Consider the following 72,089-nt stretch of genomic DNA (forward strand, 5'->3'; position numbering starts at 1 on the left):
ATGTGTTTAGCGCCCCATGAAGGCAACCACAGACATTGCAGGTGGACAAATAGTCAGACAGACAGAAAGACAGACAGACAGACAGACAGACAGGGTCATTGCAATACCTGGCCCAGGCATGCAAAATAGATCAGTCAGATGTCTGGAGGTCAGTTTGGACTGTTAATCCCATATTTCCCAAGACAAAAGAGCACTCGTAAGAAAATCTTCTGAAGTAGACATGATCTCTTTCCAAAAGTGTCATTATTGATATATAAAGTAGGCTATAATAAAATTAATTAATTCACTTAATAACAGTAACAGACATCCTTTTTTAGCTCCTTTACAGTATCACGTGGAAAGGCAGCACTGGTTGTGTGGGTGGTGTCCATTATTATTATACGGTGCTTATTTCATTGTCGCTCAGCGGACAGGCCTCGTCAGTTGGCACAGCGGCAAAGTAAATGAAACTGCACAAGAGCAGTCGGGACGCAACAAGGCCTCATTCCACAGACGCTCGCAAACACAGACACCCAGATAGAAACAACCACAGCATTCAGGATCCGCACAAAGAGGTATTCATCAGGAGACATAAAAAAACAAGCCTCCCCTGGTGTGTGTGTGTGTGTGTGTGCGTGTGTGTGTGCGTGCGTGTGTGCGTGCGTGCGTGCGTGAGTGAGTGAATGAGAGAGAGAGAGAGAGAGAGAGAGAGAGAGAGAGAGAGAGAGAGAGAGAGAGAGAGAGAGAGAGAGAGAGAGAGAGAGAGAAAGAAAGAAGTGAGGTAAGAATGACAGTTTGTTTGCGTATCTGTGCGTGTGTGCATATCCACATGTGTTTGTGTGTGTATGCGTGTACAGGTGTGTGTGTGTGTGTGTGTGATGCAGTGTGTACGTGTGCATGCCTGTGTGTGTGTGCGTACGTGCATGTGTGTGCGTGTGTGTGTGCAGGCATGTTGGTTGCTGCCACAGGTGAGTCCTCCTGAGCTTCAGGCCACTTGCTTGGCTACGCACCAACACTTGTTCTCCTGCCCTCTCAGCTTTCAGCCTGCTGTTGCAACATCGATTCACAATAAAAGAAAGGCTGAATGTGGAAGCCTGTTGCCGCTTGACGTGTACACTAGTGACAGTGAGAGCCAGTGGCGGAAAAATTACATACAGGGCCCCAGGGCAAGACACTGATAGGGCCCCCCATACGGCCTGCCAAGGTCACAATAGGGCCCCCACATCCAATACAGGAGGGCCCTGGGCCCAGGGGCAAATGCCCTGCTCGCCACCTGCTCGGTGAGAGCTCCAGAGACAGACGTGAGGGGGATTTTTCACTTCATACGCCAGCCTGAAGACATGCCTCGAGGGTAGATAGGGCTAGATAGTAGGCCTATTGCTCTGAAATGTGGTGTGCAAGCATTCTTCAGTGTCATATCTACAGTAGTTAATTATATGTTTCTCCATATGGTATTATTCACATGTTGTTGTCTATTAATATGCTAATAATGTGCTGCTGCCTTGGCCCGGGACTCACTTGTAAGAGATACTGTATCTATCTCAATGTTATTTTCTTCCCTGGTTAAATGAAGGCAAAAAAAAACAACAACAAATAAATTCATACATTATGACAGCTACTTCTCGGAATCATTCTGAAGGGCACTGTTTATCAATATCCAAATCAAATTTTTAGCAGTTTTCATCAACTCCAAATCAAAAACACAATGTTCTCCTCATTTAGCTGCTTCAACAATATATCTCTTTGGGTGTGTTTGCCTCCTTGTAATGAATCATAATGGAACGGAATATTAAGTACGTGTCTAGACCCAAGAACATTTGTAGGGGAGCCAAAGTACATGCAGACACAAAAAAGAAAATTTGTTTTGCAATATCATACGCATAAACTTGTCATCAGCGTGCCGGAGGCAATGAAGTGTGTGTGTGTGTGTGTGTGTGTGTGTGTGTGTGTGTGTGTGTGTGTGTGTGTGTGTGTGTGTGTGTGTGTGTGTGTGTGTGTGTGTGTGTGTGTGTGTGTGAGAGAGAGTTGCCTTAATGACGTGTGTGGTCCTTCTGCCAAAGCCGTGTTGTTCTCCAACCCACAAGCTTCTTCATCCTGAAACCAGAAATAGACAAACTTCAAATTGAACCTGACAGCCATCCTTTGTTCGCAGCACATGTGTGTATTTTCCCATGCTAACAAAGACAAACAAAAAAGTGAAATATGCAAACGAATGCATATAAAACCTGTCTTTGTGCAGCTTTGCTTTCATTAACTTACTTCCATCAGATTGATCATGACAGGTGAGCGTGTTTCTGCATGTTCGTTAACACAAAGAGACAGATGCGTGCATGCACGTGTGTGAACACACACACACGTACACACACACACATAGGGCTGCACAATTAATCGAAAAATAATCAAAATCGTGATAAAATAGTGAAATCGAACTCATGATTTGAATCGTGATTTAATCGTGGCAATAGTGACCTACTTTTGAGAGCATCCTTGAAGCCAGAACATACTGACAGGTTGGTGTTTCTGGCCAGAAATCTGTCCACTTAAGATTCATGCTATTGCCTTTACATAATTATAACAATTCATTTTATTTTGCTCATCTGTATGTAATTCATTCTTCTTTATATTTCATCTTGTTATAATTTTCAAAAAAATCTGCAAAAATCAATAATCGTGATTAATAATCGTGATTATGATTTTGACCAAAATAATCGTGATTATGATTTTGACCAAAATAATCGTGATTATGATTTTTTCCATAATCGTGCAGCCCTACACACACACATACACACACACGTACACACACACACACGTACACACACACACACGTACACACACACACACACACACACACACACACACACACACACACACACACACACACACACACACACACACAGTCTGAAACACTGACACACTACACACACGCACGTATGCACGATCACTCTCAAACTCACAGTCAGTCACATAAACATACACACACACACACACAACACACACACACACACCACGCGCACGCACACATGCACGATCATTCTCAAACTCACAGTCAGTCATATACACACACGCACACACGCACACACACACACAATCATGCGATGGCAGACAAATAACAGTGAACCAGAGGCTATATGGCTTGACCCTTTAGTGTCAACAAGAGAGTGTTGAAACAGGCTGGACGGCAGTGGGAACCCCTCTTGAGCCGCGGCGGCTGGTCGTTAACAGAGGGATGTTGCACAAGCTACTACGCTACTCATAATCCAAGACATTCCCTCTCGGAGGTGATTGCAATCGGACCCCCATTAACTCCAAAATAGACACTACTGAACAGTGACGCAATTGCACACAGGGCCCCAGGGTAAAACACTGATAGGGCCCCCATACCAGAGATATTCTATAGAGATATGCCAACATAATAGGTTTCTATAGGCACCTAACATGACCAGGTTCCGGTCTGCCTAAAGGGGCGTGTCATAATGCTCCTACAATGAATAGAACAGTCCTTAGGTCTGCCTAGGTCTGCCTAAGGGGGGGCATAATAGAACCAGGAAACAATGGGCCAATGGAACCTCTCTCTCTACTCTCTCTGCCCATACGGCCTGCCATGGTCACAATAGGGCCCCAACACCCATACAGGATATACAAACAGGTGAAAGAGGTGAATGTATTATATGGTACATTTGTTCAAAACAGACAGACAGGCAGGTGTGTGTGTGTGTGTGTGTGTGTGTGTGTGTGTGTGTGTGTGTGTGTGTGTGTGTGTGTGTGTGTGTGTGTGTGTGTGTGTGTGTGTGTGTGTGTGTGTGTGTGTGTGTGTGTGTGTGTGTCTTTCTACCTGCATGTGTGTGTGCCAGTGTCTGTGAGTGTGTCCGTGTCTGCTGTATGTGTGTGCTACTTGTATCTGCTTCATATCTGCTGTGTGCAATGACATATGTTTGTGTAATCTGTGGAAGCAAAACCACATTCATCTATGTCTGTGCACATACAGAATGTCTGAGATTGGATAAATATTATGACACAACATTTGAATATGCATAAACTCTTGATCTAGTATGCGTCTAAACGTTTCGGCATCTGTGCTCAGTACAAGCACACGCACGCACGCCCGCAGAAACACAAACACACACATACACACACACACACACACACACACACACACACACACACAGAAAGATCATCCCCCTTCACAAACATCTGCCATTGGGCAAAAGACTTGATTTCTCAAAGGACCAGCCAGACTGCAACAGCGTACACCGCTCCCAATTAAAATTTATGGCTACTTTGATTCTGATGTGGGCAATTTAACAAGTACCCTGTAAACATGTTCTGTTTCACAAACTGGGGGTTTGCTTCGTCCTCAGTATTTTTTAATAAGTTGGACGGCACTTCAAGTAAATCTCTTTCCACCACCCCCTCTATAACACATGCATCCCAGCTGTCCGGGGTCACTATAAATGATCGTTCTTCTCCGAGTGATGAAATGACAGATTATGCAGAGGGAAAAAATATTTGCATGCAAGAAAGCAAGCAAAAAGGCGAGCGACCTAGCCTAATGTACTGAGATTCCTTTCGCAGTCCCGGACGGACTGCCAAAAAACATGTGCAAATTGTGGAGGAATGCTTCCCAAGTACATAGCGCCTGTTTTTCACAAGCGTTTTAGAGCCTCCATACCATGTGCCGGGGCAGTCTACAACAGTACGACCCGGGGGCAGCTTAGTCTGGCCTGGCCAAGCCCTGTCTGTCGTGTTCAATTCACCAGGGTCTAATATCACCAAGGCTGCTGTCAGGGACCTCCGCATTTCAGTGGAATCCAGTGGGCCGGTAAAAAAAGTGTGTGTGTGTGTGTGTGTGTGTGTGTGTGTGTGTGTGTGTGTGTGTGTGTGTGTGTGTGTGTGTGTGTGTGTGTGTGTGTGTGTGTGTGTGTGTGTGTGTGTGTGTGTGTGTGTGTGTGGAGGGTGTGTGTGTGTGTGTGTGTGTGTGTGTGTGTGTGTGTGTGTGTGGAGGGGGGGGGGTGTGTTGGGGCATCACCAGTCTCCAATCTGCAGGCCCCAGAGTGACCTTCATCTTTGTGGCCACTGCTGTAGAGTATGCTGCTCGGGGTTGAGTTGGGGTGGGGGTACAAAGGAGTCAGCTAGGCCCAGGGAATTGGGTCCCCAATACATTGCCCAGAGTGGTAGGGCCTTTCAGATGACTTTGAACTGGGCCCAGGCAAAGCTGTCAGCGCAGCGGCCCTGCTACCGTTATTTGGAATAGGCTGTACATCTCCCATGGCTGGAGGTTCAATAATTCTATCAGCACTTCCTCCCTCCCATACACTAGCACAGCTTCCCAGCCCCACCCTCACCTCACCCCACCCCACCTCACCTCACCCCACCCCACCAGTGACAGACTGAGAGGGGAGGAGAGGGAGGTTGGGGATGATGAGAGGAGACGAAAGGAGAGGTGGGGTGGGGTGGGGCAAGGAGTGGAGAGGAGAGGAGAGGGGAGGAGAGGTGGGGTGATGAGAGGAGAGGAGAGTATAGTAGAAGGGAGGAGAGGAGAGGAGAGGAGAGGAGAGGAGAGGACAGGACAGGAGAGGAGAGAAGAGGAGTGGAGAGGGAGAGAGTAGGGGAGAGGAGAGGAGAGGGGTGAGGAGAGGAGAGGAGAGGAGAGGGGAGGAGAGGGGAGGGGAGGTGGGGTGATGAGAGGAGAGGAGTGGAGAGTATAGTAGAAGGGAGGAGAGCGGAGGAGAGGAGAGGAGAGGAGAGGAGAGGAGAGGAGAGGAGAGGAGAGGAGAGGGGAGGGGACGTGGGATGGGGCGAGGAGAGGGGAGGGGAGGTGGGGTGATGAGAGGAGAGGAGAGTATAGTAGAAGGGAGGAGAGGGGAGGAGAGGGGACGTGGGATGGGGCGAGGAGAGGAGAGGAGAGGAGAGGAGAGGAGAGGAGAGGAGAGGGGAGGTGGGGTGATGAGAGGAGAGTATAGTAGAAGGGAGGAGAGGGGACGTGGGATGGGGCGAGGAGAGGAGAGGAGAGGAGAGGAGAGGAGAGGAGAGGAGAGGAGAGGAGGGGAGAGCAGAGGAGAGGAGAGGAGAGGAGAGGAGAGGAGAACATGGAGGTTTGTTTCCTCCTTCATCGGCCTGGCACCTAACCATGTTTTGCTAACCTTTTGAGTGTTTATGAATCACCTTTAGGCAGTTAAGTGTGTGGTTCATTTATTTCAGCTTTTACTTGTTTTCCCTGGATGGCTGCCCCCCCCACCAAAGATATTAATAGCCATTTTAATCACAAACAGGGCATGCATACTGTACGTTTTTTGGAAATCTCAGGCATTTGTATGGTATCGGGTGGGAGCGAAGCGGGGAATGAAAATCAGTTTGCACCAAAAAAAAAGAAGAAATTATTAACGTCAGGCTGTACTATATAGTTTTTTTCCCTCCCCTGCAGATGTTCTCAGTTACTGTAATGGAACCGTTTTCAGTGATCATACCAACTGCATATGGCCTGATCCAGATTGTCGATGAATAGGGTAGTGGGTAGTGGGTAGTGTAGCGGGTGAACCAAACCCCACCCCACCCCACACCCTTTTTTTTCGTCTTTGTCATGACATATTCAATTTTACATGCAAAACTTGGTCACACACTCATCCATATCAAAACAATAAAACAACGATAGCAAGACGTTCTGACTTTAGGCTATGTCAAGCCATGTTTACTGTATGTCTGGAATTTGATTTATACATTGTTTCATGTTACTGTTTTCTGTTTGTTTTCTGTTTTGAGATGGAATGCTGATTGGTCATGGGAAATGTCATTGGGCCAAATGTACCTTTTATGTACTATGTGTCTTCTCTCTATTCTGTGCTGTGCCATGGCAAATTCCCAAGTTTTGATTGTTGTGTCTACTCCAATCCAGAAGGTGGCAGTACGTGCCAGAATCTCACAGCGCACAAAACACGTCTGACTGACACACGTGGGTTTCCTGGCAAGCGTGTCAACATCGTTCAACATGGGGAAGAGACAGAGAAAACAAAACGAGGCTATTAACAAACTGACTAAGAAACAGAAAAAGCACTTGAAGGAGTTTGGCGAAGAACATCCCTTCCATGACAGGTACATTCAATTAAAGCAAGGGCTACTGTAAAATGGAACATTCTTCCAAAGCTGCTGCCAGAAAGCTAGCCTAGTCGTGCAGCTAAGGCAAGCAAGCTAAATGTGGTAACAACATTGGCAACATTCAGAGTTTAGACATGCAAGCATTTTGTTTTCAGACTTTAACATTTCTCCGATTTCATTTTCCTAGTGTTGGAGACAGGCAAGAAAGGACGCAGATCGTACACCTGGTGAGCAGTACATTTCACTGTTTTGTCGCAAAACTGTACACTACCAGCAGTATTTGCAGTCATTTCTGTTCTATTGTATGATACAATTTGTATCGCCTTGTCAACAACTAATATGTTATTTCACTAACCTTGCAGCGCGACAGTCCAGAGCGAAGGAAAGTTGAGCGCGATAATGATGATGATGAGGATGCTGAGCTGGAGGAACAACCCTCTGCTTATCAGAAGCTGCTGGGCACACTGGACCAGTCGGAGTCTGATGGCGAGGAAGATGAAAGCGACGAGGAGGAGGATGAAGAAGAATTGTTAGAAGGAGGTAAGCTGATCTTGTGATATAGCCTCCTCCATATATCCAATATTGCCTCCCTTCAGATATGAAAATTACAGGCACTATATGATGTGTAGTTGTCGGCCTATATGTTCCTCTGTAGCCTGTTTTATGTGCTCTCTATGTGACTTTTTATTATATAAATGTTTATGTAATGTCATGTAACGTGTTCACTTGCAGAAGGAGAAGAGGAAGAGGAGGATGAAGAAGTAGATGAAGATGGCGAAGGAGATGAGGAGGAGGAATCTGAGGCAGCAGAGGCGAAGCCCAGCCTTAAAGAGGATGACACTGAGGCAGATGAGGAGGTGCTGGATGAGGCCGGTGACAAGAAGGCTGACCAGGGTGGAGAGGAGTTCACAGACAAGAAGCACGAGTCCCAGTTCTGCCTGGAGACGAACATCCCTACAGAGGGAGATCCTGACACGGCTGAGGAGGATGGTGCCACTGATGGGAAAGAAGGCAAGTGATTAATGCCGTGTTTGTCCTCCATCATGTTCTATATACTGGGTATGTGTATTCTGTTTTTAGATATAGGTACAGTTGTGTATGCATTCTGCATTAAACAACACTAGCTTGTTGTAGAGTTGCTGTGGTTGTTTTCTTGTGAGAAGTGACAACCACAATTGATATGTAGGGTAGGGCATCAGGCTTTCAATGGCTTTCAACATTCCAATATCACTTTCGACATTGGACATTAGTTTATACATGTCCATACTGTCTTAAGTCCATGTATAAGTACTGTCTATGTCTATACTGTCTATGTCCTTACCTAGATTAGTCTATGTCTGTATGGGAAAGCAAGAAATGTAATTTCAAATTCTTTGTATGACCAGTGCATGTAAAGAAATTGACAATAAAACCTACTTGACTTGATGTTGTGTTACTTTTGTAATATTTTATGTGGCACTTTCGGTTCTTTAAAATGAATGGTCCTTTCCTTCCAGACATGTTCACAAAACACACAGAAACAGAACTTACAGAAGAGGAGATCAAGCAGCTAGCAGAAGGGAAAAGAACAAAGACCCAAATAAAGGTAATTTAACATTATGCATATAGGGCACAATAATATATTATTTATGATATTCAGCACTAAATCTAACTTTCTTAATGGGAGATCAATAAAGTTACTCTACTCTAAATGATTTTCTCCTGTGTTTGCACACAGTGGCCCAAACTGGGTAACCTTCTTTGCAGCACTTCCATGGAGAAGTTCCCAGCCCCAGGCCAAGCATCTAGCCTCCCTCTCCCACCTCTCCACAAGGCCCTGCAGGCTAACTGGACCACGCTGAACCAGGCCCTCCAGCCCCAAGGAGCTCCCAAGAAGGAGCTGAGCGACCTTCAGAAGGAGCTTCTGGGTCTGATGGGTACTTATAGAGATGTCTACATGCCAGAGTGCTCTCCCTTGGCAGAGGGGAAGGAGGTGAGGGGAGCCTACTGTCTGCACGTGTTGAACCATGTTCTGAAGGCCAACTCCAACGTCCTCACCCACAACGCCCAGCTCAAGGAGGGCAAGATCACGGACGATGAGACCAGGGACCAGGGCCTTACCAGGCCAAAGGTAACGTTGCCCTTTTTTGTTATTTGTAGCATCCTGTATTTTGTGTGTCCAGTTAGGAAGTATGGAATTTGCTTGATAAAATTGCACATTTTGAAAAGTACATGGAAGAAGTATACAAAGAAGATCAACAGATCTATGTTGTGAACTCTCCAAAAAGCAAACTGACGGAGGGAACATCAATCGGATGTAATTGCACATACTGACCGTTCAGACTGAAGTCACATGTGAAAATATCAAATGTATCAGAATTAGTATCCAAATGTCCTCTGTTACATTTGAAAAAATCTGATCTGTGTCGCTCAGAATGTCAAGAAAAGATCCGACACGGGTTGCATTTGGGCAGCAGCAACAAAAAAAAGATTTGAGTGACTTCAGGTTGCAGTGTGAGTCTCAGACACTGCATGTGTCTAAAACTTGTCTTTGTTCTGTGAATGTTCTCTAATCAACACACTCAATGCTTTTTTGGCCTTTATGTCTGTAATGAAGATAGGCTAGTGAAGAGATGACAGGAAGTGAGTGGGAGAGAGAGACGTGGTAGGGTCCTGCCCTGATTCAAACCTGGGTCGGTATGTTGTCTTGGCCCACTGCGCCACAGTGCCCCCAAGTCACTCAATGCTGTTTCATTTTCCTCCTTGTGTGGCAGGCGCTGATCGTAGTGCCCTTTAGAGACGGAGCTCTGCAGGTGGTGCAGACCTTCATCCACCTCCTGGAGCCCAAAGACAAGAAGAAGATGGACGTTAGCAACAAGAAGCGGTTCAAGGATGAGTTTGGAGACGATCCAGAGGACCGGCCGCCCAAAGTCGCCAGACCTGACGACTACGATGCCATTTTCTCGGGAAATGTAGATGACCACTTCAGAATTGGCAAGTTAGCATTTCTACTTTGTAGTTGTTAAAGGGACACAATAGGCCAGTCAATCTAGCTCTAAAAAGGCCCAAACCCGGGACGAATTGCAATAGTAATGATTCCTACTTTTAAGTGATCCTTAAACCCCCTTGTATCACATATTCACTCATAACAAAAAGTGACATATTCACACCGACTGTTGGTCCTCTGGGATGAAACACTGCAAGGGGACTTAAATTGTATTTTGTTAAGATTTGTATGGATTTTGAGACGGGCATGCCGGGGGCGCCCCACAAACTGCAGAGGGCGACTTAAAACAAATGATACGCTTATAGTATTGGTTTTGGCAAACTTTTGGTTAGACCAGATGTAGCAGGGTTGAATTTTCCTTGCCAGATATTTACTGTCTGAGACTTCTCAGGCCATGGGTGCCGACCTGGCACCAACCAGACCACTGGGGTGTGTGGAACTCTTTATCTAAGGGCCAAAACATACCAAGGCGGAACGGAACGGTCGCAGGACGGCCGCGGTCTTTCTGCTTAGTTTTGGCCGGCGTGCTTTTCTCTGCCTTGCACACTGACAGCGTCGGCGTGCGCGGCCAGTCCTATTCAAAACCCTAGCCACAGCCAAAGCTAGCATGCTACTTTGCCATTCATTTGAATGAGACACCGCCGGTCGCCGGCGTGAAAAATACGCTCGAGTTCTATTTTCCAAATGACGCCCGACTACCGCCGGTTGGTGTGTAAGGACAGATATGTTTCAATGTATTTTCACCGACGCCGGTAAAAAACGTGGCCGTTCCGCGACGCTTTACCGCCTTGGTGTGTAAGACCCCTAACCATCTACTGAGTATTTGTTTAAGCTCAGAAATGTTGCAAAGTGTTGCTACAGTAGTACATGTTTTCAGTGTCACGACAGCAGTTCATAATGAAGAAGTCAGCAATGTATTTTCAATCATCACCTTTTATAACTTCTTCCTTCCTTTGCTGCTGTGTTTTTGATTTTGTTTGCAGGCATCTCTATCTTGAAGCGCAGCATCCGTCTCTTCGCTCCCTTCTACTCGGCGGACATCATCGTGGCCTCTCCGCTGGGCCTGCGTACGCTGCTGGGCGTGGAGGGGGAGAAGAAGAGAGACTTTGACTTCCTGTCCTCCATAGAGGTGCTGGTGCTGGACCAAGCTGACGTGCTGCTCATGCAGAACTGGGAGCATGTACTGGTAAGTGGTTGCCTGGTTAACACCAGACCTAATCACAAGTGAGATTAGGTCTGGGGAGTTGCCTATTGTAAATTCCGTAGGGGAGAGAATACTTGGCTATTATGACACACTGCCCTGATCTCTGATTGGGCAGAGAAACTGTTAAGGTCGGAATGCTTGGCCATTATGACACAGTGCCCATGATCTTGGACGTTATGAGTCATCCTCGCCAGACTGTCTTTCAGATCGAAACAATTGTGTAGAACTAAAGGCAGTATGGGAGTTCCCAGGCTAGGTAAGTGGCTGGTGGTGTAGACAAAGCAGGGGTGCATTTCTCAAAAGAGAAATTGTTAGCCTGTTAGCCAGTTACTGTGATGAAGGCCTAAGTTGCCGAAACGTTCCTTGTGTGAACTGAAGACTGAAGTACCTTGAAAAGCTGCACCTGCTGAAAAAGAAACCTTCAAGGTGTGCAGGCTCTCACAAAAAACTTTTGAAAAAAACTTTTGAAAAAAAAGTTAGCCTGTTACCAACTTCGGTAGTTGCCAATGGGAAAATGCCTTGACAACAACCAAGTAGCTAATGTAGAAAGCAACTTTGGTTTCGAGAAATGCACCCCAGAGGTGGCAACCACAGAGGGTTGTACTAAGAAGCTGGTTCAGGAGTAAACCAGGTTAAGTCAAGAGGTAAATCATCTAATAGAAGAGCCTGGAGCCCTCATCTATTAGATGATTTACCTCTTAACTTAACCTAGTTTACTCCTGAACCCCCACCCCCCCCGGTTCAGAAATTATGTCACAAGTTTTGATCCAACCGGTTGGTATGTTAGACTTTTTATTTCTGAACCTGGGGTTGACACCAGAGACGGCTCGTACAAGCAGCTTGGTAAATATAAGCTATGGTTGCCAGACCCCTTGTACTTGGTACTATTTTGTCATTTTAGTAGGCAGCATTTGTGTTGAAGATGATTGAGGTTTTCTTTGGCTGTGTGCATGGCAATGTAAAATACTACTTTTTTCTAGAACCATTTGTGAACCATGACATGAAATCTATGTCTGTTAAGGGAAGACTTAAAGTTAGCGATTCGTTTAAAGCAACAGACTCTGGGTTCTCTGTGCCCTCTACCCTTTTACATTTTGAAATGGTTTGTGATGCAACTCCTTTCTTTATTTTCATTTTCAGCACATGATGAAGCACATGAACTTACAGCCACTGGACTCCCACGGCGTAGACTTCTCCCGCGTGCGCATGTGGAACCTGAACAGCTGGGCCAAGTTCTACCGCCAGACCCTGGTCTTCAGCTCCATCCAGGAGCCCCAGATCAACAACATCCTCACCAAGCACAGCTTCAACTACCGCGGACAGGTGAGCCAGCCCGGCGGATGGCTTACAGTCAATCCGGAAAGTATTCACAGCGCTTAAGGCTGTGAATACTTTTGTAAATATGATTTCTTTGTTTTTTATATTTATAAATTTTCAAAACTGTCAAGACAACTTGTTTTTCACATGGTCATAATGGAATAATTTGTGTAGAATTTTGACAACAGAGATTCATTTTTAGCATTTGGAATAAGGCTGTAAGATAATAAAATGTGAAAAAAGTGAAGCGCTATGAATACTTTCCGGATTGACTGTATACAAGCTCATTTAGCTGCTACAGAAGGGCTGTCCCACAGTTATTTACAGTTAAGGCAGCCACCTTAATTTTATACCTCTCACAGTCACATCTTCACTAGGTACACTGAAAAAAAATTAAAAAGGAAAATATATTGTGTTTGTGCGATTTGCAAATATAATTTCTGAAGTCGTTTTACTAACAATTTTATGAACTATTTGATTAGAGGTTTCACATAATGTGTCTGTGGGATATATATTTTCTTTTTAATATCATCACTTCTCTTGCAGTGGCTAACTCCCATCCACCTTGAATGTTCTGTGTGAAACACTGTACAAACATGCTCTTGTTGTTCCCTGTCAAGTGTTGGTACAATTTTAGTAATTTGTTTGTATTATGTGCTGTTTCCAAGACACTCACAGAATTCTCTGAACCATGTTATTAAAATAGGATTGAGTAGAAACCATGAGTGGATTATGTCTCTTAATCTCTGGTTTTGGATACAGCACAGTCGTTGTCAAGTAAATCAGAATTTTGCCATTTTTAGCCTTGTAGTCTATGCGGCACTGAAACGAGGAGTGCATTTTTATAGTTGTTGAGCAAATGTATATAATTTTTTCACTTTTTTTCTTAAAGCTGGATCAATGATTCGCTCCCTGTGGGTTAGCAATATGTAGCGTAATGCATTCTCATGGTTATTTTCCAGTTCTGGAGCAATTCAATTTCATTGTTTTTGAATGTTCTTAGATTGCCACCAAAAACTTGCCCAAAGTAGGTTCCATCTGCCAGGTGCTCGTGCAGCTGCCACACGTCTTCCAGCTCTTCAACTCAGACAGTTTCATGGACCAGGATGCAAGGTTTGTGTCTCATATGAAGTTGTGCAGCCTTATGTACACCAGAGGGCGCCATTGGTCATGCCATTTTTAGTGGTTTGCTACTTGTTGTTCCTGTACATGAACCACTGGAATCTTGACTAATTGGCTGCAATGTTTGTTAATATTCTCAGTCATCCAGGTCATGTTATTTAAATAATGTAGCTGTAAGCAGTTGGACTTTTTGATACTCATCCAAAGAGCTTTGTCAGCTGGAGAGTAGTCTCATAACTGGTTCCTGGGATGAAGCTTCTTCAAGCTCAAAGATGTCCTTTTTCTACAGCTAAGCAAAGTCTCTGCATAAATTGTCTCTAATCTGCCATCCACAGATATCTGTCCAATGGTTTCAACTGATTATTGTTGTTTGCTTCTCCACTTGATGTTGTTTATTCTGTCAGGTTCCAGTTTTTCGTGGACAAGGTGTTGCCCCAGTACCGAGACTCGGTCATGTCTCACACCTTCATCTACGTGCCCTCCTACTTTGACTTTGTGCGCATCCGCAACTACCTGAAGAAGGAGGAGGTGAACTTCACGGCCCTCTCGGAGTACTCTCAGCGCTCGGAGGTGTCCAGGGCACGGCACTACTTCCAGAAGGGCAACATCCAGTTCCTGCTCTTCAGTGAGAGGTTCCACTTCTACAAAAGGTGAGAAGAGACACAGACCAGACACAACAAACTAGACAGTTACACTTTTTTAAGGGGGGGTGGTGGTGGTTTGGTTTAGGAAAAAAAAGAATAGGCAGTTACACTTTCAAATAATAAAGCAACAGTTTTCTTATAGTTGGGGATAAGGAGGGAGAGACGAACAAAAAAATCAGATGCTACAGTGTTCACAAAATGTATATTTATTTGGATGCTTAGCTTTCAGGTGAACTGTCAGAAGGAACCTTAAAAAAAAGCCTTGCCCAGATCTTCATCCTCAACCTCATCTTCAAACACAGAGCTGTTACTTTACATTAACTCACTTTCACCTAATTCACCTTTTCTTAGCCCAGTACTTGACCACATAAATACACAAAATCCATTATAGTCTATTTTCATTCATTTTCACTAACAAATAACCATATAGTAAAAGATAACGGTCAACATTTTAGTTTAATGACTCATAGTGAAAACTGTATTCTGAGCTTGTGATTGGGCGGGCCCAACAGCCAATCTGGGTGGGCCTATCCCACCCAGGCCCCCCCATAGATCCGCCCCTGATAAGCAGTGAACCTGACATGGCGAAATAAGTGAAAGTTGTTGTTCCCCTTAAAATTATAGCAATTTTTAAAGGGACACTGTGCAGGGAAATGGTCAAAAAAGGTACTGCAACTATGCCTCTTATTGAAATTGAGCTGTCTATTGCCAAATTTGATCTTTATATAAAAGTGTATGAAGTATTAAACAATTATTTTCTAGTTTTTGCAGCTAAAAATGGCTAATTTTGGAAATTCAAAATGGCGGACCATGGAGAAGATCCCCCTTTTCATGTATGAAAAGTGCAATTTTTCCAGTCATAATGAATACTTAGAATTTGATGCTGGTGGTAAGTATTCATGTAAAAGGTAACATTAGTGAATGGGCAACATGAATTCTGGAAATAAAAAATAAAAAATCTCACACAGTGTCCCTTTAAAAACAACACTTCAGGGGGCACGGTTGGCTCAATGAGCTAAGACGGCGTACCAGTATACCGGCGACCTGGGTTCAGTGCCGACAAGAAGTCGTTTGCCGAGCCTTCCCCTCTCTCTTGTCCACTCATTTCCTGTCACACTTTCTCACTGACCTGTCCTAAGTAATAAATAAAAGCACAAAAGCCCAAAAGCATAACGTATAGACCTATTCAGAGTCGACGTGCTCATGAATGCGTGCACATCGTCGACTCAAACACACCAGAGATATTGGAAGGATATTACGAGAGACTCCACTTTTCTGGGTGGTACTGCACTCTAGGGGGAGTGCAGACTCCATTCAGAAAGAACGGGCTGCTGCGCTCAGAGCCGTATCGAAGACAGCGGCCACTAGGAGAACTGCAGGCATGGGTAAAATCGGGAGTGGTGATTCTGTATTTAATACTGGGTGACAGTGCAGACACTAAAGAGAGAAAAACTGCCGTTCTGCCGTGTGTACCTTGATAAAAAAAATAGAGATTCCGAAAAGTACACTTGTTATGTTATTTTGAGAGGGAAGAGGCTGTTCCAGAAGCATAGGAGATGTTTGTTGTTACAAGACATTAAGCTACTGACTGGACTGATGACATCGCCAGGAATACCCGTGTCCGTGGTGCCCACTGCATATCTGAGGTTAGCGCGAGCATCCGTTACCTTATTTCAGAAAAAACACCTGTCGAGTCTCTGTACAGTGAACAGAGCATGGATGATTTTGAGGCAGCGGTGCGCACGCAGCCAAATTACGTCATACCTGTTTACAAACTCTAAAGGGGTCTATAAGCGAAACGGTTCAGAGTGAAAGTTGTATGGTCCTTTCATTTCTCCGTCTTGAACACCAGCCATTGGGCTTTCCCGTAATATCTATTCACAGCAGAAGGTGCCATCATCATCATGTGCTGCCTGTTGGGAACAGTGTTGTGTTCCTCTGCTTGGTTTTGCTGAACACTGTGTGATGATGAGCTCAGGCTGTGCTGATTTCTGACAGATCACACACACTCTGACAGGATTTAAGGATTTTCTCTGATGAGATTACAGGAGAGGAGAAGCATGAATGACTAGTCCATGTGCTGTTGGACTGCGACAGCTGAGTAGGCTGCTACTTTGTGCTGCCAGGAGATTGACAGCTCTAACACTTTAAATGGGTAGATAGACGCTATGTAGGGGATCTTGCATTACCGTAACCAACATACATTACACATACAGCATTATAAATTTTAACACTGGGAAGTAATGTAGGGTTCTTGTATACTTCCCCATTGAAAATCAGTCAAAGTGCCACGTTATTATCACATAATCTCGATCGTGATTCAGTCAAAAATTGATATTGATCACAAGCAGGGCAAGGTATTGTTCCAGTTTTAGAGTCAGGGGAAGACTTGGAATCAGAATGTTTCAGACATAAAGAAAAGGACTTTCAAAATGATAATACTCTGACGACTGTATTATTGGTGCAAATGTCTCCACTTTGGTGATGCATATCTGCAGCATTTTGTTTACTAATAACTTCCCATATATTTCTTATACATGCCATCTCTCTCTCTCTCTCTCTCTCTCTCTCTCTCTCTCTCTCTCTCTCTCTCTCTCTCTCTCTCTCTCTCTCTCTCTCTCTCTCTCTCTCTCTCTCTCTGTATCTTTCTCTCTCTCTCTCTCTCTCTCCACCTCCCTCTTTCCTCCCCCACATCTCAGGTACACCATCAAAGGCATGCGGCACCTCATCTTCTACGGTCTGCCCACCTACCCTCACTTCTACAGCGAGGTGTGCAACATGCTGCAGGCGGGCTCGGCGGGTGCGGACGGCTCGGAGGCGGCCAGCTGGACCTGCACTGCCCTCTACTCCCGCTACGACGCCCACAAGTTGGCAGCCATCGCCGGGGCCGAGCGCGCCGCACAGATGCTGCAGTCCAAGAAGCCCGTGCATCTGTTTATTACCGGCGAAGATAAGACGTCATGAGAGTAAGATGGCCCAAAACTGGGACATTGTGAGAAGAGGGAAGCGGACTGGAATGGAGGAATGCGGAGGGCCTGGGGTTGACTGTAGCAGTATGGAGAGTAATAACAGAGAGAGAGAGAGGTTCCATTGGCCCATTGTTTCCGGGTTCTATTATTGCGGGGGGGAATCCCCCTTTAGGCAGACCTAAGGACTGTTCTATTCAATGCTAGGAGCATTATGACACGCCCCTTTAGGTAGACCGGAACCTGGTCATGTTAGGTACCCATAGCAACCTATTACATTGGCATATCTCTATATACTTAAAGAATCTCTGGTAATAACATGGAAAGATGAAGGATCCAGACTGAGATGGATGATTTGAAAGGGGCTGGGCCTCCTGGGATCGGGAATAGCAAACGTGTAGAAACCTCTAAAAAAAAGTGCTTGCACACTGCCACCGGCAACAAATTCAAACCTCAACAGTTGCGTTGGTACGGGCTGTCAGTCTGCTCTTGTTCCTTTGCCATGCTTCAGCAAGTATCTTGTCAGTGTGGAACTGGCAGTTGTTCAAATGAACATTCCAAAGACTGACACTTGCTCAATGCCTGCTGTACACCCACACACATATCTATCTCTGCAGCACTACTGTCGAGACCTCTATCACAGTGTTTCTCAACAGGGGTGCCTGGGCACCCTGGGGTGCCGCGGGCCACCCTCAGGGGTGCCGTGGAAACATGGCTGATAAATAAATTATGTAGGCCTAATATAATACATATTTGTCTAAATTGATAAGTTAATGCTAGTCAGTGGAATCTTTCATCTGCCATTTATGCACAATAAAGTAAATATAGGTCGCCCCAGTCAGCTGCAACTACATAGGTCGTGGGACGTCTCCAAATGTGTTACTTTTGTAAGCTTGTGTGGTATTGGATGCGATACCATGTTACGGCTTGTTGGTTTGGGGTGCCTTGAAATTTATCATGAACTGAAAGGGTGCATTGCCTAAAAAAGGTTGAGAAACACTGCTCTATTCCAACAACATCCTCACCAAGTGCCAACTTGATTCTTGCCAGAGCTGTGTACCTTTTGAGTGTGACCAAAGATAGTACTTAGACTCAGGTTGAATACCATGTTGTCCTTCAAGAAGGAAGATGTCTTTTTGCATTTTCTCTCCCCCCTCCATTGGCCTACATGGAACCGCAATGGGAGCGTTAATTACCAGTCTGACTGTCTCTCTCGAAGTGTCAGTGAAATTGAAAAGCCTGCTGAGAACGTCGGCCTGCTAGGGGTCATACACACACTCGTACACACGCACGTAGCCTCCGGAAGGCGATGGCATCGCCTCTTGTGAATTATGTGGCAGAGAAGGAAGCAGATGGCACTTGGCACAGCTGAATGAAAGGCCCCGATGTTGCTTGAGTTTGCTTGCGTCGATTGTTGCCGATCCGGGAAAGTGCATCTGCTGAAGGTTTTGAGAGAGATTTCACCGACCTTCTGGTCCGATATGATTGAGTACGGAAATAGGACCTAGTGACGTAACTCTTCTCAAGATGCTGTCTTTCGTTTTGTTTTCTTCCGGTTTTCCTTTGTGAAAGTCACATATGACCCAATTTCCAAGCTGTAAAGATTTGTACGTTTTTTTACGTCTTGTATTTAATAAATACTTTTCATCATAAGGATCACATTTTTTTCTGCTTTGTTATTTATAGGGTATAGGTGGGTATTATATTGCGGTAGTAATTCATGTTTTGCATGTTAGCAACTTTAAACTATAATATGCTGTCACTAAGGTCAGGGACGTGCTTGCTGTGTGCCTTAAATTGTGCATGCAAGCGAGTGCACAGACCTGCTGCAGGGCAACCAGAGCACTTTGCATGATACTGGAGGCATCAGCTAGGGCAGATGGCCAACGGGGCCGACATTAAAGTTTTCTCACCATTGTTGGACTCTACCGGCAACCTCAACATCAAAATTTGGAAGATTGTCTCTGACGGTTTTGTCAATATTGCACCGTACACACGTCAGCGTACCTGTCAGGCAGTGGTGTAGTCTACTTTTTTATGGTGGGTATACTGTATATTTGAGCATTTTTTGAAGTGGGTATACTGTATATATTTGTGCTATTCAAAACAAACAATGTATCAACCAATTTTAAGTGGGTATACTGAAATCCCTGAAATTTAGAAGTGGGTATACTCCGTATACCCGCGTTCTAGGTAGACTACACCACTGCTGTCAGGTGTGTCAGCAGTATGTTGAAAAACCTGTTAAGCTTACATTGTTCAGAGTACACCAAGCCTGTTAAGCTTATATTGTTCAGAGTACACCAAGCCTGTTAAGCTTACATTGTTCAGAGTACACCAAGCCTGTTAAGCTTATATTGTTCAGAGTACACCAAGCCTGTTAAGCTTACATTGTTCAGAGTACACCAAGCCTGTTAAGCTTATATTGTTCAGAGTACACCAAGCCTGTTAAGCTTATATTGTTCAGAGTACACCAAGCCTGTTAAGCTTACATTGTTCAGAGTACACCAAGCCTGTTAAGCTTATATTGTTCAGAGTACACCAAGCCTGTTAAGCTTATATTGTTCAGAGTACACCAAGCCTGTTAAGCTTATATTGTTCAGAGTACACCAAGCCTGTTAAGCTTATATTGTTCAGAGTACACCAAGCCTGTTAAGCTTATATTGTTCAGAGTACACCAAGCCTGTTAAGCTTATATTGTTCAGAGTACACCAAGCCTGCTTTAAAGTCTTGTATTGTTCATACTACACCCAGTCTGCTTTAGAGTCTTATATTGTTCAGTGTACACCAAGCCTGCTTTAGAGTCTTATATTGTTCAGTGTACAAGTCTGGTTTAAAGTCAAATACTTTTCAGTGTACACCAACAATATGCAGTCTGTCAGGTCACAGCCATCATGTGATCGGTCCATTTTGAGAAGCTGTGTGTTCAAAGTGTGAAAAATCACACCGTCCATCACACACACACACTCGCAGACAATATTCCCACCCCTTCCTCTCCTCTCCACTTAACGCTGATGGAAACCAAGTAACATATTGACATGGATGACCTTTCTTAAACTGCCCCAGTGCAGTCTCCAGAGCAGTCTTATGGAAGCTGAAATCTCTGCCCTCCCATCAAGGTGTCGCCTCAGAAACATCCATCCTTATGGGGGGGTGTCATGGCAAGATGTGTTGGGGTTTGAACTAGGTGTGTCTTCAGCCAGATATTGATAGAACAATCCGTTTCTATTCATCCTGAGTCGCTTGAGGTTGAAGAGAGTGCCCATAGGCTACAGGGAATCCCTGGCGGGAAAAAAAAATGGTGTTGATAAATTTAGAAATGTGCTGCTGTGGTCTAGTGGCTAGACGGGTCCTAACCAGGACCGTATTAAGTCAATGTGGTGCATCCCAATATGTGTCCTTGCCTCCTCCACTTGTGCTTGTCTCCTCGTCCCGCCTCTTGGCCCCTCCTCCGTGGAGAAAACGATTAAGTTTCCCAGCTGTCAGCCTCGCCACAACAACTTTTGAGGGACTGTTTTTCATTCACCATCCCAATTGCAAATGAGAAAAAGACTTTACAATTGAGCTTTTGCAAGATATTGAAATATAATGCTGTTGTCAGTGATGTCATCATGACGAGAAGCAAGTGGAGGAGGCAAGGTCACATATTGGGATGCACCCAATGTGGTGTGGTGCCCCCGGGCACTATACCTCACCCCCTTTATAAACAATATTCGTGTCTTGTGGTGCCCCCTCACTGGTGAAAAATAGTTGGTGCCCCTAGGCACTGTGCCGCTGGTCCCTATAATGCGGCCCTAGTCGTAGCGATGGGTAGCCTGGTTCACACCAGACGGTGTATGTGTAGCTTCGGCGCCCCCTGGCGGAGCAGAGCTACACACACTACCGTCTGGTACACAGCCATAGAGCACACTCCGTCTCCAACCAGAAAATAGGCTGAGAATTTATTGCTTCGGCACGGCCTCCTCACTAACAAATTCCTTCAAAAACCTTCCTGTTAATTTTTAAAGAGTCAATATAGTCTCTAATCTGCCTTGTGACTCCTCAATGTGAGTTACCGTTGATTTTGAAGCAATAAATTCGCAGCCCATTTTCTGGTTGGAGACGGTCCAACCAGAAAATAGGCTGAGAATTTATTGCTTCGGCACGGCCTCCTCACCAACAAATTCCTTCAAAAACCTTCCTGTTAATCTTTAAAGAGTCGATATAGTCTCTAATCTGCCTTGTGACTCCTCAATGTGAGTTACCGTTGATTTTGAAGCAATAAATTCTCAGCCCATTTTCTGGTTGGAGACGGAGCGTGCTCTATGGCTGTGTACCAGACGGTAGTGTGTGTAGCTCTGCGCCGCCAGGGGGCGCCGAAGCTACACACACAACGTCTGGTGTGAACCAGACTAAGCGATGGGGGGGTTGCAGGTTAAATTGCCCTTGAGTCAAGGGACTTATCCTATATACCTCCTCACTAACGGCTTAAAACAAAGATGATACTAAGATCACTGTTTAGGGAATGTTGTGAAATGTCTGTTGGACCATGCTAAACCCTTTGCTCATCTGCGCTTCAATTATGTTAAATACTCATCCACCCACAGCATCAACCCTTTTTATATCTTTGACGCTACTTAACTCAAGACTGTTCCACTGACATCTTAAAAGCATCTCCAGCTTGCCCTATGGCCACTGCCTCGCCGCCGTGCATGTACCTGCTGTGTGTCAGGGATCCTAGCTGTGCCCCCAGCTCACCAGCTACTAAGAGCCCCCGGTGCTGTCACTCTGCAACAGTGACCTGTGATGTCTTCATCTCGTGTGCGCCCTGATGAAATGGGAGAGGTCAATGTCACTCATGATGGCGTGTCGTGACAAATCAAAGGACTTGTTTAAAATCATCCGATTGGCTATTGTCTGGCTTGAAGCAATCAATGCAAAGTCCAGAAACAGGGTGGCCGCGGGTCCTTAAAAAGTCTTAAATTTAATTTTTGCCAAATAAGGCCTTGAAAAGTCTTATTTTGTCTTAAATTTTCAACCCAAATGTCTTAAATTTGTGGAGCTTAATTTAGGGAGGAATAATTATGTCAGCCATGTGATGAACTTTGCGACGGAAATCGGGAGTTGTAGCCATGTAGTGTAATTTAGAACGCATTATTGAATTTTATTTAGTGTAAAGTTTCATTGTGTATAGTTTTGTGTTTTCAAACGGCTACATTAATGTAAATAACCAATTGGTTTTTGTGCTTCATTTGAACCTGTGTATGATCTTGCGAGTTGGTCTTAATTTTATTTGAAAAATGGTATTGAAAAGTCTTAAAATGTCTTAATTTTGACTTGGTGAAACCCGTAAAACGCCGCGAGGTGGTCTTAATTTTATTTGAAAAATGGTATTGAAAAGTCTTAAAATGTCTTAATTTTGACTTGGTCAAACCTGTAGACACCCTGTTTAGTTCATAATTGCTTTCTTTGGGGTCTTTTATGACTTACTACACTAGTGGCACTGTTATATTTGACAGCAGGACAGTGAAGGAATGACAGGAAATGAATGGGAGAGAGATGTGGGGAAGGATCGGCATAGGACCCAGGCTGGAATTGAACCCAGGTCGCCTTCATTCATACTTGTTGATTCAAGCAGGGATTCAAACGGCCCTGAAGTCCGTAAGAGAAATGTGCATGTAAAAGGAATCAAAAGGGAGGAACAAAAATGTTCTTTCTTTTCAAATAAAAGTCACCGTCTGTAGTGTACCTATTAGTCCTGTGGTTTACAGTTTTTCAATTGTCAACCGAGCTGAACAGTGATTGCTCAGTGTGTGAGGATGCATTTTAGATCACAATCTAGCACATAAAGATGCTGTCTCTATTTAATGTTATGCAATTAGCTACCCCATTGACGCAGCAGTCACTGCACAGGCGCGTGTTGCCATCGACTGCTGGCAGGGCACACAGGGGGGGGCTGCCTCAGGTCAGCTTGCCTTTCGGCTAGATGCACAATCGCATGACGCAACAGTCAGGGCAGCTGACAGCTTTGGGTGGGCCCAGGACAAAGTAATCTTAAAGGACCCCCGCTCCTACCCAATACATGTAATGTAATGAAAACCCGCCCTAACCTCTCCATGACCCTGAAACAACTGACCTGACCCCTTTGCCAAGCCAAGGCGGGATTCTCTGACACCAGTAGCCGGAAGAACAGCATAGCACCTTCCCTCAGCCGACTGCAAAACCCTGTCTTATTTTTCCCCATAGCAGCCTCTCATAAATAAAACAGACCGATTCACTTCCATAGTCAGACTTACAATATTATATATACTGTACCTTAGTCTGTTTTTGGACTCAAGCACAGGCAAGATATATTTTGATGAGACATGAGACTGAAAATAAACATAGTATACAGTTTCATATTTTTGCTTACAGTGAACATGCATTGCAAAGTGGAAAAAACTGTTGTAGATCCTTCTCTTTAGTTTGTACTATAATACATTGTAATACACTGTACTTTATCCAAGCTGGATACATATCATGACTGAGTAAAAAAATAAAAGTGTATATTAACAAAACATGCATTGCAATGGAATAGCCAAAGAGAGTAGTATGGGGATATTGGGATTTCCTACTAGAATAACCCCTTGGCCCTTCTCCCCACTGTTGTGTCCTGGGGTGCTGTGAGGTTGTGTAATAATGTCAGCACTGCTGTCCCAATGTGGTAGCCAGCTGAGCACAGCAGGATGGCAGAGAGCCTGACATTTAACCCAGCCATGATAAGCCATGCTGGCCAAGGCACCAGTGGGTGGTTATGGGATGATTTCATGGATTTTTGTATCTATTGAGACATAGATATAGGCAGTGCTTTAGGTGGCAAAAACAAATGCCAGTACTCACTTAGAAAACTACTGTTGAAATGCTGTACTACGTACCAGTATGTCTTACTTAAAAAGTCCCGGGACTTTAGAGGCCAAAATTGAGAAGTGTCGGTACTCCATACTGGTGAGAACCCACCCACTTAAAGCGCTGGATATAGAACAAATTCTTCAAAAATGTTCTTCAAATTGAGCAAAAGTTAAAGACCTTTATTGTAGTGTCTTGGTCACATTAATCCTTTAAAAACAATTTGCCAGCCAGACCTACTTCAAACAGTCAATTAATTCTCGAGAGGTTTTCAAAAAGCCAGGCATAGAGACATTTTCAGAGCACAAGATGAATTCAGTATGTTTATTTATGGGTTGCATTGCGATAGACCCTGATGCAAGACTAAACTTCTATTGCACGAAAGGGGAATGAACATTGAGATACACATAGAAAAAATGTCAGGAATGTTCATATTTTCACAGCATTTGCTTCTTGTCAGTGCCGATGCTCTTCATCCCTCACTATGACACAAAAAGACAATTAATCCATTTGAAAGAAACTGTGTGGCTTTCACGTACACCCCTGATGCAAGCATGTAAACACCAATGTACTACAGGCTAGCACATTTACCCATCATACTTCCACAGACTTTATGGCTTTCTGTCTGCCGTGGTTATTTCACTATCTTCCTCCCGGCTATCCTACTCTACTTTCCTCTCCTTTCCTTTCCTTTCCTTTCCTTTCCTCTCCTCTCCCCCCCATCCATCACACTCTCTGTTTCTCACTTGTCAGCCGAGAGATGAAGTGGCTGTTGATTCCCAAGCACAGACACACTGTCGCGGTGAATAATGAATATGGCTGGGCATTTGTGTCGGGTGGCTTGGCCTGGTTCCAGCTCTTCTCACTGAGAGACCGGATTTCTACCCCAGTCCAAAAAACCTACCACACCCCAGTTGGAGCCACTCTTTTGTAACTCGGCTAGGAAATGGGGCATTCATTGCAGAGTAATTCTTAGTATGGTCCTTCCACACATTCACACTGAGCATTCATTGCAGAGTGATTCTTTGATTCTTCCACACATGCACAGTAAAGTTCTAAACAGAACAGTTATTGTTGTCTACTATAAAAAAAGGATTTTCTTCCGAAAAGATGCAATACGATGACAATTCTGGGAAAACTGGACTGATATAACAGGACAACAGGTTTGTGTGAGTGAGTGTGTGCATGTGTGCATGTGTGCGTCCACGTGCATGTGTGCGTCCACGTGTCTGTGTGCGCCTGTGTGTCTGTGTGCGCCTGTGTGTGTGTGTGTGTGTGTGTGTGTGTGTGTGTGTGTGTGTGTGTGTGTGTGTGTGTGTGTGTGTGTGTGTGTGTGTGTGTGTGTGTGTGTGTGTGTGTGTCTTTGTGTGTGTGTCTTTGTGTGTCTTTTTCTCCCTGCATCAAGCAGGATGCTGTAAATAGCCCCTAAAGCCCATACGTGTTCTAGTATGACAAAGCACTGCAGTGGAGCCTACTCTCCTGCCCCACTTGAATGCCTGCCGCTCATTAAACTTTAAACCCTAAACCGGGGTTGGGTTGGTGGATGGGTGGGCCACGGGCTGTTGCACTATACAGCACCGTGTGAGCACTTGAGGTGGCGCATACAGAGGCGTCAGAGGGTGCAGAGTGCATTCAATGTGAGCACTGCAGAGCACTTTGTACCGCACTGAGAATGATGGAGTGGTGATGGAGCCATGATCCATTTTGTTTGGCATGAAGAGCTCCTCTCTCTCTCTCTCTCTCTCTCTCTCTCTCTCTCTCTCTCTCTCTCTCTCTCTCTCTCTCTTACTAGATGGGCCATTTCACTGTGAGTTGTTGACCTGTGATCACACACCTTCTTCCTGAAGGCAGTTTGATTAAAGCGCTACTTTTTCACTGCTCCTTTATCCCCTGTGCGTATGCCAGTGTGTGTGTGTGTGTGTGTGTGTGTGTGTGTGTGTGTGTGTGTGTGTGTGTGTGTGTGTGTGTGTGTGCCCGCTTCCGAAGATTAAATAACCAAAAAAAACAAATCAAGACAACATGTACAATGTAGAAGTCTCGACATTTGCATAAATGATCATAACATTTTATCCACAGCTAAAGCCTTGCTGCGATGTTCATGGCGAAAACAAGACGTGTGTGTGTGTGTGTGTGTGTGTGTGTGTGTGTGTGTGTGTGTGTGTGTGTGTGTGTGTGTGTGTGTGTGTGTGTGTGTGTGTGTGTGTGCGTGCGTGCGTGCGTGCGTGCGTGCGTGCGTGCGTGCGTGTGTGCGCGCGCGTGTGCGTACCTGTGACACAATGGATAGGCAGATGCACTAATGAGGCCTGTGCATGATGGTCTATGAGCCCACTGGTCAGTGAAGGTGACCCCAAATCTCCTTCGTCCATACTGTACTAAGCCCCCCACCCCCACCACACACACCACCCCACCTTATCTTGCGCTCATCCCCAGCCACGCACCCCTTACATACCCCTTACATAATCCTCACACTCCCCTCTCCACCACCACCACCCCCCACACACACAAAAACCCACTCACCTCACCCCTCATCCTCACCCCCACACCCTACCTTACATAACCATCCCCACTCCCCAATGACCCCCCCCACTCACACAAACACACACACACACACACCACCTCCCCCCGTCCGTCCGTCCCCGGTCTGGATCCTTGTTATTCTCCACCATGTCTGCCGCTGCCGCGTTATAGTTTACACCCATGAGTGGGAAGCCTGTTACCGTGGCAACCCAGCCTCGGTCGGCGGCGGACGACGTTGCTGCAAAAAAAAAAAAAAAAAACGGCCCTGATCCGGAGTGGTGTAGAGAGTCGAGAGTCAGGCAGGCTGTTGCTATCATTGTTTTTTCCATCTTCTTCTTCTTCGTCTTTATCTCCGTTTTCGCTTGTCTGACAAAAAACAGGTTGGGAGATGAAGAGAGCAGCAACAGATTGCTCAGCCTTTAGGAGCAACAGTGGATAGAGAAGCAGCAACAGGCAGATGTACAACACAGCACTGACCCACCACAAAAGATATTCACCAAACTGGTTCTTCAATAAACACAGGGAGTGGCCTTGGCCCCGTCTTTCTCTTTCCCAAACATTTCCTGATTTTTCTCTACTGTCCTATCAAAGGCACAAAAGCCTCCCCCCAAAAAAACATATACTGTATATACATCGTCATGTTTGGTTTTTTTTTTTTTTAAATCTTCTTATTTTCACGGTGTAATTGAATCTGCAGACATTCATTTATTGGCACTGCTGATAATGTGAATCACACACACTTCTCTTGGAATTTATGTGCATTCACTTTCAATGGCTGCATGCACTTTCAGTTACATGTGTCAGGTCACATAGCACAGACTTTGGACATCAGTTTGAGAATGAGTGGTGACAAAACATTACATTGATGTCTGGAAATTGTATTACAATCAGAAAATTACCTTAAGATGATTTAAAGCGTGCATGCAAAAACGGGCGTACAGTAAACATTCGCCCCTCTGACTGCACCCTTCCTCTGCTCTGCTCCGTACCCCACCCCCATTAGTGGTATGGATGAGTGTAACCTCATCTGACTCGCAACCTTGGCAACTGTTATCCTGAGAGGATCTAGCCCTACCCCCGTCCCCTACCCCCTTAGGTGGGCTAAGGTTTATGGAGGGCCATTTACACACCCACGGATGGAGCGGCGATGGCGCTGTAATATGACCTTCCTCGATGGACCGTTCCCCCATCTACGGTGACGGCCTCGTAAATCACCATCCCTGACAAGATTGCTGATTCCGTGCTCGTGTGGGGAATGGGGAGAGCGGGGCGCTGTGCCGTGCCGTGATTGGTCCCCTTGTCCCTCAGAGGCACTTTTTCTTGACGTGATGATTGGACAGGCCACCGAGGACACCAGTCACTAGGCTGCTGACAGCTTTAGCCGGGCCCAGGACAAACTCGTCTGAAACGGTACCCCACCCAATACATACGATGCGATGAGGACCCGATTCTGGTCACCCTCTGTCTCTGGGTCCGGGACAGCCGACCACTTTGTCCTCTCTTGTTGGCTACCCTGACACCGTTCTCTTGGCTGCCTGGCTCCCAGAGCTGTCTCCAGCACCATAGCAGCAGTCCTGCCCTGGACTCCGTTTCTCGATTCTTGCCTTTGCTAACCGTCTTAAGTCGGTCTTGAGTTGGTCGTAAGTTGCTCTTGAGTTGGTCTTAAGTTGGTCTTGAGTTGATCTTAAGTTGGTCTTTAGACGCAAGACCAACTTAAGAACAACTTAAGAACAACTTAAGAACAACTTAAGACCAACTCAAGACCTTGGTTACAACGTTGGTCTTAAGAACGAACAAAATGGCTAAAGTCGTTAGCAAAGGCACTGTCGAGAAACGACCCCCTGCCTGGCCACCTGGGCTGGGTGTGGGAGTGGAGCGGCCACCCGCCTCGTCCGACTGGGTCTAGCTAGCTGGATCCATACTGCCCATATGGCATGACGGCGATGGGAGGCCATTTGCTGGGTCCTCCGTGGCACCTCCCATTTGAGGGATGGGGATGGGATGGGATGGGATGGGATGGGATGGGATGGGATGGGATGGGATGAGATGGGATGGGGATGGGGATGGGGATGGGATGGGATGGGATGGGGATGGGATGGGGATGGGATGGGATGGGATGGGATGGGATGGGGATGGGGATGGGATGGGATGGGATGGGATGGGGATGGGATGGGATGGGATGGGATGGGGTGAGGATGGGGATGGGATGGGGCTGGGATGGGGATGGGATGGGATGGGATGGGATGGGGATGGGGATGGGATGGGATGGGGATGGGATGGGGATGGGGATGGGGATGGGATGGGGATGGGATGGGATGGGATGGGATGGGATGGGATGGGATGGGATGAGGTGGGATGGGATGGGATGGGATGGGATGGGATGGGATGGGATGGGATGGGATTGGGATGAGGTGGGATGGGATGGGATGGGATGATCCATATCCCTGCTGTGCTGTGCATGAGTGCATTATATAAACTGCATCATTGACTTTGAGGAGTTTTTGTCACTGACCAATCACCATCATGTGTCAATGTGAGTATCGATGTCAGGCAGACAATCAATTGTGGATAGGAAACACTCCCAACTATAGTCAAATGCAATTCCTCACACAGTTGAAATTCGTAGGGAAAAAGTACAAGCTCTCTTGCTCTTATAAACCATTCTGTCCATTATTTAATTTAGGTAAGTATGTGGGTGTTAAATTTCAATAATTGGTGTGGCTAAAACAACAAAGGAACAGCCTTGCTAATGTGAACATGAGAGACAATGGTTTCTAATCCCTTGTGTTCACAAAGCCCACACACACAAATAAAAAAAAATCAACGCTGATGTAGCTTTGCAACCTTTTAAAGGGTTAAAAAGACATGCTGACGATTGCTATGACAACAGCAAGAAGCTTGGTGAACTGTGAGGATGGGGCGCTCAGTATGCCAGGCCAAAAATAACTCCAACGCTAAACAATGGTGAGACTGAGGAAGGGAGGAAAGAGAGGAAAGAGTGAGCTCAGGGCAGTGCAACATACAGCTCATTACAGAAAATATAAACGTGTGTATGGGCCTCCAACTTCAACTGAAGCACTTCATGTGTACGTTTTTGCAGCTACATGCCAGATTGTGTGTTCTTTCTCTTCGCAATATGTATCTGCACACCTTGAAGTGTAGTCTAAAATACATTCTAAAAAAAATGAGGACCTTGTATTGAGTGACATGGCATCTAAAGCAAACAAACATATTGAGTCTAACTCACCCATGTTCCCCCCTTGCCTCTTTCATTCACTTTTGGAATTCCTTTCATTAATGTGAAATCTTGTGGTCATATTTCAACCCTTACTTCAGAAGTCTGATTTTATACAAAGACAGATTACTCCACCTTTCTGTTCAGAAATGTCAAGAGATGCTGTGTTGCTGTATATCTGCCAGACCTAATTTGGCTGATTTATTCTGGAAAACGTAACACATCTGTTCATTAATTCATACAGTATGTCATGGCCTGCAGTCTCATCATCATGAAGCATTGGCAGTGCACCAAGCTTTGTTGTCATAATAGAAAACTGACATTTCCTTTCCTTGTAGTGAGAAGATGTATGCAGTAGGAGCCACTGATTTCTGTAGTGCGTTTTCTTGACTTGCACCATGATATCTCCTTGCAAAGCCCTGCTTAACACACCCTGGAAGTCTCATGGAAATCACACGGTACTATGTGCATGAACCAGGAAAAATAATCCTGTAAGTGACTCCTTCAACTATAGGCTACATGAAACAAATGATGTCTCCATGGTGATATCTGGAGGTCATTTTAACTCATTTGAAAGCCATAGCTCGGCCTATCTTTAAAAGTATTGTGCTGGGCCTGGGCATTAATATTTCGGCCATGCGTTTTTCTATCTTTTTTGCCTTTTTTGGCCCTATTTTAAATAAAATGGCTTATGTAACATCTGTCATGGTGATCAAGTTAGCACAGAAGAACCTTTTAGCAGATTGGTAGGTACATTCGAGGCTTACATAACCAAAAGAAATGCCAATTTTGACTGATCCATTATTTTTTGCCTTGGTTTAGTTATTGTTTACCCTGTGAAATATGGATGTTCCCTGAGAGCCTGTGCTTTTCATAATTACAGATTCTGTTAAAGCATGGTGCTGCTGTAGAGGGGATTTGGTTCTCCTTTGGTCTAATTTCCATGATGCATTTCCTGTTCTCCATTTGTCTTCATTTCCTGCGATCATTATCCATTCCCAAGATTGGAAATTAAAACAAATATGATGAATGCTGTGTAGTGTAGTGTAGCCTACCGCAGAATGCAAAATGTAATGTGTATGTAGGCCTAGTATATTTTTTATATACCATGAATCTTGTTTTCGCTGCAATAGCCTATGCTGACGTGTGCCTACAAGAAAAATCACAGGTCTGCCACATATTTTTTTCAAGTGAATTGGCATCTACAGGTGTATGACAGACTCAATGTAATAGAGGGTATGTACTTGGGGAGGTTTTACATCCACATCAGTTTCATTGAGAAAGGGAAGTGACACTTAGAATAGGATAACAAACACTCCATTCTAATCAAGGTAGCACACCATGAAGGTCACTAAAAAGGCGAAAGCGCCAGGAAAGCAGCCGAAGGCGGTTTCTTTTACATCTCAATGAAGCAAAGCGAGGTAGGTACCATTCTTATGGTGCATGAATCCAGACACACGCATGTGGTGATGTAGAATTTAGAGGTGATGAGACTGTAAATTTAGGAGCTACCACCGTTCAAATTATCCACGGGCTATGTACTGGGCGTTTCACAATAGCAGTAATACCTAGAACATACCACGTCGTAAACACTTTCTCCGCCTCTCAAGCATTCCAACATCCTGTCCCTCCCCGTTTTAACCACTTGCCTTGGTTGAGTCCAGCCAGAACATCATGGCGATTGATGGTAAGTAGGCCAATAACGGTCTCCTCCGCTCATAAATAACTTCTGTTTTGTTTACAAGCCTTTGGTTTGAGTTTATTCTTGACCATAGAGGTATACGATGATGATGTGTTGACTTTGTCAATGTTGATGTATCTCACTGACGATTTTAAAAGTTTTACGCGAGTGCAATTCGCAGAGATTGAAGACAGGACGATTCATAATAATCTATAGTCTAGAACTACTCTACACAGTTGGGAAGCGTTGAGTTGTCGTGTGTTTGGTTGTGCTTTACTCGTAGGCTAGCCTACTTGTGGTGCTGAAGGGACAGCTCCTGAAAATTCTGCTCCCGTGTTCCTATCATTGTTCGCGTGTCGAGAGCTTGACGAGTTGGAGGCTGTTTAACATGCCATCGTTTCAGACTTCGCATGTATTTGTAACTACCCTGCCCTCGTGAAAACTGACGGAATGCACTATTGCATGATGACTTTTCCTGACACGTCTCTCTAGTTTAAGTTCTGCTCATGAAGAGCTCGCGCGACACATTTTTTCAAAAATCTCTGCGCTTGCTCTCTCTCTCTCTCTCTCTCTCTCTCTCCCTCTCTCTCTCTCTCTCTCTCTCTATCGCATTACACTACATTGTGTTTACTTGCTAATAACAGACAGATAGAGACGAGTAAAACATTGGTACCAGCGCGTAGAATAGATTATCGTGCGCGTTTCACTTTGACGGCAGGATTGAGTGGAAATGCAACTGGCAACAACCAACGGTAATGAGGCAAGATTCGTTCGGTATTGGCACTTTCATTAGTCAGTTTCAGTCGCTTTTCCACTGCCATTCTAACAGGTTAGATGGGCAATGTTCTGCTTTCACGCGGCTCCTATTGATGCACGTAGGCCTAATGCAAAATAAAATGCAAAAATTGAGTAATGAAGTTTTTAGTAGGCTACATTTTCTGCTTCTCAACAATGGCTGTTCTCTGCCACCCCTGTTGCCAATGGAGAACATTGCTCCAGGTCATGATGATGAATAGCATTGGTTTTGAAATGCCAGTGTCGAACAGCTGAACCACTTACGCTCCCACACACAACCTACACACATGAGCACCAAGTTTTAATATTATATGTAAGATAGACTGTCTTGCATTTATGGTTTAGGGGCCTACAGTTATACAAAGCTACACGGCCTCTCTCTGTTCCCATTCAACATGGCATGTTCAGATTTGCTGCATTTTGCAGCTTTTACCAGGCCATTTGAAAAGCCCCTCTTTTTTATACATATAACTTAATGTAATAACTAACCCTCCTTACCACTGAGCCCAAAACCACCACCCCCGCCCCTCACCCACCCTGTACCTTCCCTGACACTATGGAGATATTCTAAAACTTAGCCATCTTGGTGCCCTGAATAAGTCATGATACTTCCAACAAGCAAACAGCAAAAGTTCCTCACTTCACCCAGGATGAAAATGGGTTCCATTCACCTCCAGTGCGTACCACACAAGGTTCACTGAAATATTAATCATACTGTGTGCTTTAAGGAAAGGCAGCAGGGATTCTCGCCCATGCATAGCAGAGAGATGTTGAAACACAAACCTTTAGACTGGAAACTGGGAACACTTTTGGTCACACACAGTATAGGTCCCCCATAAGGGGGGTTGGTTGGGTTAAAAAAAAAAAAAAAACACTTTTGGTCACACGTGGAGGAGCTATATTCTTTCTCCTGCGAAGGGTTTGGCAATAACAAAAATAAAGGCTCACAGTATGTTTTTGGATATAGTCTGTTCTTAGTTTTCATCACGGTTTTCCAGCTGATAGTGCGAGTTTGACAATATGTTGACTAAAATATGAAGTTATTGACTACCAACATATCTCACATGTCAGCTTTTTTGCTGCTATGGCACTTTAGCCATCACCTACAGCAATGCTTATTTTTGAGGGGGATTAATTGAATGACTCCACTACTTACTCTCGCAGCAAAATGAACGGACATTGTTTTGTTGCCAATGATATCACCTTCAGGAAATTACTTAACCCCTTTGTGCAGAGCCGATGTCACAGCCTTACTGTCACAAAAATTGTAACTTACTTACTGTTACTTAATTCTTTCGGTAATGTCATAGCAATGTTGTTTATGATGTAGTTGAGTGTTTTCAACAATGAGTGAATAGGCCCACAGGCGGTACCATCTGCGCAAAGAGGCTACGGTTGTTTGGTGTGTTCGGTAAAATATGACCAAATCTGATAATGAGTTACCTCACGCAGCCCCACTCTTCCAATAGGGTCTTGCTCAGTTACCCTAATGCCCTTGCCAATATATGACATGAAAAATAAGTTTCAGTGACTCATGCTTATTCATTTTCTGTCAGATCTTTTCACAATATTCACAGGTCGAGTTTTATTGACTACTTAGTCACTTACTTTAGGAAATGCTACCTTGGAAACACAATACCAATTGGACTTTCTTGGGGTGGATTTTGAAGTCAACCACTGTTGGGCTTACTATGACATTTTTTATTACAAGTAATCTCCACCAGGGATGAAACACATGCTGCTGTAGAACAACTGACATATGGATTTACTTGTCAGACTTTATTGTCAAAACCGGCTTTGTTTTTATCCCATACTTGTTCATATTAGAGATCAGAGCATCAGTCATAGTGGGTGGCTGATATTACAATCTACTTCGTACATGTACGTGTATTTTCATTTCCGTTACCAGTCCCAATATGTCAACCCGAATAGGAGAATGTTAGATATCTCTCTCTCTCTCTCTCTCTCTCTCTCTCTCTCTCTCTCTCTCTCTCTCTCTCTCTCTCTCTCTCTCTCTCTCTCTCTCTCTCTCTCTCTTCATGCTGTAGCTGAGGAGAGTTCTATATTGCTATGACAAGATTAAAAATCTTTCGATGTGTGCAGAATTGGAGAACCATGCACATCATTGGTAGATGGAGATGAGCAGCTGTTCCCTTTTGTTTTAATCCCAAAAAAATTGCACACAGTCCCTCCCTTTTATATTTCGCGGTCTTATAGTGAGTACTGCGGCCTATCAGCCTGAAGGAGCATGCCTTATTTATTGACTTTTCAGTGGCGGGGATCATCTTTCTGTGTGGAATTCTCCAAAGGGACCCTGGTGGTGCCAGCAAGCCTTTTGCCATATTTTGTTTTTCACAGTGCAGCTAGTGACGATGAAGCTGTAAGATTCAGGTTTCTGGCAGGAAACAGGCCCACAGATATTGGCCCGTGTCTGGAGGGATTAAAAAAGGGGTTTATGGTGATTAAGTGGCTATCGATGTCAGTATCCAGTGTTAATTCAACACATACACTTACAATTTGACCATTTTCTAGAGTCTATTTGGTCCCAAAGTACTCTCTAAGTGTTGAAATAAAATCTCAATTTTTACTGTGTAGTGTGTAGAGCTCAGCCTGAGCTGCTGTAGTAGGCCTGGACCAAAATGTGTCATGAATCGGTCTGATATTTTTCAGAGATGTGAAGTCTCATGTGCACTTTTATCGCCAGTGCTGTAAAAGTGATGAAATGCAAGCATCTTTGCTGGTGTTTTTCACAGATTTTAGAATTGCGGCGCACACACAGATTTTCCTGACAGGAAATGCTGGGTACTTTAACCTTCTTTGGATTGATTATTGGATGTTTGGGGAGTTTTTTCCATTTTAACTTTGCCCAGACAAATAATTAAAGTGCTCCATGTTCCGTGAAACAAGGAGATTGATTATTTTTTTCCTGTGTGTGGGCCTCTTTGCTAAAACTTTTTTTTGTGGGTTGGTGTAATTAAGAGAGGAAGTTTGAAATCTGGGTCTTCCTATAGGCTCTCGAGCTGAGCTTTAACTACTGCGGCATAGAGGAAAACTCGATGCAGTGGAGTTCATCCAGTTCACCATGAAACTAACATGACCTGGATCATATGACGCTTGATTCACTGCAAGACAATTCTCTTTGTTGTGGTTGTGCATGCCAGTAGTATCACCAGTAGCTAGTGTGATTATGTGTGTGTGATTCCTTTTTTACACTAGGTCACTAGGTGCTAGCTTGTGTGACAGGTTTTTTAATATTCGAGGACTGTTCGAAGTTGAAGTTTTTTACCATTAATGTTACTGTGTTGTGTGTAATGTTAATGTTTTTGTCCTGCGTTTAAATCAATTGCTCATAGGAAATCTAGAATAGTATTACTCGTTTGGGCTAATTCAATGTTGAGAAAGATGGAGCTGGCTGGCAGGACCGAGGCATGGTGACTAGCCTACTAGAGGTGTGAATTCTCTCCAGTGCCTGTGCTTTTATGTGTGATGACATTGAGTCACACCATCTCCCACTCTCAGCAATGGGCCATCACGCCAGCTGGAGCCTATTTGATTTACCTGTCTCTGTGTTTTCGTTTGTTGTTTGTCTGGATGGCTGGCTGGTGGCTAAACTAACTACCATGGCCTGCAGACCTTCACGATGGCACTTAGTGGACATTCATCCTCAAATGTCTGGTTAATGGCTTTCCCCTACTGCATCACAGTCTGTTATTCCTAACATTGTCACTACCGCGTTGTGCTGAACAATACGTACTGCTTAGGACCCGATGGCTGTTGCTTGAGATTTAACTAGCCATCATTCATAACTCTCTGTCTGGCAATATGTGTGGGGGGTATGAATCATGCTCATTTCAGTGGTGTGGTTGGCTAAATGATGTCATTAGGGCTGTATTCAAATGTATCTTATAGAAAGATTGACTCTAATCCCTCGCCTTGCCATTCATTCATTAATCCAACTATTGACTTGTTATGGCTGACAGCACCGTCTGACAATGGTAGTTTCAAGAAGGCCAGACGTCAGACATCCTATTTCATTAAATAAAAATGTAGCCAGTGTAGCCAGTGCCTTGAAGGCAGAAAGTTTTCTACTGTCTGCCATTTCATTTTCTACTGTCATGTTGACTCTTGGTGGCACATCTGTGGTTGTGGCTGTTAGCCATAGTTAGCCCTTTGTCCTACCGATATGGTAGGCCCCTGTTATACAATTGCTGTCACCAGAATGGCATTGATGAAGTGGTAATGTATTAGGGGTGTAAATAAAAGCGAAATGTATCGATGTATCGGAAGTATCGGCCGGCGATTTAATCGAATCGCATCGTATCGTGGGGCATTCTTGAGAATCGAAAAGAATCGAATCGCTGGCCCCTGTGCAATGCCCTAGCTCCATAACACAATAGTAGTGGAAAAGTAATTGGAAAAAATCGAATCGAAACGAATCGCATTGTATCGTGGGGAATTCTTAAGTATCGAAAAAAAATTTAATCCCTGATTTAAGAAATCGATACCGTATCGTATCGTCATGAAGGCTGTGATTTACACCCCTATAATGTATTACTAAATGCTTTGTGTAATATTGTGGTAGTATAGTACTATGGTAGCAGATTTTTTTTTCAATGAATATTACAGTATTCCACAGGCGTAGCGGTGCGCTTTATTAGGCTGGGCAGGATGGCATGGCGAGCGGTCTCAGCCGGTGTCATCAGCCGTCCCATTAGGCGAGCAGAGCGAGGTGAGACATGGAGAGCAGCTGTGTGTGGAGATACACGGCCATCGCTATCCATGGGGGTTGGGGGATGGGGGATGACATAAATCATGCAGTAACTGTGAGCAAACATCTATTCAAAACCGATGGTCCAACTGTCTAGTTGTTGATTTGGTGTGTGTGTGTGTGTGTGTGTGTGTGTGTGTGTGTGTGTGTGTGTGTGTGTGTGTGTGTGTGTGTGTGTGTGTGTGTGTGTGTGTGTGTGTGTGTGTGTGTGTGTGAGGACCAATGGTCCAACTGTCTAGTTGTTGGTTTGGTGCGTGTGTGTGTGTGTGTGTGTGTGTGTGTGTGTGTGTGTGTGTGTGTGAGAGAGAGAGAGAGAGAGAGAGAGAGAGAGAGAGAGAGAGAGAGAGAGAGAGAGAGAGAGAGAGAGAGAGAGAGAGAGAGAGAGAGAGAGAGAGAGAGAGAGAGAGAGAGAGAGATTCTGTATATTGTGAAAGACGGTTTACATGTTTGTGTGGTGTCAGCATGTGAGTGAATAGAATCATGTGTGACAGATGTGGATTCAAAGAGGATTCTGGGAACCTTATATGACTGTGCATTTGTGCTTGTGTGTGTGTGCATGCATGCATGCCTGCACACGTGTGTGTGTGTGTGTGTGTTGTGTGTGTTCGTCCAACAGAGCCCCTCCCACAGGCATCTGCTGTCAGCCCAGAAGGTGTGTGTGTGTGTGTGTGTGTGTGTGTGTGTGTGTGTGTGTGTGTGTGTGTGTGTGTGTGTGTGTGTGTGTGTGTGTGTGTGTGTGTGTGTGTGTGTGTGTGACTGTGGCTGTGGCTGTGGCTATGGCTGTGAGCATGCTGGTGGTGGTGGTGGTGGTGGTGGTGGTGGTGGGGGGGGGGGGTCTGTACTGTATTAGAGGGGATTACAGATAATAAGAGAAGCAGGGCGGAGGGTCAGTGGCACTTTTACCTCAGGGCCACTCTGAGAAGACACGAGGGATCAGCACTCTTCACCTGCTATGTCACCCAGGGACGAGTTGGAGCACACACAGTTCACTTACATCATGTACACACAGAGAGCACAGAGCAGAGAGGCCACGCAGTTCTAAGCCAAATGGGAGGCGCGAACAGCAATATCTGCTATGATCCCTCAGTCAAGTGTTTTTCTTTAGCTAACAGAAATCTCTACAACAACGACTACTTTAAGTTGCCTCAGTAAAGCAATAAACTTACACTGGTAATAAGCATAAAATTAGAGTAATGTAATATTTATTCAGTTTATTATTAATCTTTCATTCATACCAACTGAAAAGCATGGGGTGAGGGAAAGGAAAGCAAAGTAAAAGTATGAAAGAATGCTGAAGTGCTGTACATCTCAACCACAACACTCAAGGATGGATTACTGCAAGGGCCTACCGGGCCCAGGCCCAGGGGCCCAAGAGTCCAGAGGGCCCTGAAGCCCAATTCTCTAAATTTCCATTCTCATGTTGTGCAAAATCACACTTTTAACAACTCTATTTTCACATATTTTCAGGGGAAAAACACCTGAATGCCCAACAATATAGGGTCTCTAACATCTGGAGGGGGCCCTTTCTTGTTGTCTGGCCCAGGGGCCCATGAAGTCATGATCCCTCCCTGACAACACTTCACCATTCAGTACAACAACCAGTCGTAGTTAACTAACTCCCCGCAGGAAACATAGTATCCATTAGACGGCGAGTTGTAGGATTTGCTGGCTTAGTTATCTCAAGAGGATTAGGCCACGAGGTGAGAAACGGCCGGGCCAAGGGAGCGAGGGAGTGAGTGAAAGAGAAAGTAGATAATGCTGACTCTGAGCTCCAGGTCCTGTCATGCATTGCGTTTTGTCCTCTCTTCTTTGAAACAAACTGACCATGACTCAAACGTAACAGCTGCCATAATACGCCTTTTGTGTGTTTTACACACGCACTCATGCATAGCATAGAGTTAGCAGCACATACGTTAGCCTACATATCTGCAGGCACTTTATCTATGCCAGTGATTCTCAAAGTGTGGTCCGGGGACCACTAGTGGTCCGTGACAGAGCTCAGGTGGTCCGCAAGGGGAATTCTACTTTTCCAAGATAAGCTAGCAGTAGGCTATATTTGTAACATTTTCAACACAACAAATCAGGCTTATAATGTGAATAAAAAGTAAGTGATCTGCATAAAAAATAGCAGTGTCAAATTAGCATCCATCAACTGCCAATTCAGTTGACAGGTGGTCCCCGATAATTTTTTAGGGGGACAAAGTGGTCCTCAGTCTGAAAAAGTCTGAGAAACACTGATCTATGCGGGTCGGTCGTAACTCATGATTTGTTAATGAGGTGCTGTTACAGCTCTATACTCATGAGTTGATATGTATACCAGAGAGAGTAGAGAGAGAGAGGTTCCATTGGCCCATTGTTTCCTGGTTCTATTATGGCCCCCCTTAGGCAGACCTAGGCAGACCTAAGGACTGTTCTATTCATTGTAGGAGCATTATGACACGCCCCTTTAGGCAGACCGGAACCTGGTCATGTTAGGTGCCCATAGAAACCTATTATGTTGGCATATCTCTATACTTAAAGAATCTCTGTGTATACTATACAATATTGATGAAGTAATATGGCTGTATATCGTGTGCTGCTATTCCATGTGTAAGTAAGTTGCAATGGAACTTGTATGCCGCATCTCCAATGGGTTGGTGTGGATAGAAAAAGTGACTCACTTTTTTCTCTCGGAGAAAGACAAAAAAAAAGAAAGCATTGTTTCAATCCCTGTATGGCTGGTAACACTGTCTGCCATTGGAAGTCTGACGAAGGCCAGGCGTCCAAAACGTTATGTCACACAAATTAAAGCTACCATGGAGTGTGGAGTACTCGTTTGTTTTTTTAATTTATAGTTTATTGCTTTTTGTGTCTGGGTTGAGATAGGATAGTGAAGACTTTGAACATTTCAGTAGTGGGAGAGAGGAAGAGGGGTTGGGAAATGACCCAGGGTGGATTCGAACCCGGGTCCTCATGGGCATGTTGCTCATTTATGGCCCTTGATCTATCATACAGGTTTGACATAACTCGTGATTTCTGTTACAGCTCTAGGCTTACCAGTTGATTTGTATACACTATTGGTGCAATAATATGGCTGTTTTATCGTGTGCTACTGTTCCATGTCTAAGTTGCCATGGACCAGCTCCGTGCACTCCCCTCACCACTGCTGTTAGCAAGTCTCCTAAGAGGACAGACTAGAAAACAGACTCCTTGACAGCCCTCTCAGGTGGGAGTAAGTAGAGAGAGAGCGAGAGAGAGAGAGAGAGAGAGAGAGAGAGAGAGAGAGAGAGAGAGAGAGAGAGAGAGAGAGAGAGAGGCGGAGGTGGCGGTAATTGGTGCGCCATGTTACATGAGGTCTGTGGGGAGTCTGAAAGTGCATGCGTTGCACTCGAAAAGCCAACTTGCTGCAGTAGCCTACACAGGGTGGTCAGCCATTTGTGGCAGGCAGCATCGCTAGGTACTTTCTACCTACTGGGAGAGGGAGGGATAGAAAGCATAAAAGCACTATACAGGATGGAAGAGTTAGAGTGCGGTTGATTAGCTTGAAATGCACCAGCGCTCTTTGCTTTGTCACGCATTAGTCCAGCGTCAGTAGAATAAAACTCCTTTTAATTCCTTGTACAAAAGTATAATCTAATACATTTGTGAATTGACTGTGTAAAGTTCAGTCCACGGAAGGTGGGACATTGACAAATGAGGGATTGACAGTATTGGGAAGGGACAGAAAGCATAAAAGCACCATGTAAGAGTTAGTCTGTGGTTGATTAGCTTGTAATGCGGGCAATGGATTAGTTCAGCTTCAGTGCATTCTAAAAGTCCTCATTTCCTGGTACATAGGTGTACTATTAATCCAATAACACTCCATCTGTGTATTGAGTCTTATGTAAAGTTCAGTGCACCGAAGGTGGGACAGTGAAGAATGGGGGAATGAGAATATAGGCCACATTTGTCTCCATGGTGTGAGTGTCTGCCAGAGTCCCTATAGATAGCTAATGGTCTATGGAGTGGGGACAAGATCATCGGGGAGAGTAGGCCTACATTTTTACTTTCGACAGCGAACAATAAAGAAGGTCCTATTTAAGCACAACTGTATCCGGCCATCTGTTTGTGAATACGACAACCTCCTTTTACTGACAGTAGTGTTAAATCTTACTAGCCAAACACACACTCACTAGTGGGTCAAAGTGGATTTCAAATTTCACCAGCATTTGGCCGGTTGGCTGGTGTTAATTCAGAGCCCTGGTTGCATGTGAAGTAATTGTGTCTGTCTGGACACATTCTGCCCAGTCATTATTAGCTTGTAATTAGCTTAGAATTTACATGTCAAAACAAAGGGCAAGAAACTACATCAAAGCTGAACAAAGGATTGACACAGCAGTTCATAGTGTAGTTCATATGCTTTTGATCCTCAGTGTAATAGCTTCCTGTGTGTGTGTGTGCGTGTGTGCGTGCGTGCGTGCTCGTGCTCGTGCTTGTGTGTGCGTGCACAAGTGTACAGTATGTGTGTCTCTGCATATGTATGTGTGTGCTTTTGCATGTGCAGTGCATGTGTGTGTGTGTGTGTGTGTGTGTGTGTGTGTGCGTGCGTGCGTGCGCGCTTGCGTGTGTGCGTGTGTACGTGCGTGCGTGCGTGTGTGCGCGCACATACCGTATGCATGGGTGTGTCTGTGTTTTTCTACTGAGACTTCTGCAGGGGGCTCCTCCCTCCCTGTGCCAGCGTGTCTGCAGCCATATCACCAAATCATCTGGCATGACTAATAAATGAGCCGGGTGCGGAGTTAGAGGGGGGGCGTAAGTGCCGACTAATCGACTCCACTCAATATTGAATTAAGAACCACAGAGAGGACTTTCTATCCTCCATCTTTTTTTTTCTTTTTTCTATCTTCTGCACCATTCTCTCCATTTTGCAGATAGATATGTTTTCAGTTTTCTAGATTTGCAGCACTTAAACCTATGTTATACTATAACCTTACTGTCACCAAAATTGTAATGGCTATGTCTTAATCTGTTACTTATGGCTCTCGGTAATGTCATAGCAATGTTGTTATGATGTACTGTAGTTGAGTATTTTCAGCAAATAGTGAATAGGCCCGTCCGCGACCCCATCTGCACGTATGTACCTAGAGGCTACTTTACAAAGAAGTGTAGGCCTACCAAATCTTGATCTCTCTTTGATCACCACACTGTCCTCTCCTGGTGGCTCTGGCTGTGCTGCCATTGCATTGGTTACGTTGGACAATCCAAACGTTGCACTTGAAAGCGAAAAGTGCAGTGCCCTGGGATGCCATTCAATATTAACTTCATGAGAGGCCCTTGTAAGGCAAGGCCAGACAAGGATTAAGTTAAACGCTGTCAAGTCTGTTTAGGTCAAGATGCCTTTTAAGGGGGTTTGGTTCCATGTTTAAAGGACGGCATTTGATTCAAAGGTTAAAAGGTAAAACTGAATGTGATTATTTTTGTTCCAAACCAGATGGATGTATGGTACAGACACATATTAAGTGCTGGTGTTTTGTTGAAACGCTAAGGTCTGATGGACAAATGAGGGCAATCCATCAAAGAAGTGACGTGACCTGTGCAACAGGACCTGATTGGTCCAAGCTAGTCAACCAAACTTTTCAAAAGTTTTGTGTTTGAATTGTGTTTGTAACTTTACCTGAAGAAGGTCGGATGACCGAAACGTTGTATTAAAGTTTGTTGGTGGAATGGACAGTGTGCGGGATTTCTTTGCACTATTCATATTTGTCCAGAAATGTGACTCAAAATAGAGGGGGAGGAGGGGAGGTATGGCAGACAGACAGAAATGCATGGGCCTGAGGTTGACATCCCTGGTGTCGGGTGTCAGAAAGTACAGAACTGGAGAAGGTAATCTAGGTAATTAATGGGCTACTGAGCTGAATGGCAGAGCTAGAGGTAGCTCCGGGATCCAGGATGCCGGTTCTACCACCGAGCACCCTGAAGGCGTCCTGGAAGTAATTCAGCAAAATGATGGTGAAGGGGGGGGGGGGTGCCCATTTGATAATCTACTGAAGCCTCTCAGCTCAGAATTTGGTGCCGGGTAGGACCGGAGGCGGGAGCCAGGTGTGATGAGCAAATTAATTCTGCAATGGTGTTAACATATGGTAACTGATAGACACCTTGGCCATTTTTTGTATGATAATCCTTTGCCATGGCAACACATCATCCATGCTGCTTGAGTGACGTGTTGTCATCAGATCCAGACAATATGTCAGACGGCTTCACAGACCACAGACCTGTCATCCATGAAAAATAGGTATGTGTGTATCGGTTGGTGTGTGTGTTTTTGTGAGGGTGAGGGAATAGGTCAGCGAGTTGAATCGTTAAACCCTTTCGAGGGTTCAGCCGTCTCAATTCTCAGAGCAGTGTGGGTTTTACCTGAGTTCCCCGTGGACCAGTAGAGCTATTGTGTCTACCGGAAAGACCACTGCAGCAAACGAGACACGAGTCATTTTGAGATTATACATGTCTCTCATAATTCCAGTTTAGTTTTCTTAATCTCTGGCTATTATTCTAATTCATATCATGCAGGAAAAGGTTACTGCCTTTGGGCCCCAAAGGGTAGAGCCAGCGTAATGTTTGGTCATGTGAGGATGTTCGCAGTCTTAAGTCGACTATTTGGCTTGGTGATATGTGATTACTCAACGGACTACAGTAGGAAAGATCATTTATCACAGACTTCAGAGTATGCACAGTAAATTTTGCAGTGTTGGTTCAACACTTAAAGAGTTCATTCATGTCCAAATAAGGTCAAATCAACCCTCAAAGTGTTGAATGAACACTTCAGAGTATGGACTCCCACAGTGCTCATTAGTTTGCTGTCTTTGATGTGTCTGGACTCTGGAGTGTCACACCCAATCACCTCTCTCTCACGCACACAGACACACACATGACATGCAGAGCAGAATTCTCACAGGTCTTCTGTTTGGCACTTTGTCCGCTTTGTGAGTTGTGATTAAAGAGAAGAATATATAATTTATCCCAGCCTTTAGATTGTGGCCTCCCTCTGAGTTAGTTCTTTTTTGTCACACGCACGCACGCACGTACGCACGCACACACACACACACACACACACACTCTCTCTCACACACACACACACACACACACACACACACACACACACACACAGAGAGAGAGAGAGAGAGAGAGAGAGAGAGAGCGAGCGAGCGAGCAAGAGAGAGAGAGAGAGAGAGAGAGAGAGAGAGAGAGAGAGAGAGAGAGAGAGAGAGAGAGAATCACCTCTCTCACACACTCTCTCAAACACACACATAGGCACAAAAACACACACCATCATTCCCACTCTCCTTAACACATGTTGCCTCCCTCTCTGTCTGTATCCACTCGCTGCATTCTTCTCCCATCTTGCTGCGCTCGATATCTTTTATTAGGCGTGATTTAAACTGTGCCGCTACTCCATCCCCTTTTATAATATTAATTTCGCCGCATAATATCATCCTGGGCATCGCTTGTGTTTATTCATTTCTATTCCGTCTTCCCCCCATTTCAAAGTGGTGAATTACAATCTTATTACTGAGCCCCCACCAACAAAATCAATAGGCTGCTGCAGTTAACTGGTTCTCGGAGATGTAATCTCGTCGTGTATCACAAGTTATTAATGAAGGGAAAAAAGATGGAATTTCCAATCCAGACATGCTGACCTTAGCAATGGCAGTAAATTTAGAAACAGGGTAATGGTGGTCTGCAACTTGTTGTGTTAAAGGGGGGGGAGAGAGAGAGAGAGAGAGAGAGAGAGAGAGAGAGAGAGAGAGAGAGAGAGAGAGAGAGAGAGAGAGAGAGAGAGAGAGAGAGAGAGAGAGAGAGAGAGAGAGAGAGAGAGAGAGAGACTGTAAATGTGAGACTGTATAAGGGTACACTCTACAAGATTTAAAATGAGTCTCTACAGAGGAGATTACCAAATTTCGAGGTGACAGAACATCACTTAAGCTTGGCTCAATCACAACCTTTCCCCTCTCTCTCTCTCTCTCTCTCTCTCTCTCTCTCTCTCTCTCTCTCTCTCTCTCTCTCTCTCTCTCTCTCTCTCTCTCTTCTTTTCTTATACCCTGGCTGCCTTTTCTAGCTCTCCTTTCTGGGTTTTTATTCACAGTGCTCCAGGCTCAAGTGTAGCCGTTCTTTCCTTTTTTAGGCTGCCGGAGATTCCACTTTGATCTAGGACAATCTTAAAAAAATACTGTGTATCTGTCTGGTGCAGACAACAGTAGATCTACTAGTTCTGAAAGCATCATCTTAGCTTAGTTTACCTCACAGTAGCTGACCTAGTCCTCCGCCTCCACCTGATTTCACATCTACGTGCTAGAATATTCTCAATCAGGCAGAGATATAAAAGCAGGTGCAACCTCACCAAATCACAGCATCAATCGTGAGATCCATTATTCATTATTTGTGTGTGCTTGTAGGGCTTCTCCTAAAAAGCAGAATACGTTGAATGCTAGACTTTTGTGACATACATAGTAAAAACATGCAGTGACAATTCAATACTTAGATTACTCTGGGACCAGATACACTCTAGAAGCTGTTAAATCAGTGTTGAATCAACCCTACAGTGTTTCTGTGTTTCGCCATGTTGTCCATCTTACACTGCATTGTCGTGGATGACTTGACTGAATGTCTAACAGCGTAGGCACAGGTAATGAGGGCAGAGCGCGGTGCCAGCTGTTCACCAGAAGCATGCGAGGACATGAGGGATTAGAGGTGGGCATGTGGAGGGGAACAGGAGGCTCCGTTACAGAGAATGCATGAATGGTCATTTTTATTTCTGATGAAAATGCACTTAACTACTCAGATTTGCACAATATGCGCAAGGAGAAAACAGGGTGCATTTCAGAGAAAATATATGAATGGTCGCCGATTTTGTATCTTTTGGATCTGATGAAAATGAAACGTGCATATTATTTACTAACAGGCCTACATTTACATGAATGATAATTTTATTTTTAAAAGTTATGTCTATTTCAAATATTTGTTAAACAAATGTAGAATACGTTAATCAGCCAGTTAGATGTGTAAAACAGTGTTAAAACAAACATTTTGTTTGAAATCAATATCTGTCTCCATGTTCCCTAGAATGGCATGATACACCTGTCTACAATCATATTGGATGCAGAATACACCCTACATAGCACATGCTGCCATACACCATCTCACACAGATGTCCCTCTAATTTAAGCTAAGGTATAGCACACAATATTATTGCATTACATTCAAACTGTATAGCCCTTTCTTAGACTCAGCAACAGCGCATAGGGCAGTCATGGGTAAGCGGTTAGTTAGGGCATCAGACTTGTAGCCCGAAGGTTGCCTGTTCGACTCCTGACCCGCCAGGTTGGTGGGTGGAGTAATTAACCCCCATCCTCCTCCGTTACTGAGGTACGCTGAGCATGGTACCATCCCGCTGCACTGCTCCCTTGGAGCGCCATTTGGGGCTGCCCCCCTGCACGGGTGAGGCATAAATGCAATTTGGTTGTGTGCAGTGTGCAGTCAACACTTGTGTGCTGTGGAGTGCTGTGTCACATTGACAATTGGAGTTGGAGTTTCCCAGTTGGGCTTAACAGCGTTATGCTCATTTACCAATTCACACTCACTCATCCGCTGATGGGGGCAAGGTTGCTATGCAAAGTAGCAAGCACCACCTCTACAGTAAATTGGCCTTTTGGCAAGACCAACATGGTGAAAGCTGAGAAGGTGCGCACCAGTAAGCAGAGAAGGTGAGCAGTAGGCTCGAGGCAGGACTTGATTAGTTAAAAAGGCATTTTGACCATGCAGAGCACCCTGCTTAGTGTTTGGTCTTAAAATCGAGGTATGAAAAAGTATCAGAAACAGCTTTGAAAGTCAGGGAATATTTCTATTGTCTTATTTAAAAAGGTAATAACTTATCTTCAGCATTGACAGCATAATCACGTCACACTTACACTTGCGGTAGGATTTGGTTCGGCTGGTGCCCAGGCCTACAGCACCGAGTTTGGTTTAGTCCGAAACAGAACCTTGTCAACAAGGCCAAATCAGGCCAAATACGAAACCGAATCTTGGATTCGGTACATCCCTACTTACTGGTAGTCATTTTAATGCATATAGGCCAAATTCGTCGATAGTCGATTTAATGAAAAATTTAGCATTTTTTCATAAATGCAGGCCTATTGTGTTTTTGTATTTCCCTTGGAGTAGTATATGGTATTGCAGCATTTTCGTGTATTGGATGGAACAATGAAACTTTGTCATAGATTCCAATGCACCACAGCCCCCCAAGGCTCCCCAGTTTTCCCACATTTGAGAACCACTGCCCTAGACTGCTCTCAGGTCCTCTTGGTGCTATTGGTGGTGGTGGAGGAAAGATGGGTTACATTTACATACACTCTCTCTCTCTCTCTCTCTCTCTCTCTCTCTCTCTCTCTCTCTCTCTCTCTCTCTCTCTCTCTCTCTCTCACTCACTCTGACGCTCCGATACATAATGGAAAACACCACTGTTCTAATTAGTTGGTGTCCGTTACCCATTTGAGATGCTGCATGCACTTGCAATTCCATCTGAAGAATACTTTGGTTGGATGTGAAAACTGAGAAGCTATAAAAACCTTATACTACCCATTTAGACTAGAAGCATTTCCAGAAAAAGGCCCTTTATAAGGGTGTTAGAAGCATTTTTTAGTAAAAGTTGGGAACCTAGTTTTCTAAGACAATTAGAGTACCCTGAATTCAGCTAGCCTGGTTCCCAAGCTGAATTTTGAGTTTTTGACCATGAAATGGGCAAAAAACAAAATGCCCGCCGAAATTCTTGATTTTGGGCAGAATATGTTAGAAAGTATCATTTCTCCATGGAAATAAATGTGCAATGCTCACATATTTGCATTTAAGATGTATTCCTACACTTACACAAAGGCAAAATGTCATGGCAAAAAGATAAAAATTACTATAATTATGCCTTTTTATAATGTGATATCCTCGTAAACTGGCATTCAATAGCAATAGCCTCCGTAAAGCACATTATCATACACAATTGTCATTCAATAAGATTTGGAAAGAAAAAGAGAGAGAAAGAAGATAGTATTATCTAAAAAACTAAATATTGGAACATGAATATGTCCCCGGTTCTTTGAAGGAGATGAGTGAGCCATCTCTATGGGAGCACACTCTCAGCTGTACGATTAGCTGAAGACCTTTGCAATCACGCCAAAGGTCCAATCAACTGCGTTGTGGGCAGGATGTCCACTTTGTCAAAACCGAAAATAAGCCACTTTGATGCCAAACCTCTCTTCGGCTGTCGGCAACGAGGGTGTCTTGAGAGATGGCTCACTCATCTCCTTCAGAGAACCAGGGACATATCAGTCGAATCGTTCGCATACAGTATCTATGGGAGAGTTACAATCACTCCCGATTGCTGGTCCAAACTAGACAGAACTCCAAGAGCCTCCTGTAAGGATAGCATTCCCATTACCCTAACAACAATTAGTGGACGTGCCCAGAACCCTATGTTCCAGTGGCAGCGTGGTCACATGTAACCGGTAGAACCGAACAAAGGTGGCGGGGTTGGCCCAACCAGCCGCTCTGCACACCTCTGAAACTGCAGCAACCTTGAAGAGAGGACAAGATGTAGAGACTGGACTGGTAAAGTGAGCCCTAATCTGAGCCAGGGGGTTGGCCACCCTTGGACTCATATGCCAGGGCAATGGTTTGAACCAACCATTTGGAGACCTCTATTTTAAAACTGTGAGCCCTGTAGAGGGCTTGATGAAGCACACAAACAGCTGTCCTGTTCATGTACATGCGTAAAGCGTGCACAGGGCACAAGTTGTGTTGTCCCCTCTCTTCCACGGATCTGAAAGGTGGTGTGCAAAAGCAGTTTTTTAGAGACCTCTCTTGGAGCCTCCAGTACTAGAGAGATATCCCAGGTGACGTAGCACGGGGCGTAAGTATCTAGTGGATGGGCACTCAGAGTGTTGGAACTGAATCCTACATGGCACAATGAAATTGCTGCAAAGTAGACTTAAATGGTAAAGCATTGTCTCCCTCCAATAAGTCTTGTAGAAAGGACAACACCATCAGTACTGAACACTGAGAAGTTGTCTTGTCGCGTTGGTCACAGTAGCGTTCGAAGACAGACCACTTCAGGTTATACAGTGTCCCAGTAGATTGGGCCCTGGCCCCTTGAATTGTCCTGATAACGTTATCCAGAAAACCGGTTAGGTTCAAATGTTCCCTTGCCAGACTCATAGGGGCAGGTGGCCCCTGGGCTGGGGGATGTCCTCCTGGTCCGGTGCCAGACTCGAACCTGCAGGAGAGAGGAAAGTAGCAGGAGGGGCCGAAGCCCCTACGCTCTCAGCTGAGGCCCCTGAGCCCCGTGGGTTAAGGTTGGACAAACCCTGAGAAATCTCGCCTCCTTGCAGGAGGGGAAAAAGGGAGGCGTCAGACGAAGGCGCTCGTGGTGTATTATACAGGACTTTTGGAGTCTACAAGCGGGCCATGAATGGTGACGGGTGCGCTTTTGTGCCAAGCGCAATGGCCTGCGGTGATGGCCAAAGGGCTCCGAGGCAGCTGCTCGAGCTGGGGAAGCCACATCAGCCACTTAACTAGGGTGGTGGTCAGTCCCTGCTGTATGAGATTCTCTGTGGTGGCAGGGAGTTGGGATAAAAAGTCGTCCACCTTAGGCGGGAGATCGAAGCACTTTGAAAGCGAAAGTGAAAGCTCATTGAGAAACTCCAACTCCCATTGTCGTTGTGACACTGCACTCCACAGCACACAAGTGAACACTGCACACTGCACACAACGAAATTGCATTTTATGCCTCACCCGTGCAAGGGGGCAGCCCTCAGTGGCGCCCCATGGGGAGCAGTGCGGTGGGACGGTACCATGCTCAGGGTACCTCAGTCATGGAGGAAGATGGGGAGAGCACTGGTTAATTACTCCACCCACCAACCTGGCGGGTCGGGAGTCGAACCGGCAACCTCTGGGATGCAAGTCTGACGCCCTAACCGCTCACCCATGACTGCCAGGGGGGAGTCAGAGTCTGACTCCACTGAAATGCGCCAGTAGTCGACCGTAGTCAAGAGAACAAAGAGACAGAGCAGGCTAGAACTAGTCAAGCTCTCGTAACTCGTGTCGTTCAGGGTAATCGTGACCTCAGTCAGGAGACGTGAGTCCAAGGAACTGGGTACGCACAAATGTGTGTAAAGAACTTTTACTCTGTATTGTTTCTAATCTGCGGTGAGTAGGTTCCGTCATTGTGAAGTTTCTTGCTGCCATGGAGGACACTGTACATTCCATATGTTTGATCTGCAATGTGTGATCTCAGGTTAAAAGAGAGTGTCCACCTACACAAAGCTGAGGCTGTCTCTGTGATCGCAATGATGCTCTTTTATTACCTGTGACATTTACCCACTTCATAGAATGATCAGAATCTGGCTAAACGTGTATGTTCCTGTCCAAAATGTGAAGATATGACATTGCATTTGTATTTAAAGTATCAAAATGTGTGCAAAACGTGTGCAGTAGCGCATAGTAGGACTATTGGCAAATACAACGCAGCAGTCTGTTGTTCCTTTGATGACAGTGACTGAATGAACACTGGCCAAGAAGTCTTCATGTCTAAGTTTTGACAGTGCAAGAAGAAAGCTAGGTCCGTGGCCTTTGCTTGTTTAGCATACTTATACTCCTCTCCAGATTTTCCAAAGCATGATTCAGCAATGGTGCTGAAAAAGTTAGTTTGAATGTCCTAGGAGTAATCCTGAGAGGATGTAGTTCCATCAGGGCATTTGGTCATTTAATGTAGGGCCTATGTCTAGTGGACACCTCATATCTTTAACAGAATCATCAATTGGTTGGCCTCTCTGCCATGCTGCCATTTGTGTTGCATGGGAAGTATTCTTCCCATCAAGTGTTTCATCCAGGATGTCAATGTTATCACATGTGTAGTGGATGAATTTATCTGCCGCAATGTTTGTTGGAATAATGGCACCACTCTCTTGGTTCAGTGTTTTACAGTGCTCTCCGCTAAGGAGGATCTGGACTTGGAGGACCTGGTTGTAACTCAGACAATGACCTGCCAGGTTGAATTGTCGTATTAGGTCTTTTACCCAATAGCTTGATGAAGAGTACAAGCAAGACCGACATGTTTCGGAGTCCATTTTTGCCATCACTGACACAATAAACAAGGACTTAAGCCTCATTCAGAACTGTACTTTGAGCAAGTTTTTCCTTGCTACCAATTCCATCATCTTCAAGAGATGTCTGGCCGCTAACAATCAGGCTGAGTAGCATGTATAGACTATCTCAAATGTATGCAATAGTATCTTGTAAAATATGTAAAATATGTCTGAACATTTTTCAAAATAACTTATGTTATATGTAATATCATGGTGTCATCTAGCGATTTCTGGACAGTTTTCAGAGAGCTAATAGCAACTTTAAGTGATTTTTTGGAAACACTAAATACTGCACATTACTTACATCAATTTTCTTAACCATATAAACCTACAAATATCTTATTAGAAAAGCTAAATATTTGAAACGTTTAGGCTAACACCTACAATATTAGCATTATTAGCATTCTAGAAGCTATTTTATACTTTTTACTTAAAATCCTCTATAGTAGATACATTCATCAAGAAACATTATTGGGACACAAAATGTTAGAAAAGAGCATTTATTTCCAAGTACAGCAATACTTGGTAAAAATGCTCTGTCAAAAATAGCGTATTTTGGCAGCCATTTTGTTTTTCAAATTTAACTGTCAAAACCTCAAAATCCAGCTTGGGAACCAGTCTAGTTGAATTCAGCACCCTTAAATTATGTTATGTACATAGGTTCCCAACTTTTACTAAAAATGCTTCTAACATTCACAAATATGAAAAATGTGTCTAGACTAATTGATAAGTCTTGGCTGCGTGAAACTGTTTTGCACGTGCCAATACAGTAGTATTACTATGCGTCTGCTTAGCATTGTTTGTGCTTTAACAGTGGTACACGAAGGCAAGAGTGGGTACAATTGCATTCATTAAACTTAATTATTTCAACACTTTAGATATTTGAATTTAACACTGATCCTGCTAACCTCTAAGTGTTGAATTAAAACAGCAACATTTACTACGTGTATGTGGGCAGGAGTGCAGAATGCAGTGGCTGACCATAAAAGCTTGTTTGGAATAGATCATCTTAGAGAGAGCACATGGGCAGTAGTAGTGGATGGCCCTGCCAGCTGTGTTCATTCTGCACGGAGAATGGCCTGTCTGGCCTCGGAGGTGGCCAGGACAGATGCCTGGCTAGAAAACACAATTTCACGCCTCATTGACTTGGCTGTAGGTAGCATTTGAATCCGATTTTAATTTGTTTGGTCAAGTGATTCAACAAGAGTCTGAGTATCGTAATCAGTTTGCGGAAGATTGCGCTCTCAGGAAAGAGATGAGCATCAGTTTTATCACAGCAGTGTCACTGTATTGTCTGCGTGCTCTAATAGTGGAATGGCCTGTCTGACCTCAAACTGTCATTTTCACAATTTGCTTCTCTGCACAACGTGTTTAGAAGTGGTCATTTATGTCACGCATTGGCCACCGTCATCCATCAAGTTACTTTTCAACGTGTTGTCTTAAAAGCGCTGATTTGCAATGCTTTTCTCTGTTTGTTTTGGATGTCTCTGTTGCGGTCCTGGTTGATGTCTGCATCTTTACATTGTTGTGTCTGTCTGTCCTCATTTTAATGTCCCAAGTGTGTTCCATTAAAGCATGCATTGTCTTTCCAGGTGGGGAACGTAATTGTGGAGTACATGAGCTCATCTGCATCAGAAAAGGTAAGCAAGCCATTATTGGATACTGAAATCTAAAATGGCTGACGTCTCATCTGTTGTTGTCTCTGTGGCCTACTTCTCATCACCTCACCTGCGGTTGTCAAATACATTCAAAGCATAACATTATTGATGTGTCTATGTTGTGGATAATCACAGCCCGGTGTGAAGTCTTTTGCGCCCTTATCTGTTCTTTGTAGAGGCTATGTGTAAATGCATCATCATTATTATATCAATGTATCCCCTCATCTTCATCACTGTGAACATGAGATACAGTGTTTTATAGTGTTTTACACTGTACAGTGTTACATCATTTTGCTGTAATTCCACAGTTATAATATCCTTGAGCTGGTGTGTTATTTATGGTATACTGTAAATTAGTTTGAGTCTGCAAACAATAAGTAATATCACACCCTAACTGCCAGTACATGAACCAACACATTGCCTTCAAATGGTTTGTGGTTGTGGTTATGCTTAAAAAAAAGTCTTGTGATAAAATGCATATGGTAAGTCAGCAGAACCTGTGGTTAAAAAAATAGCTTTGTCAAACTTCTTTTATTATATGGTTGTGACGTCATCTGTCGAATGCTCCATTCATTTCAACGGGGCTCCCCAAGGTTCGGACGTCTGTTATTTTTCGTTATTATATAGTTGTGACGTCATAGGTCGAATGCTCCATTCATTTCAACGGGGCTCCCCAACGTTCGCACGTCTGTTATTTTTCGATAACGGACGGGTTGGTCTATAACAGACCGCTGTCAATGGCAACACGACTTTTCACTGCTAAAGCGACTTTTCAACAAGACTCTAATCAGCTGCTGTGATAGACAACACCTGTTGTCCTGGCTACCTAGCTGTTGCCTAGCGGTGTTCCACAACGTCACTGTTTTGTTTTGCGCAGCAACAATCTTAACATTAAATAGGCCTAAAGAAATGCCCCCGCCATGTGTGAATCATTTAAGTATATCCATATAATAAGCGGGTTAACTTTCGGCGAGTCGGTCGCTTTGTGGAATAGCAGCACTTCAGAGAGAACAAGACCCCTCCGCTCCGCGTCGGGGTCTAAAGATTCTCTCTGTCGTGCTGCTATTCCACGGTAGCGACCTTCTCGCCGAACGTTAACCCTTACATAACGGACGGGTTGGTCTATAACAGACCGCTGTCAATGGCAACAAGACTTTACACTGCTAAAGCGACTTTTCAACAAGACTCTAATCAGCTGCTGTGATAGACAGCGTTGTCCTGGCTACCGCTGTCAATGGCAACAAGACGTTCACTGCTAAAGCCACTGGCTTGTATACAAGTCAGTGGCTAAAGCGAATGTTTCATATCACTCCGCAGGGGGTCCGGTCTTTTGTCACTCTAATCAGCTGCTGTGATAGACAACACCTGTTGTCCTGGCTACCCAGCTGTTGCCTAGCGGTGTTCCACAACGGCACTGTTTTGTTTTGCGCAGCAACAATCTTAACATTAAATACCGGTAGGTCTAAAGAAATGTCCCCGCCATGTGTGAATCATTTAAGTATATCCATATAATAAGCGGGTTAACTTTCGGCGAGTCGGTCGCTTTGTGGAATAGCAGCACTTCAGAGAGAACAAGACCCCTCCGCTCCGCGTCGGGGTCTAAAGATTCTCTCTGTCGTGCTGCTATTCCACGGTAGCGACCTTCTCGCCGAACGTTAACCCTTACTTAAAGCACAAATCTTTTTAAAACACCACACCACATCTGAGAAAGGAGTTTATTCCCAAGGGATGGAAGTTTATTGTTTCAGGGGTGCATTTCTTGAAACTAAAGTTACATTAGCTACTTTGTTATTTTCAATGCATTTTCCCATTGGCAACTACCGAAGTTGCTAACAGGCTAACAACTTCTCTTTTGAGAAATGCACCCCAGACCTGCTTTTTCTTTTTTGCTAAGACCTTGAGTCTTGTGTGGACACAGTCTGCGCTAATTTCTCCCCGCGAGCCAAATCTGGCAAGAGAAAACAAGCAGAGCAAAACGAAGCCCTTGGTGCCCTAACCTCCAGGAGCAGTACGCTGCATATGCTGTACTGCACGCAAGTGATGATGAATGATGAATGATGAATTATGGGTAGTCATGGGTGAGCGGTTAGGGCGTCAGACTTGCATCCCAGAGGTTGCCGGTTCGACTCCCGACCGGCCAGGTTGGTGGGGGGAGTAATCAACCAGTGCTCTCCCTCATCCTCCTCCATGACTGAGGTACCCTGAGCATGGTACCGTCCCACCGCACTGCTCCCCATGGGGCGCCTCTGAGGGCTGCCCCCTTGCACGGGTGAGGCATGAATGCAATTTCGTTGTGTGCAGTGTGCAGTGTTCACTTGTGTGCTGTGGAGTGCTGTGTCACAATGACAATGGGAGTTGGAGTGGAGAATGGCCTACAGTGTACTGTTGTGCTCCTCCCTTGCTTCAATTGCCCCTCTTCCTTTTTAAACACGCGCGCGCGCACGAACACACGCACGCACGCACACACACACACACACACACACACACACACACACACACACACACACACACACACACACACACACACACACACACACAGATCTAAGTCGTTGCCATGAGCTGATTAGCTAAGCGGAGAGTGACAGATCATTGCCTTGCTCTTCCAGAAGCTCTTTTAAACCCAGTGTCAGACAGGCCTTGACCCTAAGCTGAGAAGATACATCCAGTGACAGGGAATAGCAGGATGTGTTGTCTACTACTGTAGCATCGCCACCCTCTCTCCACCCGCACATCCCTTCTCTGGCGGGCAACACTAGCAATGAGTCCCATTTGTTGCTGTTGACATTTTCAGCGCTGGAAATGGTGTCACGCTAATTGCACTCACTAGCTGCCCCCATTTTTTGTGATAACATGATACGCCCTGATGGCTGTCATAATAACTTATAATGACATTCTTTGTTTTTTTAAGAATATGATTAGATACCAACAGAGCATTGTGTAAGGTCTTCATAACCAAATAGTAACACCCTAAAATAAGTTGGATTTGTAAATGTGGGTTTCCTGGTAGTGGGATATCCTCATCATCAGTTTGCAAAATTTATAATGCATCATCAATTAAGAATATGTAATTCTTAGTCTATTCTAATAGTCCTCAACTCCAGTGTCCATAGGTTTCGTTATTTTTTCTTGCCCTTGTTGTGTCTGAGTTAACAAAAGCAGCTTTAACATGATCTCAGACTAATGGGGGCGTTTGGCTTTTATGTAGGCCTACCACTTACTCGTGACTGCTAATCACGTCAATTAAATCCCACATTGTCATAATGTTCAGGTTGTCTGCTGCTTTTAACGCTCTTTGCAGGAAATGAGTCACTTTTTAACTCAGCAAACTGCCAGAGGTGGAAGCTGTCAATGAGCTGTGTCCATCCATTAGTGTGTTCTGGGTTCCGTGTTCTGTGATGTTGTGTGTTCCACTGCTCAGCAGTGGGTTGTGATCGAGGACTGACGTTCACCCCCCACCGCACAGATTGTGCTGTGTTTTTTTGTGTTTAGAGTGGCTTTGCAATGAGAGTTTTGTAGGGTTGGCGGTGGGAAGCGTGGGACCCTAAGAGGGCTTATGCAGCGCATCCGCGTGGGAGTTTGCGCTGGCGTGCAATTTGGAAATGGTCAGAGGCTTTTTGATGTGCATGTTACCATGCCAACCAAAGCAAGCCTAGATGAGAGAGGAGCTACATGAGGCAATCACACAAAGGATTTTATACGTTTGCACAAGTGCTTTGATGAACCATAGTAATCCACTTCATAGCACAGTATGTATGCTGCTGACTATGTATTTCTATACATTTTAAGAACAGATGTGTCCTGTATTTTAAATGATGAATTCACTTTAAACATTAAAGATTTTAAGTAGAATGGAGGAGGTGGCCTGCACACCTTGAATCTTTGTATGCAGATGCAGCCATCTCAATGGAAATCACTTGAAAATTAAAGAAGCGCAACACTGCTACAATTACGGTCAAGGTTTTAATGTGAAAGCTGATGAAGGTCTGACTGACCGAAACGTCAGCTTTCACATTAAAACCTTGACCGTAACTGTAGAAGTGTTATGCTTCTTCTATGAGTTTCAAAACATTAAAGATTTTAAAGTAGTCTCAATGGGTTTTCAGTGAGTCTGCCTAATAATCACAATTTTTCGAAAGCAAAAAGTTAACTTTGCCCACAGTGCTGGAACTATTACATGCTAGGTGGGTGCTTCTAAGTCATATTCCACAGACATGCATCCTTAAGTTCCCTCGGGCAGGATGATGTCTTCACTTTCCCAGGCCTTATTCTTCCTCTATACCTGGCCTGCTTAGAAGTTGTCCCTGTGTTGGGTATGGAGCACAGCACAGCTGTTTTTCACTCCTCTGGTGACCCTCTGTGTCCCAGATTGCGCTCAGGCCAAGGCTGGGTAAGCTGGAGTGAGCGTGATGACCTGGATTCAAAGGGTGCTGTGCATTAAAGGCCCATACATACTCTGCATACGGTATGAGATGGTTACAGATATGGTTGTAGTGTTGATTCCTACATTTTTACACAAAATCAAGGAAATTCATTAACGTTTGTAACATCCTACATTTTTACACAAAATCAAGGAAATTCATTAACGTTTGTAACAGATTGAAAACAAGTGGGGGGAAAGCTGCCACATGTCAAAGATGGACAGTGGTTGAAAATGAAGATGATGGTTGGAACGTGTTAACAGAAATGCACATAATAAACCAAACGTAGGGTATGAATGGGCCTTAAAGGGTTGCCTTGCTCTGCCCAGGAGCCCTTGGAGCACCTCAGGCTGAGCAATTGCAGGCTTCCAAAATATAATTTGCTTGGGGCTTAATGAGTGGCCATTAGGGGACACAGATGAAGAGGTGATTAAAGTCTCCTAACGGGCTGCAATATAATACTAATAAATATGATAATGATGAATAGTGATGAACTGCATTTGTACGGTATTAGTGGTGTGGATCTGCACTGCCCTCACGATCCGATTCGGTCACGATTCGGGAGGTAGCGATTCGGTTCGATTCGATTCTATGCGATCCGATCCGATCCGATTCAATTCTACAATGCATTGCAATGCATTACATTTCTACTGAAAGCAAAGCAAATGTTTAATCAGTCATGATGTGGCAATGCAAGTAGTCAGATACTGAGCAACAATTTATTGGCTGTTATCTGTATCAGTCTATATCAGTCTTGCAATGCTTTGAAGTGCTTTTATTTAATTTAACATTCATTTGCTCCCGAAATATCCATGGAAGTAATTGAAACTTAAAAAAATTGCCGTATCGATTCTGGAACTTGCGGATCGATTCTAGATCGTACATGCCCCGCATCGATTCGGATCGCCGAATCGATCATTGTTGACACCACTATACGGTATACAGTAGCACAAATCATGTGATATGCAGTTCATGGTGATTGGATAATTTGGTGACAAAAACATGAGAGCATTCTGTATTCATATAGCCCAATTCATGCAAGATGCAGTCAAGGAGAATAGAAGAAAAGTAGAATATCTTTGATACGGTTCAAAATTTGATTTGAGAGTTTGGACAGGAAAGACAGGAGGGCATTTGATGCAGTTCAGTAGCGCCACAATAAAGGAGCTTCATTGGGGTCGTTTGTGTCAGTCACTGTAATGGTGCACTGAAATCACGGCTCCATGTCTTTCGAACAAGGCTTCCCAGATATTTATGGACTTCATCATTTGTGTCGTAATACATTTTTTACAGACGTTGTGTGGAAAACACAACAAAAGGTTCTGTCTCTAATGATATGAATGTGCAGACAGATGCATGTGAAACTGTGTGTGAAGACTCAACAAAAGTGCAGATAGCAACAGTAATGCTGTGACTCTGTCTTCATGTTGAGATGCCTGTTGAGTTTCTTGTGTCCAAGCCACAGTGTGGCCACCTCAGCTGCCTGCACACTTTCACCTGCGTCAGCCCGCTGTTCTCCCCTTAGTCTGGACAACAAAGCCCTGCCAGGAATGATGGAGGGTGTAGTGAAGCCCTTTTTGTCGGGTCAATAATGTCCAGCCTACACTGAAAGCTTTGATGTATGATATTCTTTTGTTTTTCGCTCCATGTTGAGATATTTGGCTTGTTAAGGATGCTGCTGTCTGACGGGGAAGGATCATTAATCTTTACAAAGTCAATGTTTGGTCAATTGAGTGTATCCACTGTCATTATATCTCCAATCTGCACCATTGCGCTTTTGTTGTTATTGATGATGACACAAGGACACCGGTTGACAAATGATATTGTTGAATGTGTATGAATATCTGTACAGAGGGGCTATCATCATGGATCCCAATGATGTTTGTCAAGCTCTGAATAGTGATCCTAGTCAGTCTAGTTGAAGAAGGTGAAAGCTAACATTATGACTGTGGTTCCCGTTCGCGAAGATATTTGTAGGTCCAAAAGGGTCCCATCGGCAAAGTCTTGTACACCACTGCATTATGAGTACCTGTGGGCCTCTGGCTTCTGTCTCAGACAGGAGTACATGGCTGCACTTTAATTAAAAGTGTCCCACTTCACTAAAAATAAAATGGTGGGTTCAGAGATCAGTGGGTATGTGGGTCTGGGTCCAGAAAAGCCAGACTCTTGTCTGGGCCAGCCTCTCTGTTCACACGATTATGACTTCACTCATGTCACACTTCTCAGTGATAAGCTTTTTAAAAATCCATTATACGATGAATTTATTATTTCTCATCACAGCTGCTTCACTAACAACATGAAATACGAAAGGGACAGAGAAAGAGACATTATTTTGCAAAGGACTTAAGTGTAAACGAGAGTGAGGAATGGAGTGGGCGAGAGAGAGAGAGGGGACGACCTAACAGATGGCACAGCAGGAATACATTACAGAGGCATTGATCACAACCTCTCTCTGCAAATGCCCATGAGTAAATCAATTACATTGTCCCAAAATAGCCGCCAAGCAGAGGAGGAGAGGCCCTGTGATATTATGATTTGGGGCTTGTTTGTTTGGCTTTTTTTGTTTGTTTGTTTGTGTTTATCTGCTCGCCTGTTTGCTTGTTTGTTTTTGATGTATGATCCAGGTGTTGCCTGTGAGATCAAAGACAAACTGCAGTGTCCTGTCTGTGTCTGGTCTTGTGTCTGTAGTGTAGACATAACAAACAGCCCGTCACGGAGGGTGAGGTGAGGTGGTGGGGTGGGGTAGGGGAAGTGCCTGCCTAGCTAGCCTACCCATGCCCTGGATGTGACTTGGGCCAAACTGGCCTTAATACGAGGTCCATTACAGACATGAAAGTTTAATTACATGCGAAACCCACACTGCCCGGTGGCAGCTCCGTTAACTGGACACTCATTCCATTGTGGTATTTTCAGTGACCGCAAGCCCTTAAGTTGTGGAATAGAGCTCATCTCTACGTCTGAAACACTGCACAGGTTTTTAGCACTCCAAGTCCTCATACTTCATAACTTATGCTGCACCGACCCACTTCTCGCTCCTGGACACCGCTGTAGCCCAGGCGTCAGGTTTTACGGCCAGTGATTCATCAGTCAGAGAGATCCGTTAATCTTTGTTTTTTACACGCATATAATATATACAGTAACTCATGAAGGGGATAAAATTCCCTGAAATGACTCACAGCTATAACTAGGTATCCAGTTGCCATGACTTGCTGGTGTTACTAGCAGCAGCGTGAACTGCATAATACTGCACAGTAGTCTGTACTGGTTGGTGGCATTAGATAATACTTAGCATTTGTTCGTGTTACTGTTGAGAAAGCTACCGTACTCACTGACTTAGGCTACCTAAGTCTTCAGAGACAACGCTCAAGATTTTAAAACTAAATACAGTACATATCATGTTTACATAGTATGCAACAGGAAATTGATATTTTGGCAGTGACTGTAGAATTTTTAATGGACGAATTGTTAGTGATTGTTTTTAAATACTGTACACATCTCTCTCTCTCTCTCTCTCTCTCTCTCTCTCTCTCTCTCTCTCTCTCTCTCTCTCTCTCTCTCTCTCTCTCTCTCTCTCTCTCTCTCTCTCTCTCTCTCTCATTCTCTCTCTCATTCTCTCTCTCTGAGGAGAAGTTACCATATTGAACATGTATCTTTGCTATGGCTACATTATGACCCCAAAAGCTACTTCTAAGCGCTGCTATTTTTCACAACACTGCTGCATAGCATCACTAAAATAGGACTTGCACTCCACTCTGTGCTCCATGGTGCTGCAGAGCATAGTGTAGTGTAGGTCCATAGTGTTCCTGAGTGTTCTTATTGTCAGGGGCTTAGTCCTCTAAATAGACTGCGGCTGACCTGACCTTCCCGTCGCACCCAGATGAGATTAGAATGTAAACAGTGGCTCTTATTATCAGGATCAGTGTCACACCTCTACTACCACGGGTTGTGCGTTTCGCTGTGTGTGTGTGTGTGTGTGTGTGTGTGTGTGTGTGTGTGTGTGTGTGTGTGTGTGTGTGTGTGTGTGTGTGTGTGTGTGTGTGTGTGTCTGCGAAAGACAGAGAGAGAGAGAGAGAGAGAGAGAAAAAGAGAGAGAGAAAGCGATAGAGAGAGAGAAAACGATAGAGAGAGAGAGAGAGAGAATGTATAAGACCAAGAGACTGAGAGAGAGAGTGATAATGTATGTCTTAGCGTATGTTTCTGTGTGTGTGTGTGTATGTGTGTGTGTGTGTTGTGTGTTTGCAAGTATGGGCTTGTCAATTGGTGCTCATAATTGTGCATAGTATGTATGAGTGTCCGTGTCAGTGTAACAGAATGAAAAGAGAGAGTGATATTCCATATTCTGAACCGCTAAACCCTTAACAACCAGCCATGGCGGTTACAATCTGTTTTTCATGTTTCTAAGGGAGTTAAAACATCTGTGAAAGTTCCAGAGTTTTTACTTTTTCAAGCTTGTGTCGTGAAGCACCCTGAGCAACAACTGATTCATTAAGAAGATGAGAGATGCAGCTGTTTTAAGATGTGCTCTCTCTCACTCACTCACTCTCTCACTCACTCACTCACTCACTCACTCACTCACTCACTCACTCACTCACGCACGCACGCACGCACGCACGCACGCACGCACGCACGCACGCACGCACACACACACACACACACACACACACAGTCTCTGTCCTCTCAGGTGGTTAGCCACGTCTTCCCCACCACAATTGTGGGTAGCCCTTTAAATGTCACCGATCATTAGATGGCCTCTGAGGAAATGGAGGAGACACAATATTGCTATGCCACGCCACGGTACATCACGTCGGTCTCTGCTATAAATATCTCCAGCAAGGACAGAAATGTTGAAGTATTTAAAAACAAAAGATGTGACTTTTAAAACTCTGTGCTATGCCTTACTGTGCTGCCATCCGTAGTATAGAAATTCATACATCCATATCCATAGATGTAGTGTCATTGTAGAATGCCAAAGGCCCTATTCAAGGAAGAGGAAAGGTATTGAACTGGTCCCTTTGGCTTCTCGCATTAATTAAATGAATCTGGATTACCTCCGATTGGTAATGACACAGTTTGTCTTTATTTGCCGTGTTGTTCTGGGGGACATTTCCTGTCAGTGAGTGGATGCAGGAGGAGTCCTGTTGTTCTCTTAATTGATTTATCCATTGAGTAGCATCCATGCACTGATGAGATCCTACTTTGCTTTTTGGACATGTTGGTAATATAAGTGAGTGCAGATGTTTCTTCCTTATCCTGCTTAATAAACACGATACGACGGTACGATACGTACTGATGATATGATGTGCCAATTGGTTTCCCCAGAGCCGTCTACTAAGAGTTGAGCAAACCGGGGACCAGGAAGTCGGTTGGTGATGTGATTCGCGTAGATTAAAATGTTTCTTAAAAGTAAACTTCTGTTCGTTGGAAACTAACACAGAACCATCACATATCAAACAAAGATTAAGTACAAACAAATTACATTACCTTTACCACATTTTCTGTGTTCTACGGCCACCTCCTAGAACTAAGTAACTTCTAATAGAACTAAAGTCAATGGGGATTTCCATGTTAACGCTCCGCGAGGCTCCATGAGAGCCGCCATTGCTGTGGAAAGATTGGTCCATAGAGGTCTATGGGAGTGGCGTAACTCTGTTATTAGATGGCTCTGGTTTCCCCTATTTTATTTTTGATAAAATTGGAATAGGAACTAAGTTACCAGACACATTCCATGTTTTAAAGTCGCATGCTGTAGCCTAGTTCTAAAAGCAGTTGCGTTGGTTGGTCTGATGGCCCATTGGTCCGTTGGTTGGAAACTGGTTTATTTTGTTTGTTGTTGTTTTTGTTTATATACAGTTAATCAGCAACTCTTCCTCACAGTACACTCTTTTTAAATTTGGGTATTTAAGGTGCTTTACATTTTCTTAAATTCTGTGTAGACCCTTTATATTATGTATTTTCAAACCATGCAGTAAATGATTTTTCATAGCCTCAGATCATAACTGCCTATGCTATCTCTGCATTATCAAATCGTCCTTCAAAGAACTACTGTCCTGACACTTCTTTGAATCCCTGTAAAAAAAGTTTTTCTTCAGTCATCACTGTGAACTGAAGAGGCACAATTGGCTCCAATTGTTGTTTTAAGGACACAAGAGTTGGAGAAGACATGACCTGCTGTGTATTTTGAAAATTAAGTAAAAACCCCTTATGTCAGGTCTTCGTGAAGAGTTTAGCGTTTCACCATTGTGCTGATGCTTCACAGATATGCTGCTCAGAAATGAATTACGCATCCATCCTTTATATTTCACAATCTGTCAGACACAAGGGTGATTTTCCAGACCAGCCATTGTAAGCGATAAGCTGCAGAGTAGAGGTATACCTGTAGAGATGTCTGTTAGATAAAATCATGAGAGAGCATTTCAGACATATCTAGTTTTCTCTCCTGATCTACAAATGCACCCACCCTCAGACATCTGCTGCCACTTGAATGCAGGTTTCCTGCAAACATTCATATGAAGAGCTACTACAGTGAACTGCTGATCTATCAGATACTGTATCTGTACACTTCAGTTCAGTGAATGAATGTATAATTGCCTTGCATTGTGTGAATCCGTATCTTTTCCAACTCTATCTCTTTCTCTTTCTCTCTCGATCTGTCTGTCTGTCTATTTATCTGTCTGTCTTTCGCTCTCTCACTCTGTCATACACACTGAGCCTGTTTATTTGTTTGTGTGTGTGTGTGTATATGTGTGTGTGTGTGTATGTGTGTGTGTGTGTGTGTGTGTGTGTGTGTGTGTGTGTGTGTGTGTGTGTGTGTGTGTGTGTGTGTGTGTGTGTGTGCGTGCTTATGTGCGTGCGTGCTTACGTGCATGCGTGCGCGCGTGCTTATGTGCGTGCGTGCTTACTTGTGTACGTGTGTGTGTCAATCCGTCACTGACAGCTGTGACAGCGATGATGTGCTGGCCTGGAGGCCTTGTGTGTGTGCCGCCGTTGATGGTTATCATTCACAGGGGTCATAATGTGGTAGCTTAGCACCATGCCCCCATCACATGGCTGTCTCGCAGGGTGCCCAGACACAGATGCATGCAGGGCCACCGACAGAGGGGGACAAAGGGGTATGTTGTCCCGGGCCCAGGGAGATAGGGTGCCCAGAATTGGGCGCCCATTACATTGTATGTATTGGATATAGGGGGCCCTTTCAAATGACTTTGTCCCGGGTCCAGCAAAAGTTGTCAGCGGCCCTGGATGCATGGCTGTGCATTTCACACCCCATCTCCGCGTCTGACCATCTATCATCAGGGTAGCCTGACAGGACTGTGACATGAAATGTATAGTCTGGGCTCGGTTCATATGGAACCAACAGTTTGCGGCCAAACTGCTTTTGCACGTAATACAGTAGGTGAAGCGAAGCACTGTCGTTGTCACCATGCTATAAGCCTACCTCAACAACTTAGAGTAGAGTAGAGTAGTAGAGTATAATTTATTGATCCCGACGGAAATTAACGTGTCAAGTAGTATACATGCTTGCTAAACAATAAAGAAAACAGTGAGCAGACCTATGTCAGGTCTAGACTCTAACAGGGTGAAAGAAACAAACAAGTGTAGAGCTCTTTTCCAAAACGCTATATCCACCATTTTTGACTGTTTGTATTTTAATATTGGAATTGACTGTTAAGAAGGTCATCTATGTGTGAATTCTTGCGATTCAAATGTTTTGAGAACATACTTTTAAGCCTCTATAAAAATGAATTTTGCAATGCAATTCAATGGAATATCCAATACAAAAATGTCAATTTCCCCAACATTCTATAAAATGGATATATCTCATTTTGGAAAAGATCTCTTCAAATGCTCTTTGCCTCCCTCCATAGTCTAACGCACACTTGAATGAGCGGACTGTTTCTCTGCAGTTTGAATAAGACACCGGCTGTCATTTTGAAACCTGTAGCGAAGACCAAAGACAAAGACTGTGTTGCATTAAGTAGGCTTTGGAGGTCTCACTGCTTTAAAACTCTCCACTTTGACACCAAAATTAGTCAACTTTTTATACAGGCAAAGGAATTTAAGTTTTATAAGGGAAGGAACGAGTGTGTGAAGCATTTGTGTGCGTGCGTGCGTGCGTGCGTGCGTGCGTGCGTGCGTGCGTGCGTGCGTGCCTGCCTGCGTGCGTGCGTGCGTGTGTGGGTTATATATCCTGACTGGGAAGGATCCATGCCGGCAGTGTAATCACCTTTAATGTTCCCTGGAACAGGAGCTGCCTGCTCTAACCACACACACACACACACACACACACACACACACACACACACACACACACACACACACACACACACACACACACACACACACACACACACACACACACACACTTACACACATGCACACACACACACACTTACACACATGCACACACACACACATGCACACACATGCACACACACACACATGCACACACGGTCAGCCGCTCGGCCAGATGGGAACGGCCGCTTTAATTACCAGACCCTGGCACAAGTTTAGACACACACAGAGCTGAGGAGAGGGGAGAGAAAGGAGACTCTGCTCCATCACTCCAGGCGTGTGAGAGGAGGAGATGAGCAGCATGTCTCATCACTGTGCAGCCCAACAAGAATGAATGAAACCACACACACAGACACCCAAACAATGAGACTCTCTTGCTCCACCACCACCCCCACCTCTCTTCCTCTCTCTCTCTCTCTCTCTCTCTCTCTCTCTCTCTCGCACGCGCGCTTTCTGTCCCTATCTGACACACGCACACACACACACACACACACACACACACACACACACACACACACACACACACACACACACACACACACACACACACACACACACACACACACACACACACACACTGCAGACCTACGCAAACACTAAGAGGGGACTTAGGGACAGGATTCTGTTGCACCTCTTAACTGAATAATTTAAACCTTGTCAGTGCGATCTAAGATACAGAGTGATTGGCTGTTTTGATAGATTGTGTTCTTTCCTACTATACAATTCTCCTCTCTCAGCTCCAAGGACGATTCATCAAATTAACTTCAATTTTGATCCTTAAAATGAACTCCTTTACTTCAAAATAGATACATTAGAAACATTTGTTTGAAGTGATTTCATTTTAAGTCTGTGGCACTTCAGCAGCAAAAGTCTTCTGAAGACCCTCCCGTGTTCATCCAAACAATTAACTTTCAGAAACATTTTACCAAATGACTCTTGCATAATAGAGGAATCCTTTTGAAACAAATGGTGAAACAAACTCACAAAATAATTTCATCTGTTCTCAAGTTGGCAGTGCATGAGTCCTGATTAGCAGGAATGTCCCATTTCACTAAAAGTACTGAGAAACAGGGAAACAATCAATGTTGTTGGGCAAGAACATACAGTAATTGCCTCACAGTGGTGTTGCTTTTAGTGCTATTGCCTAAACACAAACTAACCTTTAGTGTTATTGCCTAAACACAAACTAATATGACCACTGACGGCCATTAGGCTCTGCAGTGTGCTGTAGTGGGCTCATTAGAAGATGAAAGGTAGCATTAACACTACCATGATGAAAGGATCCACCCGAGGGGGATGTAAAGAGCCTTTGCAAAGGCTACACTGTTGTTTTCAAATGTTGCTTCACAGAAAGCAAGACAGACTAAATGTGAGATTAAATGTGAATATTCAATTCAAGCCCCGATCAATCGGACATCGGAAGATTGTTGATGGAAACAACCCGTTCTTTTTCAAACCGTGTCTGTGCCTACTATTGGCCAACGCTTTGTCGCCACTCCCTCAAAACCCCGTCCGCTTTGCATCCAAAGATTAAAAAACAAATCTCACGCGGGCTAGTTTACTAGGCTATGGAAATTCATTAACATTAGGGTAATCTTAAGCATTAATGATGATGACATTTAAACGGATTGATTGACATTCGATTAAGTCTGATTTTTACTTTCAGTTTGGTCATTAAATTAATAGTTTTATTTCTTCTTAGCTATGCACTGTAATGGTTTCCTGTGCCATTTTACCCCGGGGGACACTTTGAATCGTGCAGTGTTTTTAGCGGTGAGGAAACCGTATATTGTGGCTGAAATCAGGCCTCTTGACACTTAGCCTGTGCAGAGGTCAATGAAAGGACTGGACTCTGACTTGATGTCTCGTTGCAAGATCGGGTGAATCCTGGCCCGAATCGTTGGCACAAAACAACAGGAACTGTCGACAAGTGACCAATCAAGATACGCATGTGATGTGCCCTCTAGTCTGGAAGTCTGCAAGGATGGCTATCAGACTGGCCCGACACATGAGACTTGGGACTTGAGACAAGTAAAGCCAAGACGGAGTCGCCCATTCAGTGCCTATTGAGAAAAAAGACTCGAATGTGACGGCAGTAGAAAAAAACTTGGCTTGTGAAGGACTTGTGAGTGCTTTGACTAAAATGCCAGCTGCTATTTATGAATGCTTAATACACACTTTTGACGGGTCTTGCATCTGTGCAATTTCTTATTTTCCAAAATCTTTCAATTTGGCATGGTTGGAAATGAGGGCACAGTTGTGAGGAATCATGCAAAGCGCACAATGAGTCAGCCAAACATCCTCCTCAGCAGGCAGTACTGGTAATCTGGCATACAGGGCATTTTCCCGCAGGGCCGACAGCGCTCAGGAGCCGAGACTGTTGTCTGTGTCTTTTTTTTCTTCTTAGGAACTGGCTCACGGTTTCATTGGTCCATCTTAGACACTGGACTGACTGAGAGAAGTAGGATACAGTGCGAAAGCCATACACAAGTAGAAGAGTACGAAAGCGACACAGTGCGAAAGCGTTACAGAAGTAGATGTTGTAGGATACAGTGCGAAAGTGAAGGGCTGGTATGTGAAGGCCCAGTTTAAGACAAAAATGCCCTGGTGTTTACTTGGTCCCATCAGGCAGCCCTTCTCCCAGGTCAGAGACCGACATCTTCCCCAGCTCAACTCAAATGACTCGCTGGCACAGCCGTGGGTGCCCAGTCGCTAATCAGAGACACCTGCTGCAACTCAACGTCGACGGAGTGCTGCGCAGACAGCTTCCATGGCAACCGTTTCCATCCGTTCTTGAGGGTCGACCTTTCCATCTTCCCCCTATTAACCCCCCTCTTCCTGCTCCGGTTGCTTACCCACTGGCTTGCCTTCATATCCCTTCTCTCTCTCTCTCTCTCTCTCTCTCTCTCTCTCTCTCTCTCTCTCTCTCTCTCTCTCTCTCTCTCTCTCTCTCTCTCTCTCTCTCTCACACACTCTCCATCTCTCTCACTCTCTCTCTGTCTCTCTCTCTCATTGTTTCCCTGTGGAAAGAGATAGGGAGACAAGGAGAGTGAGAGAAACCTATTGTTCTGCTGTGTTATCTATACTATAGCATATTATGGGGCTAGTGGGTGGAAGATGAGAAAGATTAAATCATGAAAATCACAAAAATGATAATGCAAAACTGTGAAATAATAAATGGCATACACATTTAGTATGTTTTAATGCTGAGGCTGGTTGGACACTTTGAATGCATTTGCATCAGATATTTATCATCACCTTCTCAGCCAGTTTTGGAAGTTGGAAGCCACTTGTACTGAACTGGATTACTGAAAAACTCACCACAGCCGGGTTATGAAAAAATGAGGCAATTTTACTTTACTTTTACCATTTTTTCATTATGCAGCTGCAGCTCTCGAACGCTGCTCTTGACTGACAGCAGTGACTGTTTGTTCATTCCAATCTCCAGTGAAACGTGCTGCCCTGCCTGACTAGGTTATCTAAATCGAAATTGCGTTTGTGTTTTGAACCAAAGCCGAGCGCGCCATCTCTTTGAGTCATGCTCGGGATTGCGACTGGAGCAAGTGCTTTGAGCAGTGCCTACCTTATATGAGGATGAATGAATAAATCCGCACCACTTCATAAATATGTGATAACAAATGATTTTCTAAATCTGTTCAGTATGCAGACACGACACCTCTCCTTTCATAGCTAACTCATTTGATGGCATTAGGGCCTCGCTTGAAAGGCTGCATAATCCGCAAAAAGAGAGTTGACCTTTATTAGCATGCTATCTGCCTTGCAGGATGACGTCCTGCTTTCATACTGTCTGCCACCAGGACTTTCAACTTCTCATTCATCCGCATGATGGCATGACCTCATATTTGTGACAAAGGGGGGCGAGTGACACCCTGACACTTCGTGTCAAGACCGCAGTCTATGCCTTGCTCTGCCATTCGCGTGATGTGACAGTTTGACTAATTGTAAATGTCAGGCAGTGTTCTAGAACACCTCATGTGTGAGACGGCATTAATCACGGACTGGTTCTGTCAACACAAGGGACACGTGTCTACTACACGGCGAGTCTTTTGTGCTGATTTCAGTTGTCGCTGAAATATGGCACATTAACTTAATCACAGATTACGAAAACCCAGCTGGCACTCAAACAAAAAGCTTGCCAACGTGCGTGTTGCGTCAGCTGAACGTAATGTAACAATGACAAAGTGGCGCATATTATTACTATATGCAATTACTTTGGAAATATAGGAAAAGATTTAAAGGGACACTGTGCAGGAAATTGTCAAAAATGGTATTGCAACTATGCTGCTCATTGAAACTGGGCTGCCTATTGCCAAATTTGATCTTTACATGAAAGTTTACGAAGTAATAAACAAATATTTTCTAGTATGGTCCAAGTACAGTCATTTTTGCAGCTAAAATGGCTATTTTTGGAAATTCAAAATGGCGGACTATGGAGAAGATCCCCCTTTTCATGTATGAAAAGTGCAATTTTTCCAGTCATAATGAATACTTATATTCAACAATAATAAACAACAAAAACATCTCACACAGTGTCCTTTTAATTCATTTTCAAAATGAATGCTATAATGCTACAATGCTGGCACTGTAAGTACACAATTAAACCCCAGCTCCAGGCTCTTACTGTATGTTGTTTATCTCTCTGTCTCCACCTCTTTGCAGTGTCTCCTGAGGGTCTGGGGTTCCTGACGGCCATTGGAGTGTTCATTGTTCTCATGATCCTGCTGTTTCTGTACCTCAACAACAAGCTGTCCCTGGAGAACACTGGGCCTGTGCCGTGCCTTGATGACTACAGGAAGAGCAAGGAATCACAGGGTGAGTAATAAGGCCACTAACGTGCTGTGTGTGCCATGTATAAGTGCTTTGTGCCATTAACCTGCTGGTGTGTGCCATTAGATTTGTCATGTCATGAAAGCTTGTTGAAGAATGTAAGCAGTCCATGCTGCCATTAGGTGATCATCATTTATGTGTTTGCAATACAATTGCCTGGGTCCTATGTACCGGTATAAGCAGTTACTCCCTCGCCCCTAAATAAATAAAACCTCAGACTAGGGGAGACCGGGGTTGGTTGTCACACTTTTTACTCAAGCCTAATTTCTGCTACATTGGTATATGGTAAGGACACCCTTTCTGTCCATAGTTATTGACTGATGTCTCAGGTCCATTTGGATAGTCTTAGATCCAGAAGACTCCTTTCTCTTAAAAAGATATGGATTGTCAAAGGCACCTTGCATGTGAAAAACACTTTAAGTTGTCTCACTTCAAAGTGATGCTGTTTTCACCTCCACTATCAACGTAGGTGACCTTAGACCCCAATTCTGAACAGATCTGTGTCAAAACTTTTGATCTACGCCCTATAGTGGCTGAGATATGACGACTGTGACAACCTACCCGTGTGACAACCAACCCCAGTCTCTACTTCTTTGGACCCCTGCTTATACTTTGGGAATTAGCTTTTTGATATTGATGTGAGAAGTTTTGAAGTAAAATAATAGGAACAAGGAATGACTACGACTGGTTCCAGGCAGAAAACAGTGGATGGAACTAATATCGTACCTGCTTCGAATGCATTGAAATGTTCAGTGTTCAAAGGTGTTTGACAACGCACGAAAAAGGCTCCATTGCTACGATTCCTTACGCCCCACAATAGCTCTCAGTTGCAGTCGCCATAAGGTTAGTTATGATCAGCCTACTGAAAATACGTCTGCCCCATTTTGCAGCTTTGTTGTTCGGTGCCGTTCTTAACTGAAAGTTTGACTGTGTGCCTGCTGACTGAAATCAGAGCCGCTCACGCCTGGCTGAACACTTGTTGTCTGTGATGGCCCAGAATGGGATAAGGCCACATAATGCCTGCCAGCTTCTCAGACCGCATGTAATCGAGCTGTAATCAGCGTTCTCTAAAGGGTATCACATTAGCTACCTTGGCTGGCTTTTGGCAAGACCAAGGACAGGCACACACATACGCGCGTCACGATCCCAGACGTTCCCAGCATCCTCACATACACACAGGACAAGCACAATACACACCTGGTTAATTATGCCATGCAGTAGGCTTGCTTATGCTTCAGAGTAGGTTTACCATTTAGTGCCCCTCTGAAAGAAAAAGTACACGTAAGGACACCTGCTCACTCTGCCCTCATCTGTTCATCTGTTTTTTTAGGGCCTAGTAATGTAGTTAATGAAAGGTTTTGCACTGTAACAAGGTCAATAGAGCTACGTACGTTGTGTGCAAGCCCTCCAAAAAGCAAATTGGTTTCCAACCTAGCATGACAGACTCAGCAACCGTCTAATCGACATCACAGAATATAAAGTACATGCATTGTAGAGTGGCTGCACACAATTAAAAAGTACTGTCCGGCCTCATTTACGCAGAGTACATCCGTCCATAACAAAAC

At 44.4% G+C, this 72,089-nt stretch overlaps 1 protein-coding gene across 1 annotated transcript; it reads left to right on the top strand.

Annotated features, from left to right (window-relative positions):
- The first annotated feature begins 6,824 nt into the window (after nt 1–6,824).
- Nucleotides 6,825–17,414, top strand: utp25 (UTP25 small subunit processor component). Its single transcript, XM_063223995.1, has 12 exons — nt 6,825–7,065; nt 7,256–7,295; nt 7,431–7,608; nt 7,801–8,079; nt 8,565–8,653; nt 8,786–9,178; nt 9,822–10,041; nt 11,038–11,240; nt 12,399–12,581; nt 13,579–13,688; nt 14,102–14,347; nt 17,041–17,414. Exons 1-12 carry the CDS (start codon nt 6,962–6,964, stop codon nt 17,303–17,305), a joined length of 2,310 nt encoding a protein of 769 aa, XP_063080065.1. The 5' UTR covers nt 6,825–6,961; the 3' UTR covers nt 17,306–17,414.
- Nucleotides 17,415–72,089: the final 54,675 nt, after the last annotated feature.

This window comes from Engraulis encrasicolus, chromosome 19 (assembly GCF_034702125.1).
Source record: "Engraulis encrasicolus isolate BLACKSEA-1 chromosome 19, IST_EnEncr_1.0, whole genome shotgun sequence".
NCBI lineage: Eukaryota > Metazoa > Chordata > Actinopteri > Clupeiformes > Engraulidae > Engraulis > Engraulis encrasicolus.

Bases quoted from the DNA above. Each gene is read 5' to 3' on its own strand.
- utp25 (XM_063223995.1), top strand. From the start codon at position 6,962: ATGGGGAAGAGACAGAGAAAACAAAACGAGGCTATTAACAAACTGACT. The intron at 9,179-9,821 runs GTAACGTTGCCC...CTTGTGTGGCAG, and splicing joins AGGGCCTTACCAGGCCAAAG to GCGCTGATCGTAGTGCCCTT. The intron at 13,689-14,101 runs GTTTGTGTCTCA...TTATTCTGTCAG, and splicing joins TTCATGGACCAGGATGCAAG to GTTCCAGTTTTTCGTGGACA.